The 54,821-nt window shown below is 37.8% G+C and overlaps 1 protein-coding gene across 1 annotated transcript; it reads left to right on the top strand.

The window, feature by feature from the left end:
* Positions 1 to 8,055: 8,055 nt before the first annotated feature.
* LOC130869971 (amine sulfotransferase-like) lies at positions 8,056 to 46,794 on the top strand. Its single transcript, XM_057762504.1, has 7 exons — positions 8,056 to 8,101; positions 31,880 to 32,031; positions 34,512 to 34,720; positions 41,039 to 41,165; positions 42,430 to 42,524; positions 44,918 to 45,101; positions 46,625 to 46,794. Exons 2-7 carry the CDS (start codon positions 31,890 to 31,892, stop codon positions 46,741 to 46,743), a joined length of 876 nt encoding a protein of 291 aa, XP_057618487.1. The 5' UTR covers positions 8,056 to 8,101; positions 31,880 to 31,889; the 3' UTR covers positions 46,744 to 46,794.
* The last annotated feature ends 8,027 nt before the right edge of the window (positions 46,795 to 54,821 follow it).

Genomic DNA, 54,821 nt, shown 5'->3' with positions numbered 1-54,821 from the left:
TGTTACCATGTAATTGAAAACTCTTTCTTTAAACTTTGCTATTGACATGATGCTTTTTATAAAATTCTGAGGCCTACAACATGCTTCTAATCAATAATTGATCAATTTCTGCTTTACCTTATGCTAGAGAGCCTGATGAACCATATGGCATGGGGTATGTGTTATGTACACAGGACAAAACTGATTCCTGATTATGTCCTGAGTAGTAAGAACAGCGGGCTGCGTTCCCACCCGGCTCCCGCACGCTAGCTTTATACCCAAAATAATAACACACAAATTGTATTCTTTTAAACTCTACTTGGCCCATTAGCTCTAGCCTCATACTGACTAATTCTCACATCTTGATTAACCCATTTCTATTAATCTGTGTAGCACCACGTGGTTTACTGGGAAAGATCTTAACCTGTGTGTGTGTGAGAGAGGAGAATCATGGTGACTGCCTGACTCGGCTTCTTTCTCCCAGCATTCTGTTCTGTCTATTCCACCCACCTAAGGGCTGGCCTATCTACAGTTTCCATGTAATTATTTCGGGGCATAAGCTAGCCATGTGGGCGGCTGGGTACCGGGGACGCAGCCCTGCCGCTCTTATTACAACAGAGTGGCACCCAACGTGCTAATGAACTCCACATAAAACCTGAGAGGGCTTAAAAAGGAGAGAGAGAGAATTTAAGACAGCTTTTTGCTGTTTGTGGGTTGCATGCCACAAAGAAATTGACCTGATTCAGCAACAGGAAAAAACTGGCTGTTTTAAAATGCTGGCTTTCTGGGCTGTGCCGCCATCGCAATCTCTGTCTGGCTCCTGCTGGAGACAGAGCTTTTGAATGGAGCATTCGGAGTAAAGTGCTATGGCTTGCTTGATGGCAATGTGGTCTGCTGTGTGCCTGGAACTGTGTGTGGCTCAGGGGCACCAAATGGCTCTGAGGCAGGAGCAGCTCAGCTCGGCCATGCTGAACTGTGCTGGTCGCAGGCAGGAACTACCATAATTACCATAATAACAGGGCAGTTAAGGTTTAGACTGAGAAGGACATAGGCGGTACCATATTACCTGTACATGGTGCAACTTAAGTTTTTAAGAAGTGCTTAACATTTTAAGAAATGCTCCTGGATAGTAAAAAAATTACAGATTCACAATAGAACTGATTCAGACACTGTTGGATGAATGTACGTAGGCTTGAGAGAGAAAAAAATATATAAAGAATAAAGTTAATGTCTTAAAAAAAGGGTAAAGTCTTTAAAGAGACAGAGTACAGATAGTTATAGATTAAAAGAAATAAAGAAAAATAAGCCACGTAAAAATGGAAAATTCACAGAGAGTCTGGATTCTTTGTATTATTGTGTTTTCTTTAAAATTTTTGACTGTAAAGGAGCTAAGTGCAGAGAGACATTTCATTATATGGGCTGCCAAGCTAAACCAGAATGGATATGAGGGTATTATGATTTCAGAATATGGGTCTAAGGATATGATGCCTTGGAGAAGGTCTTCTTTTATTTTCACAGAGGATGACACTCTGTGGATTGCGTCTATCCCAATATGGTATGATAGACCATGCCCTCCTGAAAGGTTGCTGTGAACACCTTCAGAAAATTACTTCATTCAACTGCCGACTGAGATGACCCTGACACACAGGTTATACCATGAAAGATCTGAATATAGCGCCCCCATTCAGCAGGAAGCAGTTTGGAGAGAAAAAACTGTGCCCATATTCCCAAATATTGTTTATAAATGTTCTTTTACATTTAAAGGGGGATATGATATAGATATGAATAATTTACATTGGTATGGATTTTAAGGTCAATTTTGTTATATGTATATGTATTTCTGATCTTGATTAAGGTATTGTGATTGTGTAGTTCATTTTTAAAATGTAATGTATAATTAGAAAATATAGGTTGTTGATGGATAATCATGAATAATAGTCAAGCTTGTAGTCATGTTGGTTAGATTTTCTGTTGGATAGGCATTCTTCATATCTTTCAAAGACAACAGAATATGGCATTTAATGTTTTAATAACTTAGGGCTTTTCATGACAATGAGACACGTCTGCTCCTGGCAGCACCATCTACTTCAAGAGGACGATGGGCATCGAAGAGGCTCCTTATGGAGTTTGATAGCCATTTGGGTAAGAAACTGCTCTTGCCTGGACTGATGCATAAGCTGGACACAGAGAACCCGCAGAAAGAGGACTGTTGAACTTGCCTAAAGGTGAGATGGTTTTTCAGGGTTCCTGACTCATAAAAGAGTCTGCGAGACATTCTGCAGGACACAGCAAAAAGTGACTGAACTGTCTTTGGAATTTCCTGCTTGATGAAAATGTCTGTTGGATACTATGGGCCTGAAGGCTGAAGATGGATGCCCCAACGGTAAAAAAGAACTTTGGGTGACTGTCCAGGCAGTGAGATGTCTCTTTCATTTCTAGAGTTTTGGATTTCTTGTTTACTTAGGTAATATTATATCCTCTGGAGTCTTTGATGGAGTTGAAGAATGGATAGATAGTTATAGTTTTCCTTAGTTATGATAAAAGATAGATATAAATATTGTAACTGTAATTCTTGCTTGACAACTGTTTTCTTATATGTAATCTTACTATGTTAAAGTGAAAGCCTTTCTTTTTTGTTTAAACAGAAAAAGGGGAAATGATGGAAGAGTTAATTTCATTGGTTAAATAAAGAAACTGCCTTAGCCCTTTAATAGGACAGAAAATTAGGTAGGCAGAGTAGACAGAACAGAATGCTCGGAGAAAGAAGCCGAGTCAGTGAATCGCCATGATTCTCCCACTCCAGACAGACGCAGGTTAAGATCTTTCCTGGTAAGCCAGCTCGTGGTACTACACAGAATATTAGAAATGGGTTAGATCAATATGTAAGAGCTAGCCAATAAGAGGCTGGAACTAATGGGCCAGGCAGTGATCAAAATAATACAGTTTCCATGTAATTATTTCGGGGCATAAGCTAGCCATGTGGGCGGCTGGGTTCCGGGGACGCAGCCCTGCCGCTCTTATTACAACACCTATCAAAGGTCAATCAGTTTCTTTATTAATTAACCAGTGAAAGCAACAGATAGATGACACTCCTGCATCAGTCCTGTACATGGATAAACAATGAAGTCAGTTTCAATATGCAAGATAACTCTTTCTGCATATTGTGAAACAGTAACTATACTAAAAGGTTCTTTAAAATCCCTTAGCACCATAAGAATGGCATATAATTCTGCCTTCTGGACAGAACTATAAGGGCTTTGTTCCTACTTACTTAATTCTTCTGATTTGTATCCTGCCTTTCCAAAGGCAATCTATAAATTTAATGCAATCCCCATCAAAATCCCAACAAAATTCTTCACAGACCTTGAAAGAACAATAATCAACATTATATGGAAAAACAAAAAATCCAGGATAGCCAACACAATCCTATACACTAAAGGTACTTCTGGAGACATTACCATCCCTGACTTTAAACTCTATTACAGAGCTACAGTAATGAAAACAGCTTGGTATTGGCATAAAAACACCAATGTAATTGAATCGAAGACCCAGATATTAACCCACAAACCTATGAACACCTGATTTTCGAGAAAGGAGCTAAAATTATACAATGGAAGAAAGAATGCATCTTCAATGAATGGTGCTGGCATGACTGGATTTCAATCTATAAAAGAATGAAAATAAATCCATATCTATCACCATGCACAAAACTCAAGTCCTAATGGATTAAAGACCTCAATATAAATTCAAACACACTGAACCTGACAGAAGAGAAAGTGGAAAGTATCCTGCAATACATGGGCACAGGAGACCACTTCCTATGTAGAGCCCCAGTAGCACAGACAATAAAGCAACAATGAATAAATGAGATCTCCTGAAACTGAGAACCTTCTGTAAAGCAAAGGACACTGTCATTAAGACAAAAAGGCAACCTACTGATTGGGAGATCTTCACCAACCCCGCATCAGACAAAGGTCTGATCTCCAAAATATATAAAGAATTCAAGAAACTAGACATTAAAATTCTAAATAACCCAATTAAAAAATGGAGTACTGAAATGAATAGAGAATTCTCAACAGAAGTTCAAATGGCCAAAAGATAATTAAGGTCATGTTCAACTTCCTTAGCTATCAGGGAAATGCAAATCTAAACAACTTTGAGATACCATCTTATAGCTTTCAGAATGGCTAAATCAAAACCACCAATGATAGCTTATGGTAGAGAGGATATGGAGTAAAGAGAAACACTCATCCCTTGCTGCTGGTAATGCAAACCTGTGCAATCACTTTGGAAATCAGTGTGGTGGTTTCTCAGACAATTGGGAGTCAACCTACCTCAGGATCCAGCAGTACCACTCTTGGGAATATACACGCAAGAGATGCCCAATCATACTACAAAAGCATTTGTTCAACTATGTTCATAGCAACATTATTTGTAATAGCCAGAACCTGGAAACAACATAGATGACCCTCAGTGGAAGAATGGATAAAGAAAGCGTGGCACATCTACACATTAGAGTACTACTCAGTGCTAAAAAAAAACAATGACATCTTGAAATTTGCATGCAAATGGATAGAATTAGAAAACACTATCCTGAGTAATGTAACCCAGACCCAAAAGTGTAAATATGGTATGTACTCATTCATACATGGATAATAACTATAAACAAAGAATATTGAGCCTATAGACCATGATTCTAGAGGAGCTAAGTAATAAGGTGAACCCAAAGAAAAACATATATAGACCCACCTGGAAACTGGAAACAGACAAGATCACCTAGCAAAATTGGGAGCATGGGAATGGGGGAGGAAGGGTACAAGGGAAAGAGGAGGGAGAAAGGGGAGGTTTGAGAAGAACTTTAGTGAATGGGATAGTCAAGATGGAGGAAGGACAGATATGAGAGCAAGAAAAGAGATATCTTGATTGAGGGAGTCATTATGAGGTCAACAAGAAACCTGGGTTTAGAAAAATTCTCAGGAATCTATAAGGATGACCCCAGCTAAGACCCAAGCAATAGAGAAGAAGGTGCCCAAACTGACCTTGCCCTGTAGTCAGACTGATGATTATCTTAAATATTGTCATAGAACTTTCATCCAACAACAGATGGAAACACAGGCAGAGACCCACATTGGAGCACTGGATTGAGATCCCAAGTTCCAATTGAAGAGAAGAAGGAATGGGAATATGAGCAAAGAGATCAAGACCATGAAGGTTTCATCCACTGAAAAAGTTTACCTGAGCAAATGGGAGCTCACTTGCTCCAGCTGGACTGGAAAGGAACAGACATAGAACCAGACTAGTCCCTCTGAATGGGATATACTGAGGGGCCACTGGCAGTGGCACTGGGATTTATCTCTACTGCATGTACTAACTTTTTGGGATCCTATTCTCTGAATGTATAGCTTGCTCAGCCTAGATGTAGTAGGGAGGGCCTTGGACCTACCACAAAGCAAAGTGCCTTTCCCTCTCTTAGAATTAGATGGGGGTGGGGTGAGAGGATATGTGGAGGGAATGGGAGAAGGGGAGGGAGTGGGAATTTGAATTGGTAATTTTTTAAAAATAAATCTAATAAATTTTTTAAAAAGGAAAAAAAAGAAAAGTCCCCCATAGGTTTGGTGTAGTGATAGTTCATTTGTATTTTAATAAATGAAGCTTGCCTAAAAGTCAGTGCAAAGCAGCCACAGTAGTCATTCATACAGGTCAAGCAGTGGTGGCACACACCTTTAGTACTAGCAGCCACACTAGTCAAACATAGAGGCCGGGCAGTGGTGGTGATGTACACCCTTAATCCAAGCACTAGAGAGAAATATAAAGTAGAATGAGACATAAACTCGATATTTTTCAGTCTGAAGGTTTCATTGAGGTAAGAGCTCTCTAGTAGCTTGGCTACTTTGCTTTTCTGATCTTCAGGTTGAACTTCCACAAAGAAAAGAAGAAAACAAAGAAAAAGAAAAAATGACACAAAGTTGGGTGAAAGGGGAGTGGGGAAACTTTGGGGAGGATGGGTGAAGATGACTGAAACATGTTATACAAAATTCTCCAAAAGAAGCTGAACAGTGGTGGCACATGCCTTTAATCCCAGCACTCAGGAAATAGGCAGAATTCTGTGAGTTTGAGGCCATTTTGGTCTATAAGAGCTAGTTCCAGAACAGGCTCCAAAGCTACAGAGAAACCCTGTCTTGAAAGAAACAAAATAAATAAATAAATAAATAAATAGATAGATAAATAAACAACAAGTTCTGCCAAAGAATAATAAAAGTTAAATAAAATTGGCAAAAGGAATAAATTTCATTTGAGCCATGGTAAATTGGAAACCATTGTGCATATAGCTAAATATGTTACTTCAAATCACAGGGCCATTATTCATAAACTTGTTTCAAAGTCAGTGTGGGTGCAAATAGATTAGTTCACATATCTATCATCAATGAAACTAATATTTCTGACAAATGAAAATATCCAAATGGAATAAAATTCCCATAAGCTGTATGAAATCATCTCATACTCTTATATAATATTCCTGTATTAGATCTTTCTAAGCAAGACAATCAAATTGGATACCTTAGAGTAAAGCATTGATATGATGACTTCATTTCTGTCAAATATTTTAAGTTATATCCATATATGGCCAAAATGGAAAGTTTACTGTATATCTTAATACTCTATTCAGATTACTTTTGTATTGATACCTATTCATGAATTCAATCCTATGTTCTATTGTTTTTTAATAATTTAAAGATATGTAAAATGACTCACAATTATTGATAGTTATGTTTTTATTCCATTGGATAAAACCTTTTTTTTTTATTTTGTGAGACAGGGTCTCACTCTCTGGGAACTTTTCATATACGTCAAGCTGGCCTGAAACTCATAGAGATTCACCTGCCTCTGCCTCTTACATGGTGGCATTAAAGATACACACTGCCATGCCCAGTGTGCTAACCTTTCTTATCTTTACAGACTTCCAAACTTCAATGAAAGTCATTTGAGTGGAAAAGTAATTTTGCTCATGCTTTCACCATCCTTACATCAACAATTTTATATATATATACATATATATATATATATATGTATATATATATATGATCTAAATATCTCATAGGGCCCTGAAACCTTTCATCTCAGTGACAATTACCTTCTACTGTCACACAGTCAGAAATGCTTAGCTCGGCTGCTCCTTTGAGTAAGCCAGCTACTATACCGATTTCCACACTAGGCACTGTAGGGCCCTCACGAACGGGATTGATTTGCAAACACTGCTTCAGTTTGCAACACTGAGAATTTAAGAATAGCTTTGAGGTTTAGAAGATTAAAATACCCTCAGATTATGTCCTGTTCCCTTATCAGGGAAAGTTTTATATTAAATAGATTAAGAATCTCTTCTGGGGTCAAATTCTGTGTTTTGCTGGAACCTGAGAATCATCATTAAATTGCAGCTTATATAGGAAAGAGAAGATGGAAGAATGGATTAAGAGATGAGAGAAGATGGTAGGACAGAACTTGGGCAAAAGCCTACTACTGTAGAAAATAAAATGCAGGTTATATGTACTAATAAGAAAACAGGCAGGATAGGAAAGCATTGCTTAAAATAAAAAAAAAAAAGGGCACTTTGAGAATTTGAAAAGGAATTTATTTACTCAGGAGGGTTATAAAACCACTGAGTCCTCTGTTACTACACACTGTTTCTAACAGAAGAGATGGTCTTGAGCAACAGGACAGGGGCATGGGAGACTGAAGATAAAACTTTGAGGAATGGAACCAGGCCCAGAACCCCAGATAGCCTCGATTAACTTTTATTCAAAGATGATATCAAAGCACATTGTAGCTGCTACTTTCAAATACATCTTATGTTGACTTGGTGATTTCAGTAACTTAGTAAATAAGAACTTTGTTTTCAGATGGTTGTCTGTGGTTCCTGGATGAACATGAGAGGTTTTTACAAAAGTCAGCTTTTACCCAGTTTACCAAGGCTGAAGTACTCGTGCCTTCCATAGTTCACCACTTACCTGCCTAAACAAACTCTGTCAAGGCTATTTGTACCTCAGCAACCCTTTGAGTCCCGCCATTCTTATCACTTGAGCTGACTTGATTTTTTTCCTCAGTTGATCTGCAGCCGAGAGTAAAGGTAAATGGCATCTCTCAACCTTCATTTTCTCTTCTGCTTGCCTTATATATTCCTTTCTCTTGAATTTTCTGCCTTTCCCCTTCCTTTGGACTTAAATGATAATAAGGAAATACAGACCACCTTACAACACTAATATCAGGGTTCTATATGAATCTTTCTCAACATACCTAACTCCCTAACTTTTGAGAGACATGGTTCTTAAAATTCTATCTTAATATTGTAAAAGACAGACTACTTGAGTTTCTTTCTTTCATTGTGCTTTTAGAGCTAGTCTAACACTTTGTTCATTGACCAGACTTTTGGAAATCACAATGATAATGTAGGAGTAGGTATATCACTTGGTGGGAAATTTATGGGACCAGTGTCAACATATTGCTTCACCTACCATCTTGACCATTATTTGTTAACCGACTTCATGTATTCTACTCCCATTACTCATTAGTCAGGCTTCCTGGATTTGTCTCACAGAAATCTAGTCACTAAGGCTTAGGACCCAGATTGCATCTTTCAATTGTACTCAATTAATAACTTCCAAAGGCTTCATACAGGGCATTCTGTTTCCTTTCTGCAGAAATCTAAACCATGGCTTGTATTGGTCAAGTGACTTAGATGGTTTCAAAGAGATCAAATGCTGTTTGCTGGCGTGCAATTTAGACAGAACTGTAGCTTTTAGACTTTAAAGTATTTATTTTCTTAATGTACACCAAAATTCTTTGAGAATAAGCAACTGAAATAAATCATTCTAATGTTATTAGAACCAGTGACATCCTCTTACCTATTTAAGTATTAAGTAGAGATTTATCTGACAGACCCTATGTAAAGACTTGCTGCATTCAATTTTACAAAGATGTAATCTGTCTTTAAGTTCTCTCTCTCTCTCTCTCTCTCTCTCTCTCTCTCAATGAAAGTAAATTTGTTGAATTAGCATAGCTTGTCTTATTTTATTTTAGCTATTGCATTCCTGAGGTTAATTGTAGATAAAGAGTAGTAATTAATCAAATGTCTAACTAATGTTGAAAACTTTTTGTTTTCTGATATATTCATTGAAATTTTGCTAGTAATTAGTAATAGGTGAAATATATCTATTTTAGTCTATCAAATAATATATTTACATGTTTTAAGTCAATCATTTATTTTTATTGTATTTCTTACTAGTTTATACCTATTCATATCCCTTATGACAATACATCACATAACTGAGATGTTAGTGCAAACACAACTGGCTATTATCTGTGGTTAGTGGCATATCTTCATTGCACCAAATTTCATAAAGACAATATCATTCAAGCATTAATTTTTCATGCATTTTGACCATGTCTACCTCCATGCTACTTTTATTTCCCTTTCTCCTACAGCTACTGCCAATCTCCTTTCTTCACCCAGAACCTCATTTCTATGTGGTTTTTATGTATCAGAAAATATAAGGTCAAGAAATGAATATAAAGCATGAATATACAGTAGTTTCATTTCATTAGTATATTTCTAGATTGGGTCTTTGCTTTTTTTTACAGTTATGGGTTTTTGTTTTAGTTTTTTTTTTTTTTTTATAAATTCTAGATATAACAGGTATACCAAGCAACAACTTTACTCTCTAGGCATTATGTTCACTAAATTAATTGCTTTTTGGTGTGTAGAAACTCTTTAACGTCCGTTTGCTAGTTGTTTTATTTTCTTAGCTTTTGGAGTCCTTTTCAGAAAAACTTACACTTTGGTTTAATTTTAAGAAAAACTGGCACAACAATGCAAAGAAGGCCAATCAAACCAGATTAGACCAAATTAAAATGCCCATGTTTAATAAATGTGACACTCTCGGGTGGACCAAGGCAGCATAGCGGGGAGTGGAGCCCATGCAAACACAAAACCATATGTTCGTTTTTCTGGAGCAAACCTAAATACCCTATGAAGGTGGTCGTGACCTTCCCCGAGGAGGGGTTAGCACTTGGCAGGCTGGGAGTTGGAGTCCAACTCAATATTACATTCCAGAGTCTTTGGATATAGGGGTGTTAGAGGGCTGGGGTCTCACTTTTGACAAAACATTCCAGAATCCTTGGATATAGGGGCATCAGCTTAAGTCTAGCTACTTCCTGTGCGTATTGGGCAATGTGGAAGAAGGGAGATCTGGGAGTTGGTGTGCTTATGCTCAGTAAGAGGTGTTGCCAGAACAGCATCTGGTTTGCTGTTTTCCTGGAGTATGAGAAGGCAGGTGGTCAGGAGAGAAAAATATTGTAATTATTGGCCCTGTGAAATGGGACTAGCCATGGATAAGACACAATCACAGATAACCTTGGGTTTTTTAAAACCAGATTTTAGTTGGCAGGTGTCTTTAATCCAGGAGCGTTGGAACAAATGGTGAAGTCCCAGGAGCTGGTACAGGTCTTTTGGCATTGTCTGGGGAGCACTTTGTAGGTTAGTCTTTGCCCAGACAGCAGGAGTGACCTGTAAAATATGCTTGAACTGGCTGGGGTTAGCAAAAGGCTCTGGAGACTGTTGGTTTTTTACTGGACATGATTTTGATACAGCAGTAGAAGCTTCCCAGGAACCTGTAAGAGAACTGGAACAGATTTAAATCCTGGTATCATAGCAAAATGCTATGGCTTTAGGTTAAAAGGTAAAGGAACATTTTAGTCTATCTGTCTTGGCAGGATGAGATGATCGATTTCCCCAGTGAAGAAGCATCCAGGAAGCTGAAGAGGTGAAAGGTTGCTTTTTGCTGTATGGGTTGTTTTGCCAAACTCAGAGGCAAGGCCTGGAGGCAGAAGATCTTCTGTCTTCTTGGGGGAGCTAAAGGGTGCTGCAGAAGCTGCATGTCTGTATTAGAAGCTCTTGTTAAAATGTCATGTCCTCAGATCTGTAAAGGCTCTTGAGAGTTAGGTACCATTACCTATTATTTAAACTGGGCATATAAGCTAAATTTAGGCATGTATTTTATTCAATTAATTACAGTTTATCAATGCTAGTAGATGTAAGAAAATTAAAAAGAATATTTTAATAAGTAAAAAAACCTTAAAATAGTCACACATGCACACAGAAACATTTATAAAGTTACACAAACTGTGGCCATATCATTCTGACAGACAGAATGTCTAATCAAAACATTTTTAGAAACCTGTGTTAGCTGACCAACTTAAAATTTTGGCATAGTTAGGTGGCAGAAAGACAGGAGGGTGGAGGAGAAGGGAAACAGATTTATTTCTTAAAAATTTTAGAGAGAGACAAGTAGAAAACAGCTTAGAGAAGTGGGGGGTAGGGGGGCAGGAGCGCGTGACAGAAATCGTGGACTTTTGGAGCCTTGTTTAAGTTAGGTGTTTGTCCCAATTGAAAAGAATTTTTTGTAAAAGGCAAACAGCAGGGAGAATATGGGAGAAGAGTGGGGCTAGAGTGATTCCAGTGTAGGCAGCAGAGGGCAGGGAAACAGCTGATGAGCGTTGTCCTCCGATGTCCTCAGCTGATTGAAAGTGTGTCCGGTTTACATCCCCAAATCAGAACTGGACAGGAGCTGGCCTTACCTCCAAGTTTGTCATTGGAGGCTAGCTGGCTACAAAGAAATGGAAGTGGGAGAGGAACAAACCATTGTCTGTGGATAGGCAGAGAGAGAAAGAGACTGAAGTAGGAGGTGGGGTCAGTCGAGAGAGCACTGGCTGAAAATAAACAGAGAGAGAGCTGGAAGAGGGGGCAGGGCTAGAGCACACATTTAGAAACTGCAGGCTTTTGGAGCATTGTTAACTTAGGTTAGATAGCCTCAATTTGACCCAGCCCTCTAACACCTCTGTAGCCAAAAAGTCTGGAATGTAATGTTGAGGTGGACTCCAATTCCCAGCCTGCCAAGCTCTGACCCCTCCTCAGGGAAGGTCAGAACCACTCCCACAGGGTATTTAGACTCCCTCTGGAAAAAGGAACACATGGTTTTGGATTTGCATGAACTCCTCTCCTGGCCATGCTGTTTCAGTCCACATGAAAGTGTTGGATTTATTAAACACAGGCATTTTAACTCAGTCTAATCTGGTTTGATTGGAGTTCTTTGCATTGGCGCGACAGATTTTATTAAGATTCAATCAAACACTTGCCTACCTCATAAAGAGTTTTCCTTTCTGTTTCCCTCAAGCAGCTTCAGAGTTTCTGGTCGTACTTTAAGGTATTTCACCCACTTTCAATTTTGTACGGGGTGAGAGATAGTGATCTGGCTTCATCCTTCCATGTATGGAATCTCTCACCAAACTCTCTCCTTAGATTCCATGACAGTGGGTTAGTAGTTTTCAACTTCACGGCAGTCCTGACTTGTCACAAGTACTGTGTGGGGATTTCTGATTGGGGGATTGCTCATAATATTTTAGTTGCTGATATTATTTCAGTGGTAGCGTTTGCAATTTGAAGTAGGTCAAGGTTTTATTAAGCTTGAGACATCCTTCTGCTCTACTGGACTCAGGAATAACTCAGTATTTAAAACCTCCCATGTAGCTTCGAGGTACCCAGTTTGAGCTTCAATTCTACTTCAAGAGCAGAACACTCCAGAAATAACCACACCTGGTGTGTGGGTCCATAAGGAAAACACAGTAATAGCTAGTTAAAAACAAGTAACTCCCTCAACTTAAATAATAAGGGTAAATAAAGGAACAGTGCTGGGTAAAGGAGACATGGACAGGGGAGATGCAAGTACGACTAGTAATTCAAGTTCGATGAACAGAAATATTAGAAGAGGGAAAAGTCAAAAAGAGTGAGGAACAGTAAAGATGAGAAGGAAAGTAAGTCAGCACCAGCCAGAGGGAGAAGAAAAAAGAAAACAATAAACACGTACAAACAGAAAACGTAAAATAATCCTAGCACTCAGGATGCTGAAGCAGGAGACCCCATGTCCAGGCCATCCCATGTTAAGAAATCCTAAGAAAGCAACGAGAGATATGAGAGAGAGAGAGAGAGAGAGAGAGAGAGAGAGAGAGAGAGAGAGAGAGAGAGAGAGAGAGAACAAAACTGATGTACTAAATTGAAATTGTGTATTAGGGGATGAGGTCTGTATATTGTTCTGTAAGGTTCAAATCTCCGTGCCAGGAAAGGAGACCAGTCATGGGAGGCCAGGAGGTGGAAGAGAGTGTAAGGAGACATGGGTACATGTGACATGCTTCATTCACCAGCACTCAGTCTGTTTGGAGGTATACACACAGACCTACAGACACACACAGGTGACTGTCAAGAATAGGGAGAAGATGAAATCTCAGGCCTCTTTCCTTAAGACACCTTTATACAGAATCTCAAAAAGTGCCACTTTTGAAGTAAATGGTTGTTATAACAGTTTCTATCACTGTTACAGGTTTCTGGTGTCATCGATTTTGTGTTAAGATTCATCACTATCTATCTTGCCCTGGCCCAGACTTTATCAGTATCTGGGATGTATTGTCTAAACATAAACTGGCCCCTATGACCCCTGGGCACAGTTTCCAGGCCTGTCTCTAGTCCATTACAAGCTATGGCTCAAACCAGATATCCATACATATACATTCTGTCTTGAAGTTTTTCCTCTATAGGTAAAAATATTCTGCAGGTCAAATGATAAGAGTACAGTCCCATGGCACTTCCTCTGAACTCCTTTGACAAGTCATGCAGGGAAGGATCTTTACCAGTGGAATGCTTAACTTCCAATGCAACAATATTCTTGTTAAAATGACTTTTTTCTGTCCTCTGTTAGCAGTTCCTAGTACTGCCCCATTTCTCTCTCTCTCTCTCTCTCTCTCTCTCTCTCTCTCTCTCTCTCTGTGTGTGTGTGTGTGTGTGTGTGTGTGTATGTGTGTGTGTGTCTGTGTGAGTATGTGTGTGTATGTGTGTGTTTGTATGTCCCTCTCCACCTCTCCTTAAAATGCACTGGTATTAAAAGCACAGAACAAATATTATGAAACTTTCTCTACTTTGAACTGAGGTTCCAGCCCCCAATATTGACTCTCAAATTGGAAGAAGGGAATCCTTTATTGAAGCTGAGCCTCTGGAACAGACTCTAGAGTCTCCTTCTCCTCTGCTTTCTGAAATTTGTTTTTCCCTTTGCTACTGGAACTACTATTTTTCTACCATGACCCACATCACAGATGGATGCTCTCCAGCTGCCCCTGGGTTAGTCTGTGGAAAGCTCATCAGTCCATTTATGTGCTGCACACCATGTCCCACTTGCTTCCTTCCTTTTTACTGTACATTTTTACTACACACACTGGTTAGGATGTGAGGCAAGAGGAACCTTTAGTCACGGTTAGTGGGAGTGTAAGCTGGTAAAGTTACTATGGAAATTAGGATGGAGTGTTTCAAAAATTCTAATAATAGAACTAAAATCTGACAGTTCTACTTCTCTTGCACACATACCCAAGAGAGTCAACATGCTATCACAGAGATATAGATTTGTTCTATGTATAACACATTGATGTGTTACCAGAAATTTTGGGGAGTCTACCAAAATCTCTCATGTTGTTGCTGGGAAAATCACAGTCCCCTCTCTGGAGTCTTTGTCTCAAAAAATAAAAGAATTTAAGCACAGACCAAAGGATAATTTCCTTAAATTAGTTTAAAAGAAAAACTCCACAGCAGGCAAGCTATAAATCTCAGCAGCTGCTTGGAGGAAGGAGGCAGAGAAGAGGAAGGGGGCATGCCTTATGAGTTGGGACAAGACAGAGATCAGCCACTTGGTGAACAAGCAGTAGCATGGCAGGGTGGGAAATTGAGACATGAGTGAAAAGGCCCACAGTACTGGAGAAAGCATATTTACTTCTGATTAGCTTCTGAAAGTAAAAGACAAACAAAGAAGAAAAAGAAAAAGAATAGTTGGGCAGACCCAACAGAAACTCATGGTACCTTATAGAAACTGGCCTAGAAAGCTGGAATTCTGTGAAGGAAAAGTACATTTTCTCAGTAAAAGGCTAACTGTTTATCTTATCTCTTTAGCATGCATTAAAGTAAGCCTTCATTCTTAGGGGGTCCCATAGATAGGTCATTGAACTGCCTAACTGTAAAATTAGAGATTTCATTCTCCCGAACAAAAGGAAAATGCTTCTCTTAATGGGGTTTTATAGATATTATTATTAATGATGCACTATATACAATAACAAAGAAATGGACACAGCCTCAATATTTACTTACTGATGAATGGATAATGAAGGTGGAATTTTGCCGGGCGATGGTGGCGCACACCTTTAATCCCAGCACTTGGGAGGCAGAGGCAGGCGGATCTCTGTGAGTTCGAGACCAGCCTGGTCTACAGAGCTAGTTCCAGGACAGGCTCCAAAGCCACAGAGAAACCCTGTCTCGAAAAACCAAAAAAAAAAAAAAAAAGTGGAATTTTATTCAGTTTTAAAGAAAATGAAATTATAGAATTTGAAGGAAAATGAATGAAGCTGTAAAGTATTGTATTAAGTGAAGTAACTCAGGCTCACTAAGACAAATTATCGCATGTTCCCTATCATACACAGATCCTAGTTTCCAGCTTTTATACATATGTAGGTATATGAATATAATATAATTATAAGTCATGCAAATAGTAAAGAGATAGTAAGAGGGAAAAGGTGTTATAAAAAGGAATACATTGGGGTAGTAAAACATTTATGACAGTTAAGAAAAATAATGAAAGGGGACATATTCAGTGACAGGGGGTGGAGAGATCTCGAGGAGTGTGGGAGAATCACCCCAAAGTGTATGTACAAAAATGGCATATGGAAATATGACACATTTATTATAATTTTAAAAAGTGTTTATACTATATTCTTATTGTAGTTTCTTCTGTTGAAAGGTATATCATAATCATATTTTCACATGATATTTGTGACTATATAAGAACAATATTTTTAAGTCTCATGGTCTTATTCGGGTAGAAAAAGTTTATTAGAAATGTTCTTTCAGATGTCAAGTCTCAGAAATACTACACAGAGACAGCAGGTTATCCATTCCTTAGGAAGAGGATATTTGAAGTATAATCCTTAAGAAATTTACTATTTTCATAACAAAAGTGTATTGGTGTCAGGGTCTGGCCCAGACATAAATTATTTCAAGAACCAGAGTGGGAATATGGGAATAATTGAGACAGAGTTCACATGGTAATAAAGGGAGGGAGTCTCATAGTTCATTCAAATCCTAAAGAATGCCTATGTTTATTATCCAAACATTTTTATATCAAAAGGTAAACTGAGGGGGAAGTTCATTAGCATTCTATGCCCTGGGTAGCAGGGGAGAATGAGTTAGGTCATGTCTGCAACTATGGCTGCTCTGTCAAGTAGACTGAATTAACATCTCATCACCATCCAATCTCCTAAATTATAATAGGAGGAGCCAAGGGACATTAGCATATCCTGTCCCTTCATTTAGGATGGCATCAGGTTGTCTCAAAAGCCTAGGTGACCACTTTCTGTGTAGCAAATACAAGTTGTGTCCTGAAGGTCATTCAGAATTCTGGCCAACATACAATGTAGAAATATGGGCCTGTACAATACTGCCCCTATAATCCTCTCTGTCTTATTAATTTTAATAAAACCTGCACTTCAGAAACAGGACAATTATCATGTCTGCCATAGGCAAAGACTTTTTCATTTAGTTAAATTTACCTGTCTTTGGAAACAGCCATCCTAATTATGTGAGCTCCTGTCTTAGGATTCTAGGTAAAAGAAGCTTCAAACGTCTCTGACTGCTGACCTCTGTGAAGAAAAAAGATTAAGGGACAAAAACACCTTTGGGCTCTGTATCTTGAAGCCATACTTTCTAGTCAGGACAGATCATAATGTTTTATGAATAATCATGTTCCTAAAGCCTACATAGTCTCCTATTAAAGGGGAGGAGGGTCACCTGAGTTGAAAATGTTTCCTCAGCTGGTCTAAAGCACCTCTTAATTTTTTTACATTATATCAAAATATAAAATTCTTAACATAAGCACCACCCAAACATTTACAGGCTGTGTCAAATTTTCTCAACATCGTATAAGCAGTTACAAACATAATTAGGTCAATGCCATAATTCTAGAATGGGAATTAGCAATAAATCCACAATTTAACATATCATAATCTTCTTAAATCCATATTAATCAAAAGACAAGAAAAGTTTTTCTGATAGGTGATAGTACAATGACTACAATGACATTGCTGTTATCAGTACCAGTTCCTGTCTCTGGGCAGTAGTTAAACCCTTTAGGATGTACCTGTCTTAAGTGAAGAGGGATTTCAGTCATTACATATTTTGAGTCTTTCTTTCCCTAAGGGGAAAGTTTAGGTACATTTTTCAGGTCCAATACTTTAAATGAGTTGTGTGTCCCCAAGATTAAAACAGTGAAATATTCAATCTACATTTCAACTCCAAAGCAAGCAAGATTCAGACTGTAAGCAAGTTGTAGTCATTGCGGTCAGGTCATTGTAGCAAAGCTTCTTGGCCAGTGTTCTGAGTGTCTGGAAGCAGCTCAGCGTCCTGTAGAACAGAATGGCACCCTACAGTGTGGAGTGGTGGCAGCAAGCCAAGCACAGTGGATCAGTCACTCTTCTCTCTGGTGGTGGGGAAGGCTGGACCATGTTTTTTTTTCTCGATCTCCTTTCACTCCAACTCTCCTGAAGGGCATTATCAGTTACTATGTCATCAGGTCTGGTGTTCTATTGGACTCATCGAACCAGTTGTTGTGGAAGACATCTTGCATGATCTTCATCCTGGGAAAAAAAAAACACATAAATGCCTTCGACCCCATATTAATATAGGGTCTCGTTCTCTCCATTTTCCAGTACAAGGATCTTTCCATCTTTCTTTTGCAAAGGTGGTCTTTGTATTATTTTGTCACAATCTGTTCACTGTGGATCACGCATGGACATCCATATTCAAGAAATTTAGAGTAAACAGTGCATGATTTAAAGCATTGTGTGGCATTGAGGATATAATTCTCCCATTTTTATCTTTTGAAGTTCTGTTTTCAAGGAGCTGTGTGGAAGGACACTTAAAAGAAATAACACACTAGCTCAGAATTGAGAAATTGATATTTACTTAGGGGTAAACTCACAAATCAGACTCCTTTGCTTGAATGGAGAACATTAGACAAAATCCAGCAGCCAGAAAGAGAGTGGATGCATGCTCTACATCAGCTTATATATGAGGCCCTGCCCAGTGGGCAGGTAACCACTGGCAGTAAGACTTCCTATAGCACCTCCCCCTTTTGTTTAAATAAGAGAGTTCTAAGCCTAATACAAAATTATATACAATAAGAAAAAATATATTCAATAATTATCCTATCTTAACTAGTTTAAGTCTTGTATAAATAAATAACTTGGCCGCGTCATGAAAGCAAAGTAACTACGACTATCTAGTCTTCAACCCCATGTAAGATCTGAGAAGAGAAATAATATTACTTGAGTAAGCAGGAAGTACAGTCAAGCAACTTCCAATTTGTGCAACAAATGACAGAGACAACTGGCTACCTGGGCAATAACCCAAAATCTTATTTGCAACATTGAAACAACCAACTTTAGCTAAAGCCTAGAATAACTGACAGACCATTTTCAGAGGCAGAAAACTTTCCCAAACCATCTTAGTCTGTCTTGGCATGATTTGGCAGTCCTGTTAATCCATTTCCAGATACTATGTATCTTCTCAGTGGTTGAGGCATGGGCATTTCTCTGCCCAAAGGTCAGTTTTGCCAAGAAGAAAACAAGCTCCAAATGGAGTGACTTCAGTGCTCAACATTCTCTTAGGAACAGATTGGAGATGCCAGAAGCAATCATGTCTCACTAAAATAACAACCTTAAGTTATATAAATTCCATACTCTACAGCTCTTTGAAGTGGTTGAAGAATACCTATCTATGCAGAGTATAATCTCTACGTATCTAAAGAACCTGACTATTCTAACCATAAGTAAGACAAATCTATATGACTATTGATCTATAATTCATAATTCCTATATAACTTAAAAACTAAGACTTCATATTAGAATATTATATAATAAGCAAATGTGCAACAAGTGAGGAAAATGACTTCCAAATGTAAACAATGTATAAGTATCTTGATCAGAGGTAGAACTTTACATTGCAATATGATAAATATATATCAATATAAATAAGTTTTAAACAGAGGTAGAACATGTGTGCATACAATATTCAATATAATTTAACTTTGCATCAATATATAAGAATCTATACCAAGGTAATTGCCTATAAATAATAACTCACAAGTATTCACTCTATTACTCACTATTATTATTAGTGTGATTAAGCACATACTAATCTATTATCTCATCCAATTTTCCCTCTTTTCAAAGATATCCCTGAGCCTACAACCCCCAACCCTATATCAATTATAATCAATCCCTAAATGATGTTCCTAACCCTAAAGACAAACTTTGTTGGAAGAGGGAATGTCATCTTCTATAATTACTTCCAACTGTCATGGAGACAAATGTTCTTTCGATGGGATCCTCTGAAAGTAAAATGATAGTTAAGTTCCAAGATCAATGTCTGGTATAATTGCAAATAGTCTCTGAGAATTTGATAGGGTTTTTCTTATCTTCCTATTTGGAGGTCTGGCAAAAACATCATTTAAAAAGTGCACCATTTCCACTAATCAATAGGAACCATCTTGAGCAAATGGTACCCAAAACAGGTCTTATAGTAGCACTATTAGCATCATGACTTCATATCAACCAGGTGGAGTTGTTACTGTGGGGCCCCTTCTTTTTCCTGGAAACTTCAAATATTGCTGCATGAAAATTCATTGTTTATTGTGGAAAACTTAGACATTATTTATATAGACATATGCAGTCATATATATTCAGTGAAAGGTACAATAGAAAAAAATAGATATGAATAAAACTAGTTTTTTCTAAATTCTCTTTACTTTCTGTCCCATATCTTGGCTCCTGACATGAGACAGAAATTCTGAACTTTTATTTTAAAAACATTCTTGGATTTATAGAAGGACAGAGCCGGTGTACAACTCCAAAGCCAGCTCTATGCATTTATAAATATATATACATATACATTATGCATATTTTTAAATATTTTTTGTTAAAAAAAATTCCACCCACTCCCAGCCTCCCATTTCCCTCCCCCTCTTCCCACTCCTCTCTCCCCCCCCCATTTCTCTCTCCCTCCCTCTCCAGTCCGAAGAGCAGTCAGGGTTCCCTGCCCTGTGGAAAGTCCAAGGTTCTCCCCACTCCAACGCCTCTAATTATGAGTCATATTTGTTTTTCTTGATGACCCTTATTGGATAGTCATTTTTCCTTATGTAAGAATCCAAACATCCAGGGTCTCTTGAATTTTTGAAAATGAGTATTTTCCTGCAAAGACAAGAACAGAACCCTGCCTTAACCCTATATGCTTTCCTTACCACCTGTATGGCTGTTATTGTTATGGATGAGCTGTCATTTCTCTTTTTCAAGAGTTTCTCCTTTTCAAACTGAATCTTTATTAAATTTGATGGTATCCATAGTTTTTTTTTTTTTCTCCTGTGGAAACAAGAGCAAAACCCCTTCTCCAATGCAGCACATCTCCTGGCTTCCACTGTGAGGTCAGCACATCCTTTAAAAAAAACGGTTGATTTAATTCAGAAGACTTTTCTATTATCCAATATATCTCTGCTGATGTTGTCCCTTTCTCATTAGCATTAAGAAAATTCAAGGTTAATAAAGCATTATACAATCTATTTCTGGGGGCATTATCTACCCCTTTCTGTTTGTTTAAGATATCTTTTATAGTTCAATTTGATCTTTCTATAACTGTCTGACCTGTAAAATTGTGTGGTATACCTGTAATATGCTTAATATTATAATAAGCAAAAAACTGTTCCATTTTCCTAAAGACATATGCTGGACAATTATCTGTCTTTATATATGCAGGTATATCCATGATGGCCATAACTCTAATAAATGTGTGATTACTGAATCAGTCATTTCTGAGCTTAAAGCTGTTGCCCACTAAAAACCTGAATAAGTGCCAATGATGTGTTGTACATACTTTAATTTTCCAAATTCTGCAAAGTGGGTCACATCCATCTGCCAGAATTCATTCCTTTGAGTACCCTCTAGGTTAGTCCCTGCAGGTAGCATTGTTTGGTTATAGAAAGAGAAAGTAGGGCATCTCTTTATAATCTCCTTAGCTTATTCCCATTTAATAAAGAACTTTTTCTTTAAACCTTTAATAGTGACATGATGATTTTTATGATATTCTGAGGCCTACAAATGCTTCCACTCAATAATTAATCAATTACTGCATTACCTTGTGCTAGAGGATCTGGCAGCCCCATATGGGATCAGATCTGTGATATGTATGCAGGACAAAGCCTATTCCTGATCATGTCTTACACCTGGATAAATAATAAAGTCAATTATGCAATCATCTTGCGTAAATTCAGCAGTTTCAGTATGCAAGATAACTCTTTATGCACATTGTGAATCAGTAACTATATTAAGAGGTTCTTTAAAATTTTTTAGCACCATGAGAATACCATATAATTATTCCTTCTGGACAGAATTTTAAGGGCTTTATTACACCTTATTTAATTCTTCTGATTTGTATCCTGCCTTCCTTGATTTGTTTATGTCAGTATAAAATATACAGGCTCCAGTTACTGGAGCATCATGTGCAATTCGGGGAAGGATCCAAGAAGTTCTCTTTATGAGTTTAAGTCTATCACTTTGGGGATAATTGCTATTAATTTCTCTCAAAAAAAATTAGCACAAGCTCGTTCCCAAGGTGCATTGTCTTCCCATATTTATTTTTATTTCATTAGTAATGAAAGGCACTATAATCTCTGCTGGGTCTTACTTGAAATTGACAAAGTTTCAATTTACCTTTTATTGTTAATTCAGAGACTTTTTCCACATAACTTTTAAATTTTTTTACTGGATGTATGTGGTAAAAAGATCCATTCTCTGATAATATCATCCCTCTGAATTAAATTTCTCATAGGAGAAATTATGGAAGGCAATATGACTAGTATACAATTAAGATTTGGATTCACCATGTCGACATGTGCCTCCTGTAATTTCTCTTCAACAATTTTCAATTCATTTTCTGCTTCAGCTGTGAATTCTCTGTGACTATTCAAGTCTTTATCACCATCTAAGGTTTTATTTAAATGAATTATTAGATCAGGTTTTGTCCCAACAGCCAGCTGTATGCTGGAAATGTCTCCTAGCAATCTTTGGAGGTCATTAAGAATCTGCATCCAGTCTCTCCAAATTTGTGCCTTTTGTGCCCTCATTTTCTACAAACCTATTTTATAACCTAGAGGCCATCATTTTGATAATAGAGAAGACAGAGAAATTACAGATTGTAGAGGGCCCATAGGTTGAATTATCTTATTGACAGCTCTTATATCTGTCACCATTCTCCATTTACCAGATTTGATTTTTCACAACAAATAATGGAGAAATCTAAGGGCTGGTGGATTCTTCAATATGGTGAGCATCTACTTGCTCTTGTTTCAAAGCCTGCAGTTTATCTTCAGCGAAAGGCCACTGTTTAACCCATATTGGTATATCAGTTCACCATTTTAAAGGTAGGGCTGCTGGTACCTCTAAAGGTTTGCTAGTTGCTTTATATTCTTGTACAGCCTGAATGGCTGGTAACCTTTGTGTATAGCACCTTATAATATCCTTCACAGAAGCATGAGTTCCTGGAGGTGCAGGGATGTTATTCTGGGTATTCTATTATGCAGAAGGTCATTACCCACAAATTTATTGCACTATTAGCCGCATATGGCTTCAACTTCCCACTTTGACCTTCTAGCCCAATACTATCAATCCATCTCTTGATTCGTTTGAGATATGGTTCCAATTCCTCGTAATTGAACATCTGCCTCTTGAAGAAGCCAATTTGGAATGTTAATCTGGGTATTTTATTGCTGCAGCAGATCACAACCCTATAAACTTACTGCAATATTAGCCCCATATGGCTTCAGCTTCCTTCTTTGATGTTCTGGCCCAATGAGGTCAACACATCTTGTGCTTTGTTTAACTTGTGATATGGTTCTAATTCCTAGTAATTGAACATCTGCCTCTTGAAGAGGCCAATTTGTATGCCAAGATTCTGGAATAATGATACTCACATACACACCTGTGTCTATCAAACCAAAAATTACAATGCCATTTATACACACTCTTAGCTTTGGTCTTTGATCATTTATAGAAGTCTACCAGAATATACGTTTCCTATTTCCTATTGGAATTTTTGACTTATCTTCCATGTTCATGTCATCATCTAGAACAGTATGGTCTTTTACAGAATTCTCTGATTTTTTTTTAATTTTCCTTGTGAGATATGTCCTCCACAGTGACTGAGAATGATTGGGCCACTTTTGACTTGGGGGCTTGCAAGAGGCCCCTCAAAGAGTTTCCCAATGGTCTTGGGTTGCCTTGTCTGTCTTTTGTTGATCTATATTCCCTGGTCCAATGTTGGCCTTTGCCATACATTCTACATATACCTGAAGGCTGAGTCCTCCTATTCTTGCCATTCCCAGAGGAGATATTACTCCTAGGAATTCCTTGTCTACAATCCCTTCACAGATGCACTATTCTATCACAATTAAAACATTTGACCTTTTGATGTTTCATCATTCTTTAGGAAATTGCTTCTCCTACCCAAGATTCATTATTATAGCTCAATGTCTCAATGTTCATTGTATGCAGGATCCATTCATTCATAGGTGCTGATCTAAACTTTTAAGGCCCAGGTACCTTTTTGCATTCTAAGATGGCATTTTTAAAAGCCAGAGATTCAATAAGTACTCATCTAGCATCTGTGTCTGTTACTCCTATTTGTACAGCCTTAGTTAATCTTTGTAAAAAGTCAGTAAAGAGTTTTCTCTAACCCTGCTTAACCCTGGTATGTGATTCAGTTCTTGAATCCTGTCCCAAGCATTTAAGGCTGCTGTGTGACATAGGGACAAAATTTATTCATCATAAAGAGCTTGAACCTGTGAGTCAGCAGGTCAGCATAAGGACCTTCACCAAGAATTTGATCTTGGGAAGTCTCAAGGCCTTTTTCTTTTCCCTGTTGTCCCAAAAATTTGGCCTCTACTCTGAAATAAATTTTAAACATTAATTAAGTTCCATCATCCAGGACTACTAAAACTAACTGAAAGAAATCATGTTGTGTTGCTTTAATGCTAGAAGCCTAAGTCTTTATCATCTCCTTAATAAAAGCAGAATGCAAGCCATAAGTTACAACAGCTTGCTTGATTTCTTTTAGATCATTCATTTCTATAGGTATCCATCTACTTTCTTTGGATCCTTTGGGGCCTTTAGAACTTGATGCTTGGTCAGAGTAGATTAGAGAGTAGGAAGCTAAAACCCTGGGTAAATCATCTCTGACAGCTACTGATGATCTTGAATCTTGTCCTTGTGCTTTTTTTCCCTGCTCATCAGATCAATAATTTTCTCAATTATTTCAAATCTTTTTACTATTATCTTCTGTAAATCGTGAATCTCCTGGCTTGTATATATTTTTAGTGATTTGATAGAGGCACTTAGCCTCTGGTCCTCATTCTTCACATATGATTCCAAGCTCAGATGTTTCTCCTTTAAAGATAACATCTCATCCTTGGATATTACTTGAATAGCATACAGATTGCTATCCTGCAGAGACAGTCTATCTGCTAACTTATCACAAATTTTCAACGAATTTTGATGGTCAAATCCAACAGTATGAATTCTCTCAGATAACTTCTTAGTGCACTTAAATATGGATTCATTTTTGTCTATCAAATTAATGCTATCCTTTTTAATAGTCTTATTTTTTTAGGCAACTTTTGATTTTTGATAGTATTAATCCTGTCAACTAACTGTTCATTATTAGTCTGTAAAGACTGTATCATTCCTAAAGATGTCATTTTCTTTCTTAATGATAGAAAATGAAGAAGAAAACTGAATCCCAATACCCAATAAATTGAAGTGTCAACATAACCAAATAAGCCTCGCATAATACAATCAATAGTATTAGCAAAAAAGTTACTAGAAGTTGCAATATTAATGTAGTGTGTCATATTCATTTAGTAATTACCTGCTATGTGAGCCAGTAAACTGCAATCTTTATTGTCCAGCAGATGCTGTGATAGCAGAGTTGCAGCTAGAAGCAATGCAACTGTGGCAACAGGAATGGTTCTGTCAAACTAATGCTTTAGTTTCTGAGCCGCTTTAGTTTCCTGCCTTGGTACTGGTTAAATACTGAGAAATATGCTTTGCTTGACAAATTAAAAGCAATTAAATCAATTCCATACATGGAGCAAGACACGCAGAACTCACAGGCAGGGAGCAGAAACCAAAAGGAGAAGGAAACCCTGGTTGTAATGTTCCCGTAGGCTGCATGGCTGCATTAACCTTCCATAATTTCTAATTCAATCTCCACTGTCCTGATTTCTTTTTAATAACAAAAATTGGAGAATTCCATGGTGAATTATATGGTGTAACATGTCCATTATCCATCTGTTTCTGCACTAATTGTTGGGCAGCTTGTAATTTTTCTTTTGTTAGAGGCCACTGATTTACCCATATAGGCTCATCATTTTCACAGGATACTGGGTCTGCATGGAGTGTAGGTTTTTTAGTGACCTCTCCAAAAAATACCCTAATCCTGCCCTAGGAGGTCTACTGGAGTTGTGTGATAGTCTCTGTCTTTGGCCACTTAGAAGGCCATTGGCTAACAGTTATAACCGAAATATCCATACCAGTATATAGAAGACTCGAAAATCTTTTCCATTTAAAAACAATGTGAGTTCTGATCTGTGGGGACCTGTGGCTTGTAGCCAATAGGTATCAGATAAAACAAATCTATCCTTTCATCTCCTGACTTTCTTAATCTTATTTTTGGTTTGCACAGCAGGAAGTAAAATTAATTGTGCAAGCCTCTGACCTGTTTCTCCTACAGAAACTCTACTTGGTGAGTGAGTTACCATCTTCATCTCTTCCTCAAAATCAGCATCAATGACTCCAGGAGCAACAATAATTCCTTACATAATGGTGCAACTTCTTCCTAGTAACAGCCCTACAGTGCTCTTTGGTAAGGGCCCATAAATCCCTGTGGAAAAGCTTGCATCCCACTTTGGGTGTCAAAACTGTGCATATGGAAGAACTGATGTCAAGCCCTGCACTTCCTGGGGTTGCTCTCAAAAGGTCCTGAATGGATTTCCTTGTTGGAGAACAGGTTGCTGGATTGCCCCATTATTTTGTCTCAGGGCCTAACGCTGAACGCTGCACCTGTTCCACAAAAAGGGATTTCCTAGGTTATCTCTTTTTGAACTGCACTCACTAGTCCAATGTTTTCCTCTCCTACATCTTCTCCATTATCCTGGTTCTCTTCTTGTCCTTAGGCTTACTCTCCTTTCAGGACATAGTCTGACCTGATGCCCCATAAGATCACATTCAAAACATCTTCCAGGAAGTTCTGTAGTTTGGATTCTTTCTGAGCCTAAATCTCTCTGCTGGAACAGGATGTTATTGTCTTTCCCTGGAAGACAGCAGCTATGGCCATTCCCAATTGGCCAATATCTGTGCTAATTCAGATATAGTCTCTAATGATATCCTGCTTTATAAAAGGTCTTAGAGCCAGCTTACATACAGCATTAGCATTCTCAAAGGCTAGATGTTTAATATTAACTTTCCTGCTTCTGAGTCTCCAATAAACTCATTAGATGCCTGTGTTAGTCTGGAAACAAAGTCTGGAAATAATTCATCTAGTTCCTGTCTTATACTAGATAACTCTTCAGTCTGTTCTTTTCACAATGGAAATCTTTTCCAGGCCTTCTTTGCACCGCTAATTTTGACATACGCTGCCATATCAAAGTCTAACTACTGATCTGCCCCTGTATAAAGTCCCTCACCTGCAAGCATTTCATATGAAATAGGAACCTGCTGAGCTCTATTTCTCTCAGCTGTGACCTGACACTGTTCTCAAATTTGATTTTCAACAATAGATAGTCTCCTCTTGACAAGCAAGCTTTGGTTATCTGCTTTAAATTCCCTGGAGGGAAAGCATCTTTTGCTATATTTTCTAATACCTTCTGGATAAATGGGGCCATTAGATACTGAGCTCAGTTAGTTTTTAATTCTTTGAGTAACTTAAATGATTATGCAAGTATGTATCCTAGGCAAATTTCCTTGAGCGTCCTTTTGTTCTATTGAGGAAAACAAAGGAAATCCTTTCATCTATTTTCCTCTGTTAGTGGTTTCTCTGGTACATGCTTGTAAAGAGGATTCATTACTATTGTTAGACGTTTGGCTCTACTTTGAAGCTCTTTGTACTGTAGGTAAATCTAAACCAGTTATTACAGTAGGAAGATGTTGTAAGGAGAGTGGGTCCTTTGTTTGTCCTGGCTGTCCAACTAGCTTACACCTGAAATAATCATACAGAAACTGTATTCATTTAAACACTGCCTGGCCCATTAACTCTATCTTCTTATTGGCTAACTCTTACATGTTAGTTTAACCCATTTCCACGAATGTGTATTACCACATGACTGTGGCTTACTGGCAAGATTCTAACCAGCATCCATCTCTGGCAAGAGAACCATGATGTCTGCCACTCTGCCCTTCTTTCCAGCATTCAATTATGTCTATTTTGCCTACCTAAGTTCTGCCCTATCAAAGACCAAAGCAGTTTTTTTATTCAACGAATGTAAGCAGCACATAAACAGAAGGACCTCCTAAACCAAGAAGAGAATTACTCTTCTGACAAGAGTCCTGGATCTGCGATTTCTAGTCTCCATCATTTTCCCCTTTTCTGTTTAAACAGAAAGGAAGGCTTTAACTTTAACATAGTAAAATTATACATAACAAAACATATATCAGGCAAGAATTACAGTTACAATACTTATATCTACTTTATCTTTTATCACAACTAAAGAAAACCATATCTGTTTTTCAACTCAATCAAAGACTCCAGGAGGATATAATATTACCTAAGTAAACAGAAACAGTACTGCAAGCAACTTTCAAAATTCTAGAACTGACAGAGACTTCTCACTACATGGATAGTCATCCAAAGTTCTTCCGTACTATTGGGGCTTCTGTCTTCAGTCTATTGGCCCATAGTATCCATCAGACTTTTCTTTGAAGCAGGAAAATTCAAAGACTGTTCCACATATATTGGCAGTTTGTCAGTCACTTTCTTCTGTATCCTGCAGAATGTCTGGCAGACTCTTTTATGAAGCAGTAACCCCAGAGGATTGTCTCTTTTTTATGCAAGTTCAGTGCTCATTTCTCTGTGGATCCTGCATGTCTACTTCATCTAACAAATGTCATAAGGAGCTTCTTCGATGCCTATCTTCCTCCTGAAGTAGATTGGTACTGCCATAAGCAGATGTGTCTCATTGTCATGAAAAGTCCTAAGTTATTAAAATGCTTTAAAAGCCATATTCTGAAGGTCTCTGAAAGATTTGAAGAATACCTATCTAACTAAAATATATCTCTATACATCTAGAAAATCTAACACCAACATGACTACAAACTTGACTATTTTATATGAGTATCTATTAACTTGTATTTCTTAATTATACATTACACTTTTTAAATGAACTATACAATCACAACACCTTAATCAAGAGCAGAAATATGCATATAACTAGATTGACCTTAAATTTGTATCCATAAACCAAGATCTATACCAATGCAAATTGTTCATATATAAATCATATTACCATTTAAATGTAAACAAACATTTATAGACAATATTTGTGAATGTGGGCACAGTTTTCCCCATACTGCTTCCTGCTGATTGTTGGGCATAGCAATTTTGGGGGCATGTACAGTAAACTTTGGGAGACTTTGTTCCATCAAACCACAACAGTCTGAAAATAATCTACAGGTTCTCATCTTCTGTGAAACAAGAGAAGATCCTCAATCCAAAGCAACATATCCTTAAACCCAATTTTGGAATCATGATACCTTTATGATACGCATCTTGTTTAGCTTAGCAGGCCATATAATAAAATGTCTCAATCTATATCATACCCGCATTTAAATGTAAACAAACATTATAGACAATATTTGGGAATATGGGCATAGTTTTTTTCCATACTGTTCCATACTTAGCTCATTCACAGTCAAAAAATTTAAAGATAACACAATAATATACATAATACAGACTTTCTGTGAATTTTCCATTTTTATGTGGCTTATTTTTCTTTACTCCTTTTAATCTATGACTATCTGTACTGTCTCTTTAAAGACTTTACCCTTTTTTAAAACATTAACTTTATTTTATGACTCTCCATACACCTTCCTTTCTTTCTTCCAAGTCTACACACATTTGTCTAACACTATGACTCATCTGGATTTGTCTTTATTGCATATCTCTAATTTCTTACTGTCCAGGAGAACTTTTTAAAATGCTAAGAGACTATTAAAACTTAAGCTGCATCATTACTATGGTATATATGATACTTCCTGCTTGCCCACCTAGTCCATCATGGTAGAGCTGCTCAAACCTCTCAGAGCCACGCACACAACCCCATTCTAAGGCACACAGCCAGTCCATGTTGCCATTAAGCAAACTGCAGAAGTCTGATCACAAACCCCAACCAAATGCTTCATCTCCCGAAAGAGCCAGAGGACACACTGGCAACAAGATCCAGAAAGCTGGCGCTTCAATATGGTGCAGCTTTTCTGCTATCCCTGAGTCAGGAAAACTTCTCTTAAAAGGGCTATGCCTCTGCTTTCTTCTTGCAACCAAAGCCCATCCAAGAAAATGCCATTGTCAAACCACGCTCAACTCTGTTCTTTTGTGTCTAGGATTACTTTTTAATCTTTCTCAGGTTTTTATGAGGATGTAGTTACCCATATTGTCATGCCAATCTGTTGGAGGAGAGAGCCACTTGCTGCTTCCCAGCTGTTTAGCCCTGAAATAAACATAGAAAACACTATTTCATTTAAAACACTCCCTGGCCCATTAGCTCTAACTTCTTATTGGCTAACTCTTACATATTAATTTAATCCGTCTCCATTAATCTGTGTATATCCATGTGGCAGTGGATAGCTGGCAAAGTTTTGGGATGTCTGACTCTGGCAGCAGCTCATGGCATCTCTCCAACCTGGCCTCCTTTTTCCTAGCATGCCATTATTTTTCTCTGTCTACCTAAGTTCTGCCCTTTCCATAGGCTAAGGCAGTTTTTTTTATTCATTAACCAATAAAAGCAACACATAGACAGAAGGACCTCCCAAAACATTTACCAACTTTTTCAAGCCTTTTAGCTCCTTCTGAACCTCTTTATCATTTCCCTGTCTTCAGCATTACTGATTATTAACAAGTGAGATGAAGATTCCTCTTCATCATTCACTAATTCTTTAGGCTCTGACTGATTGTAACCATTCAGTTCTGTAAAAGCATCTAGCACCTCTTCTGGTGGTGTAGAGGGTATTGTCTCCCTTCTAACTGACTCAGAGGGAAGTATCTCCTGCATACAGGATTTAAGTCCAACATTTCCTATATTAGGATCCAGAAATGAATCATATCAACAGAGATACTTCCTGGTTCATAATTACAATAATGTTATTGAATCTTTATCCGAACTTTTTTCCATGTCACAGCATCTAAAGTCCTGCACTCAGAAAACAAAAAGCATAGCTGCTCTATAAATTCTAAAAATTTCTCTATCTGATGTTGCTGTACTCTTGTTCCTCTATCTTTTAATATAGCTCCAATCAACTGTATAGCTATTTGATTGCTTCTTCCTTCCCCTTTAGTTCAATATATTTACAAATTTTTTTACTCCCAATTTTAGTGTTCTGCTTTATTCTATGCTTCTTCAAATTCGATTCTTTATTTCTGTTCACTCATTACTCAGGTATCCAACTGTGGTACCATTTTCTCATGGATTCCTCACATTCTCCTTTGTATGTCTGGCCATTTCTTCAGTGTTTATTAGGGTTAACTGATCAGCTCCACATGGAAAGCCCCCATTTCAGGGTTCAACCACAACATATATTATTTCTTGAACCAGAGTTGAGGCATGGGAATAATTGAGGCACAGTTCAAAGGGCAATATTAGGAGGGAGTCTTAGGGTTCATTTAAATCCTAAGATCACCCACTTTTATTATCAAAACTGCTTTCATATCAAAAGATAAACTGAGGGAGAAGTTCATTAACATTCTGTTTCTTCCTGGGTAGAAGGAGAGAATGAGTTAGCTCATATATGGAATTATGGCTGCTCTCTCAATTAGACTGAATTAATACCACTTCCCTGGGCAATCACCTAAATTACAATAGAAGGAGCACAGCAACATTAGCATATCCTAACTAACTATTTGTTTAGGATGGCATCAAGTTGTCTCAAAAGGCTAGGTGACCAGGTACAAATTGTACCCTGAAGGTTGCTCAGAATTATGGCTGCCATACAATGTAGAAATACGGGCCTTTATAATATGGCCTCTTTATAAGGAATAAAAACATATTATACAAAAAAACTTTTCAGTTACAAACATGTTCTGACCCAATTGTTTGTTTTCTTCATTCTAATTTGACCTGATGGACAACCTTGAATAACTTGGTTGTATTCTCTGTACCCTAATTTCCTCATCTGAATGTTTAGAATTAAGATCACCTTTCTCATCTGGAATTACAGAAAACTCTTTCTAACTTCCTACTATGTTTGTTTCTTCATATTTTATAGAGTGATAATAAAATGTAGCTACATAAGATTTTTTTAAAATTTTAATAATCTAGCATACATAATTGATTATTGTAGTAAATATTAATACATGAGGGACATTTCAGTGGTGCTTGGTACATGTAGAGCACTCAAGAAGCATTGTTCACTATTGGAAAATACTATGATAGTGAAGAAAACTTTATAATTTTTCTTCTAGGAAAATCACTATGGACAATCAAGATGAATATTTATTTAACTTCAGAGGCTATAACTTTCTAAGATCTATAGTTAGCATGAACATAGTGGAAAACATGGACGATCAGGAAATTAGAGATGATGATGTCTTCATAGTCACATACCCAAAATCTGGTGAGTGGCACAAATAGGCCATATGGCATTCGTTTTTGTTTCGTTTCTTGTTTCTTTATTTTGCTTAGTTTATTTGAGATAGGGTTTCTCTGTCTCTTTGCAGCCTTTCCTGAAACTAGTGATTGTAGACCAGGCTATCCTCGAACTTATAGAGATCCATCTGCTTCTGCCTCCCAATTACCTGAATTAAAAATGTGTGTCACCAACACTCAGTATTTTGGTTTGATAATAAGTGCATAAATATTCTCCTTTCCACACACTGTCATTTCAACAATATCAGTGACTTTTCTCACTGTTGCAACAGAATACATCGTCACGTTGGAGAAGTCCCAATGGCAGCTGAAGGTACCTTGTCAACTTACATCTGCAGTCCAACTTGATGAACCTAATATAGATAACCCCTCATACATGTCCAATGATTTGTCTCCATCAATATCCTAAATCCCATCAGACAACAGTATCTGTAATCACAGCAACCTACAATTTAGAACAATGTATGATCAAAACACAAATAAAACTCAAGTGTCTAAGGTTAAGAACACCTGCCTTGTATAAATTGTAATTTATTGTGGAAAAATGCTGGGGGGTAGGAATCAAATATGGAGCCAACAAAAGCCTATTGGTAAAGGATGGCAACATTCCTTACCCTATTGAACAAGTCTGAGATAATCAAAAGTCTTTTCTCTAAAAGATACATGCTTTATTATGTAGAGACTTTAATCTCAGACAATGATTAAATTTCCAACACATGCAATTTTGTTGACAAGATTTCCAAGACAGCTGTAATGTACTTAAAATTTTCAAAAAAAAATTGAAACAGTGAGACTTCCTGGAAGCCTGGAAGCCTTGAAGTTTGTGAAGCTAATCAGGACAAGAAAGCACAAGCACTTCCGTTTGACTCCTGTTTTCTGTTGGACATGAAGATGAACTGAAGTTCCTTTTGTACCTCAGGAGAAGGTGAAACTTACAAGTCTTGGTGTAAGTTTTTGCAGTGGTTAACACAGACTAAATAGTAAAGCTATAGGTGTTAAGATTCACATCCCCACCCTACCCCCATTGTCCTTGTACAATAACACCAAGATTATATGTTTGTATTTGACCATTTCAGTAAATAAAGATGCTTTGCAAAAATATTTTTGTTCATATTAAATCCTACTTTACTTTCTGTCTTTGTGATGTTTAATGTGCTACAAAACTTGGAGGACCCCATGAGGCAGTCCCTGGTTCACTGTAGATAATAACTAAATAACTCAGCTGCTGAAGAGATGCTGGGTGCTTCTGGAGGTCCTCAGAAAGGATGTAATGGGCTATGAGTGTTGATATTGTGCCACACAGGATACTGACATATTCACTGTTGGAAGCCCTGGAGTCTGGGATGTCTTGGCATGATCAGCTCTTTCAAAATTTCAGGATCTGCTTCATATGGTGCACCATAACTCCTCACTGGAAATAGTGACCGGTTGATCCAATATATACCACTACCAGTGAATTATCTGGAATAGCCATTAATAATTAAGAGTTAATCTAATCTACACTGTCACCAATAAATTATCAGAAATAGTCACTAATAATTAAGAGTTAATCAAATCTACACTGCCACTAATAAATTATCTGGAGTAGCCATTAATAATTAAGGCTAAATCTCAGCATGACGGTATATGATCACATGGGGTCCATTCTTAAAGGGAATAGAATTGGAATTTTACATGTATTTCCAAAATACTTCCACTGTATGACCTGATCTAATAGTCCAGAGACCAAATATCAATAACACCGAAATCTTTGGTTTCCTCTTTCTACATGTGTATTATGATCAGTCACTGGGAATATGGCAGACACGTATTTGAGGTACAAAGCAAGATACAAAATTGAAACTGGAAATATTTAATTCTATTAGTTTTCTCACCATTCTAAAAGATAAGTAAATAATAAAGTAGTTTCAGAAGTGAGTCAGAATTTCCCATGAACAGCAATAAAGTAGCATTCAGTATCCTGTTATATATCTTATGAAAATTAAGAAATAAAGTAGTAGGTTCCTAATAGGAAAAACCTGTCAGCAAGACAGAAGTGCTGCTATCCCTGCTGTGATCTGACCATACTGTATGTATCCACATGTAGTAATACTGCACTTTACAGGTTAATGTCTGCAAATGTTATATGTCAATAGCAGTTAAATATTAACGAAAGGACTTGACATGAAGCATAGAACACACAGACACTACGAGAATCATTTGGATTATCACTACCAATCAGCACATATTTGTAAGTGAGAAAGGAACAGAGTTGTAGAATTCAGCCTTACTGACTTGAGTGTTCAACACAGACAAAGGGGAATGAAAAAGGAACACATCCAAGCATGCCTAGGGTGCTAAAGGGAAAGAGAGCTCCAAATTATTTGTAAAATGGATGACATTACTGTTGGTATTCATTATTAAAACCTTCTTCAAGATTGAAAACAGGATTGTTATTTGTTCTTACAGGTACTGTCTGGACACAGCAGATCCTCAGCCTGATTTATTTTGATGGCCACCGGAACAACACTGAAAACATTCAAATAGCAGAAAGAGCACCCTTCTTTGAGTACAAAAGTCCTAATGTGGACTTTGCCAAAATGCCATCACCTCGTATTTTTTGTACCCACCTCCCATATTATTTAGTGCCAAAAGTTTTCAAGAACAAAAAAGTCAAAGTATGTCATAGAGCTTAGTGATGACTTACTGTACCCATGAAATGCCTTCTCTAAGTACTGAATAATTAGGCTATTCCAATGTTTTGTCACTGTGATGCAACTGCTATGAACATTCTTGAGTGTGTCTCCTGGTACTCTTCCACCAGCTTCCCTAGAATCCACACCCATGAATAGTGCTGCAGAGCCACAGTGACCAGAGTTCTCCACATTCGGAAGTGATGCAGTAATTCTGAAAAAAGTGTATTTGTCATTTCTTGCAGAAATGCTCAATAGATGAATTCTTAGTGTTTCTTCAGTAACATGACATATCAGACTTGTAGATGTTTCTCAAAATGGCAGCTAGAAAAAGTTGTCTCAAATGTATGTTAATTTGTATCCTCATCCTTATAATGGAAGTAACCATGTTTAATGTTTATTGGCCATCATTATTTTTGATTATGTGAAAAGGTTCTATCATTAGCCTAATATGTTATTACATTCTTCTTGTTGGTTTGTTTTCTGTCACCTCTAGATATGAATCTATTTTAGCTCATCCTCATTGTTTTCTCATGTGTGTTTTCATCAGCAACATTATTAATTTTAGTTTTATAAAACTGATTTTTCTTTTTGTTGTTATTTTTCATTTTTTATTAAAAATTACTTTTCATCTTATTATACCAACACCAGTTCCCCCTCTTCTCTTTCCCTGTCTCCCACAGCCCCCCTTCCCATTTTCCATCCATTCCTCAGAGGGAGTAAGGCCTTCTTTCGGAAATCAACAAAGTCTGAAATACTAACTTGAGGCAGGAGCAGGCCCCTACCCCTAATATCAAGCCTGAGTAAGGTATTCCACTATAGGGAATGGACTCCAAAAAGCAGGTTTATGTACCTGGGATGGGTCCTGGTGTGAATGCCAGGGTCCCCTACCTCAGATCAAACCACATAATTGTCACCCACATTTAGAGGGTCTAGTTCAGTCCCATGTAGGTTCCTCACCTGTCAGTCCATAGTCTCTGAGCTCCCACTGGCTCAGACCAGCTCTCTCTCTGGGCTTCCCAATCATGCTCTTTACTTCCCTTGTTATTTTGATGCATCCTCCCTCTCTTCAAATGAACTCCAGAAGCTCATCTGAGTGCTTGACTGTGGGTCACTGCATCTGCTTCCGTCAGTTACTGGATATAGGTTCTATGATGACAATTAGGGTAGTCATTAATCTGAATAAAGGGGAAGGCTCTTTCAGACACCCTCTCCACTATTACTGGGAGTCTTAGCTGGGGTCATCCTGTTGGATTCCTGAAAATCTCCCTGGTACCAGGTTTCTCCATAACGTCCTCTGCCAAGGCATCTTCCTCATTGTTCTCTCCTAACTCACTCTTGTTGATCCCTCATGTTCCTATACCTCAACTCCTCTCTTATAACCTCCTACAAGTTTACCCAAGAAATCTTAATATTTTCCTTCCTGGATCCCTCCATGTGTGTCTTTCTTAGGGTTCCCCCTTTTACCTAGTTTCTCTGGAATCATGGATTGTAGCTTGGTTATCCTTTGATCACATCTAATATCCACTGAAGAGTGACTACACACCATATCTGTGTTTCTGAACCTGGGATACCTCACTAAGGATGATTTTATTCTAGTTTCATCCATTTGCCTGCAAATTTCAAGATGTCATTTTTTTTACCACTGAGTAATATTCCATTGTGAGAATGTACCACATTTTCTTTATCCATTCTTCAATTGATGGGCATCTAAGTTGTTTCCAGGTTCCAGCTCTTATGAATAATGCTTCTATGAACATAGTTGAGCAAATGTCCTTGTGGTATGATTGTGCATCCTTTGGATATATGGCCAAGAGTAGTATTACCAGGTGTTGAGGTAGATTGATTCCAAACTTTCTGAGAAACTACCATACTGATTTCCAAAGATAGACAAACTTTTCTCTTAGTACTGTTGTCATATTGTCACATAAGTTTGGGTATGTTGTGCTTTCATTTTTGTTGAATTTTGGGAAGTCTTTAATTTCCTACATTATTTCTTCCTGGACCCTTTGATGATTCATTTGAGGATTGTTCAATTTCCATGTATTTGTAGACTTTCTACAATTACTATTTTGGTTGAATTCCAACTGTAAGTCATGGTGAGCTGATAAAGTACAGTGAGTTATTCCATTTTCTTTGTATCTGCTGAGTTTTCTATGTAACAGAGTATGTGGTGAATTTTAGAGAAAGCTCCATGAGGTGCTGAAAAGAAGATATATTCTTTTATGTTTGGGTGGAATGTTTTATAGCTGTCAGTTAAGTCCAGTTGAGTCATGGCATCTGTTAGTTCCCTCATTTCTCTGTTAAGTGTCTGTCTGGTAGACCTGTGCAGTGGTGAAACTGGAGTATTGAAGTTTCCCACTATTATTGTGTGTGGTTTGATGTGTGATTTAAGCTGGAGTAATGTTACCTTTACAAATGAGGGTGTCCTTGTATTGGGGCAAAGATGTTCATAATTGAGACTTAATCTTGATGAATTTTTCCTGTGATGAATATGAAATGTCCTTCTCCATTTCTTTTGATTAATTTTATTTTGAAATTTATTTGTTAGATATTAGTATAGTTACACCTGTGTGTTTCTTCAGTCCATGTGCTTGGAAAATCCTTTCCCAACATTTACTCTGAAGTAATCTGTGTATTCAAGGTTGAGATTGATGCTATATTTGGTTTCGGTGGTGGTGGTAGTGTTTGTGTGCTTCCCTTTGGGGTTTGCTGGTGTAAGGTTACCTGTTACCTGTGTTTTTGTGGAGTTTTTCTTCTAGTACTTTGGTTGGAGTTTTTCTTCTAGTACTTTCTGTAGGGCTGGATTTGTGGATAGGTATTGTTTAACTCTGGTTTTGTCATGGAATATCTTATTTTCTCTGTCTGTTGTAATTGAGTACTTTGCTGGATATAGTAGTTGGGCTCGCATTTGTGGTCTCTTAGTGTCTTGAGAACATCTGCCTAGGACCTCCTTGCTTTCAAAATTTCCATTGAAAAGTCTGGTGTAATTTTTGCCCAATGATCTTGTTTGGACTCTCTGGTTGTGGCTGCCAATGGGGGCAGACTGAGAAGCCATCGATAACGGCACTAGGACCTGTTTCTACTGCATCCACTGGCTTTTTGGGACCCTGGTCTATTTGGATGCACACCTTCCTAGGCCTGAATGGAGTTGGGGAGGGCCTTGAACTTCCCACAGTGCAGGGTACCCTGCCCTCTCTTAAGAAGGGAGGGGGAAGGAAGAGAAAGAGTGGGGGAGGGGAAGGGGAATTGGAGAAGGGGAGGAAGTAAATTTTTGAATAAAAAAATTTAAAAAAGAAAAAGACAAAAGTCTGGTGTAATTCTGATAGGTTTGCTGTTTTATGTTACTTGGCCTTTTTTTGCAGTTCTTAGTATTCTTTCTTTATTCTGTATATTTAGTGTTTTGATTAAAATATGACAAGGGGACTTTTTGAGGGGTCTAATGTAATTGATGTTCTGTATACTTCTTGTACCTTCATAGGCATTTCCTTCTTTGGGGTGGGAAAGTTTTCTATGATTTTGTTGAATACTTTCTATGCTTTGAGCTGGTATTCTTCTTCTTCTATCCCTATTATTTTTAGGTTTGGTCATTTCACAGTGTCCTAGATTTCATGGATGTTTTCTGCTAAGAATTTGTTGTATTTACCCTTTTTTGAGTAATGAAGCAATTTCATCTATTGTATCTTCAACCCCTGTGATTCTCTCTTCCATCTCTTTCATTCTGTTGGTTATTTTTGCATCTGTAGTTCCTGCTCATTTAACCCCAATTTTCCACATCCAGAATTTCCTCAGTTTGTATTTTATTGCCTCTATTGGAATTTTCAAGTCTTCAACTATTTCCTTCCCTTGTTTGATTGCTTTTTCATGGTATTGTTGATTTTCTTTAAAGGATTTATTGATTTCTTCCAGTTTTTGTTTGTTTTTTCCTCCATTTTTTAAGGGAACTTTTCATTTCCTCTTTAAGGGCCTCCTTTATTTTCATAAAGTTATATTTAAGGTCATTTTCTTCTTCATCTGTATGTGGGGATATTCAGACCTGGTTGTTGTAGAACCACTCATTTCTGGTGATGCCATGTTGCTCTTTATGTTGTTGTATGTATTCTTACACTGCTGTCTACTTATCTTTTCCTCTAATTGGTACAAGTGGGTTCTGTAGCTCCCAGGGTTGCTCTTCATCCAGGTGCAGTTAGGGCTTCTTCCTCTGAGTGGAGTTTGAGCCTGTGGCTCCAGGAGTTGCTGTCCCTTCATGTGTAGATGGGGCCAGTGGGTCCTGGGGCAGGAGATGGTTGATGGGAGAGAGAGTTTCTGCCTGATTGCTGGGGGTTCTGTGGGTGGGGGAGGTGTTGGGTTTAGGGCCTAGAGAACAAGGGCTTTCCAGGCAAGATATAAGATACCTGTTCCTGCTGATGCACATGGGGTCGGTGGAGCCTGCCCTATTTTTCTTTTAAATAAATTCACATTTTTGAAATTTTTCCTTGCTTTAAGCCTAGAGATATGTTCTTTGGATTTTGGTTTTTCTTTCTTATTCTTTTCCTTCCTCCTTATTTAATTCCTTTTTTTTTTTTTTTTTTGGTTATAAACTGATTGGCCCATTAGCTCATACTTCTTATTAACTCTTATAACTTATATTACCCACTATTCTTATCTATGCTAGCCACATAGATAAACTTGGTACCTTATTCAGCAAGGTAATCACACCTTATTTCTTCTGTGGCTGGATCACAACTGTGGACCCAGCTTTCCTCTTCCCAGAATTCTCCTGTTCTTGTTGCCCTGTCTCTCTACTTCCTGCCTGTTTGTTCTGCCTATACTTCTTGCCTGGCTACTGGCCAATCAATGTTTTATTAAAATACAATTGACAGGGTATAAATTATTGTCCCACAGCAAGAAGAAAGAAATAGTCATAAAGGGTTGACATTTGGGGTCAGGGCAAAGTAGAAAAATGATTCATGAGCCTCAAAATGTTTTTGCCTGATTTAGATTGTATTTGGTATGCTTACTAAGGCACTTCAGGCTTCACTTGGCAACAGTAGCAGCCACTTTTGCTCTTTGACGAGTACCATAGTAGTGATGTATTATTGTGATATTTCTGGGCCATGCTTGCAAAATGTTAGGAATATCAGTCAGATTAAGTATTTGAAAGAAATTATCTTTCTAAATATTATAACTCTGAGCTATCTCTCCAGCCCCATCGTTTTTTTTTTTCTTAAAAGAGTACTTTGTGTAACTAAAGCTGACATGAGCTCCTCCTCCTGCCATAGACACCCAGGTGCTAATGTTGTAAACAGATGCCCACAAATTACGATTTCTATGTGAGTTTTTATACTACTTATGCCCATAGCTTATGTTTACCTTATTTTTCTGAAAGATATGAAGGAAAAACTTATTGTTCTTTGAAGATTATAAGTAGATTACTAGGTATATCAATATGATTATTAGATTTTGTTTTCAGATTTATTTCCTCTGTTACCTTAGTTTTCCAATATCACATAATACCCATCTATTGACACTCATGGGTAATTAATTTATATTTAAAATATTATACAATATATTTTGATCATATGAGGCAAATTAATGTTCAGTATTTATGAACATTACAAATAATACTGCTTTTTAAGATTTGAGCTACATTCTTTTTAATTTAACTTAATATTTATTTTTTTAAGATAGAAAACAAACTATCTTTTTTCATTATACATACAAATCCAAGTTCCCATTCCCTCCTTTCCTCTCATTCACTCCACTTACCAACTCCCCACTCTCCATCCACTCCTCAGAAAGGACAAGGCACAATTCTTTGGAGAAGTTCGAAGGCCCTCCCTACTATATAGGTTGAGCAAGGTATCCATCCAAAGTGAATAGTTTCCCGAAAAGCTAGTACAAGCAAGTATGGAAAAATCCTGATGCCACTGCCACTGGCCCCTCAGACTGCCCCAGCCATACAACTGTCAACCTCATTAAGAGGGACTAGTTTGGACCTATGCTTGTTCCTTCCATGTCCAGCTAAAGTTGGTAAGTTCCCATTAGTTCAGGTAGATTGTTTCAGTGGGTGCACCCATCATGATCTTGACCTCTTTTTGAATGACATTCTAAAACATGAAATGCCATAGAGAAAGGTTGTTTATTACATTACTCTCTGTAACACCAAAATATAAATAATAACCATTTGACTTTGAACAGCTCAGAGATTAGAAGAAATAATTATGCTTATTGTCATAATTAAATATTATAAAATTTTATTTAAAAACTTATAAGTATAACCAAGATTAGCTTAAAGAAATAATTTTATAATTTTGTCTACAGATTCTTTATATCTACAGAAATCCTAAAGATGTTTTGACCTCCTACTTTCATTATTCAAATTTGGTCATTCTATTTGAAGCCTCAAATTCTGTGGAAACATTTATGCAAGCATTTCTAGATGGAAGAGGTAAGTATTAATTAATCGATCCAGACTCAAATGAATTACACAAAAAGTACCAGAAAACCAAATTCTCAGACTTATAGAACACAACTTAAAGAAATGGAGTCAGGCATTTTTTTTAAAAGAACAACCAAGGCTAGCTGAACTGGGACTGATGGAGCACATGATCAAACCAGACTCTCTGAATGTGGCTGACAGTGAGGGCTGACTGAGAAGCCAAGGACAATGGCACTGGGTTTTGATTCTACTGCATGCACTGGCTTTGTGGGAGCATAGTCTGTTTTGATGCTCACCTTCCTAGATCTGGAAGGAGGGGGAAGGACCTTGGACTTCCCACAAGGCAGGGAACCCTGACTGCTCTTTGGACTGGAGAGGGAGGGAGAGGGGGGAGGGGGGAATGACAGGAGGTAGAAATTTTTAATAATAATAATAAAAAAAGAAAAAAAGAACAACAACAAAAAACACCAGAACAACAACAACAACAAAAACAATAGCAGACAAACAAAAAACAAAACACAAAGAACTTATCTCTAGTGAAAATTGTATGTCAACTCTACGAACTATCAACTGGCTTATCTTTTTGCACCATTTGAAGATTGTCAGGATTACAAAAACATGTCATGTAGGAAATATTGTAGTTTACAGATATTCTATCAATTCCTTCCAACTAGTGGCAAAAGTAGAATAATCCATTCTGGCAGAACAAACGCTGAAGGTTGTTGTATGTTCTGCATGAGCCTGTGTATGGCTTTTTACTGCAGCTGTGGAATTGTTCATTCTACTATATAGGTGGATTAATTAAAGCAAAAGGCTCATCAGTGTAGATAGAAGCTTCTGTCCCACCTGGTCCCACAGTCACTCAGTCCCAAAGAAACACAGAGACTTATATTAATTATGCATAATCTGTTTGGCCTATTAGCTCAGGCTTATTATTAACTAGCTCTTACAACTTAAATTAACCCATAATTCTTATATATGTTTAACTATGTGACCTTTTCTCAGTGCAGCATTCTCATCTTGCTTCCTCTAAATGACGACTTTCTCTGCGTTTCCTCTTCCCAGAATTCTCCTAGTCTGTTCACCCCACCTATACTTCCTGCCTGGATACTGGTCAATCAGCATTTTATTAAACCAATACAAGTGACAAATCTTAACAGGGTACAAGAGCATTATCCCACATCATATCACATGTAGAGTCAGAATTTCACTTACTATTAAGATGATATGCAACACACAGCTTGGCATTCTCACATGTTACTTTTCTTCACAGTGCTAGGAAGCAATTGGTTTGACCACATAAGAGGCTGGTATGAACACAGAAATGACTTCAATATTATGTTTCTGAGCTATGAAGATATGAAGAAGGTAAGATGAGGTAGTTATATTTTTAAATGATTTCTTTTAAACTATTCTTCTCTAGATTGAAAGCACATTCTCCAAGATATCTTCATACTTTAATTCTTTTTTGGGCTTATTGTTAGAGATGATTCCTAATGTCTAGCCTCTGCCTCATTCACTGGACATTCTCTGTACTCTCTTCTCCATTTAAACTCATCTTTTGTGATCCCTTCTTATACAAACACCTGTGTTAAAGCCGGGCGGTGGTGGCTCACGCCTTTAATCCCAGCACTCGGGAGGCAGAGGCAGGTGGATCGCTGTGAGTTCGAGGCCAGCCTGGTCTACAAGAGCTAGTTCCAGGACAGGAACCAAAAACTACGGAGAAACCCTGTCTCGAAAAATCAAAAAAAAAAAAAAAAAAAAAAAAAAAAACCACCTGTGTTAAAGGCAACCTCAAAACTTCACAGAACCAATGGCTTCCATAATTAAAAAATTTATTATCATATGTTAATTACATCTGTTAGTGGAATTTGATGTTAAATTCTTGACCATTAATAAAATATGCATTGATCTTATTTTGCAACACTTCTGTCATTTCCATTCTTTTTTTTTCCAACTCAGACCCTCCCCAGTCACTATTACAAACAATTCTATTTTAACGTTGGCTTTTAAATTTCAACATATAAGAGAACACAAGAAATTTGTCTCATTGTCTGGCTTATTAACTTAACCTGATATCCTTAACTTGACCCACCCAGCAGGTCCTAAGTTATTCCAGGCTCTGAAGTGGCACTATCTGAAAGACATGGGCGAGAGAGAGACAGACGCCAAGCAGTATTCTTTTGTCAAGGCATCCCGTTTATTGAAGCAAGTTCTATGTCTTAAATACTCCTCAGTGAGGAGCTTGGGCAGAGGAAACTGGGGAAGGGGGAAGGGGGGAAGGAAAGGAGGGGCTCAGTAGCTAGGCAGCTAAGTGGGGCAGTTGCAAGGTCAGTGGCTAGAACACCTGCTGTTAGCGATAAGCAGCAAACAAAGAAGACACTCTGAGGTGCCTTCTGAAGCTTGAATCTCCAAGGTCAGCATACAATGTCTTAGTTAACTTTAAGTTTTCTGTCTCAAGATTTCCACCCCAAGGCCCTGTGAGACATGAAAAAGGAGAAGCCTGAAATGACTCCTGACAATTAACTTCATACATTTTACTGCAGATGACAGTATTTCATTTCATTTTTAATGTCTGAATAATAATATATTTTATTATATAATATAAATACATAATATATTTATTATTATATTAATAATATATTGTATATGACAGATATCATAAATTCTCTACTGTTGGTGGACATTAGGCCAAGTCCATATCTCGAAGTTGAAGATGTACAGCAATAACACTAGATAACAGTAAGGTTTTGAATGGTGACTTCATTTCTTTTGGCTATATTCTCAGGGAGGCTAGAGTTGACTTGATAACCCACTTCACTAAAGTTTCCCATGCTCACTACTGAAGGCCAGCAAACAGCAGTGAGGCATGTAACTACTGTAAATTGTGGACAATTACAGCCATAGACAATTATTTGACAGATGGGACAAGTTCCCCATTTTTATGAATCTCTAGAATATTTTTTGATTGGTCACAATGAAACAGTATCTTAAAATGCTGTGTAAATCAAAGAAAAGTTGTTAAAGTTCACCAAATTCTGGCACTTATTGAAATACTGATTAATGAAAACTAAGTGAATGGCTTCTCTGGGACAGACTCCAAAACAAGAGTAAGCAAGGACCTTTCTGTAGAGCCCATGAATTAAAACAGAAGTAAAAAGTAGATGCACAAAGTAAAAACTCCCTAAGTGTGCCTCGGCTGGCGACATGGCTAAGCAGATAAAGGGCTTCCAATGTGTACCTGACAACCAAAATTCAATCCTCACAGCCTCCATAAAGGTGGAAGGCCAAAAATAACTACTTAAATTTGTCTTCTGAGCTCTACCCATGTAGCACAATCTCCCATCATGCACCAAGCACGTTGCATGCTCACATGCATACATGCACACAAACACACACACACACACACACACACACACACACACACTATGATTTAGTAGCTCCAACCCCTAATCCAAGCCCATAGGACACTACTAATGGAAGACCATGCCTAACTTTGAGAGCAGCATAGACTTCATACTGAATTCCAGGCCAGTTTAGGCTACAGTCTCAAAAGAGCTGTGTTTTATTAACAGTTTATTCTGTATCAATTACAATAAATAATAATTTCAGTTTTACTTTACCCCATTTCTATGATGTTTTTATGTGTTGAACAATCTTTGCATTCCAAAAGTAAATCGTACATGTTCATGTTACACACTGGGCTGTAACTCACACCTCCATTAAAAGGTCAGTAACTTCTCAACCCATGACATTTTCAGGACCTCAGGGGCTCAGTGCTTAAAATCTGCAGTTTTCTGGAGAAAGAACTGAGTAAAGAAGATATGGAAGCTGTTGTGAGACAAGCTACATTTCAGAACATGAAATCTGACCCACGAGCAAATTATGATGATATAAAAAAGGAAATTGGGACAAGAAATAATGAGGGAACATTCCTCCGCAAAGGTGAAATTTACTAGTCAGTAATAGCAAAATAAATAAATAAATAATAATGTTGAGTGTTCCTAGAATACTTTGAAGAAATAATACATGTTTCTAAAGTATTTCTTCAGGTGATAATGACATAATGACATTTGGAAATTTCCAGCATTTTAGTTGACAAAGAATTTGAAGGCTTTGTAGTAGTTTTAGTTAAGAATCTGACAATTTCATTTATTAAATAAATATGACTTTCCTTCTTTTTAGGCCACATAAATGAATTTTTAAAGTATGTCAGCGGTCTTGTCCTAGGAAATAGATGTGTTAGAAGTTAAGGCTCTAATTGATATTGTGCTATTGTTTTGTTGGAGTTGTTTTTTTTTTTTTTTATTTTGCTTTATTTTGGTTTTTTATCTTGTTTTGTTGGGATTGTGTGTGTGTGTGTGTGTGTTTCAAAGAGAGAGAGAGAACGTGTGTTTCTTAGTGTAGTCTAAGCAACCACAGCTCCCTTAAATTTATAATCCTCCTGTCTCTACTGCACATGCTCCCTGAAAACTAGGATTACAGACATGGGGATACACTGCTTAAACAAGAACAATTTATTTACTATTTTTATAGGATATTGGACAAGTAAACTTACTGTCTATCTATATTGAAAACAAAGTTTAAAATGCTGCTTCCTGATGTGTGAGGTTTTTTACATCATAAAAATTAGAGTTATGTCATAATAACTTTATCTGACATGAATTCAGTAAAGTAAACAGGCAATAAACTTATTATGATCTCATCATATGCCCAGAGATATGAGTAAGAATGAACATTTCCCCCTTGATACCCTTTTTCTGCTGTATTAGCTTATATTTAAATATTGCTGGGTTTTTATATTTTTCAGGAACTCTTTTATATTGTCTCTTCTGCCACTTAACATCAATTCTCACAGCTCATTTCTGAGCAAGCCTAAATGTCTTACCCATGATAGCTCGCCATCAGTTCCAAATGCAAACAATGTATCATCCTCTCAGACAACTAAGGACCCTAAATGACTGTTTTCATTTTAACTAGCAGAGTGATCATTTCAAATTTCTACTCAGTAAAACCACAACAGTAACCACTCTGAAGCTCTTTGTAGCATTGACTTAATTTGCTAAAACCCTCTGGGTCTCATTTTTTTTTCTGTTTAAAAATAAAGAACCAAACAGCATATACCTCAAAAGACTGTGTTTGAAATATACTGTGTTTGAAGTCTCAGTGTTTTCTTAGTATAATGATTGGCACATAGTAAAATGTACTTTTAAAATTCTAATATATATTTTTAACTTTTAAGGTTTTTTTCTTTCTAAAAATTGGCTACAACTCAGTGGTAGTAGCTAGTGATATCTATTTATTTTGTTGCTACTCATGAAGTTTCTTCTCTGATGAGAGGAGAGATAGTCAAGCTAACTCTCCTGAGAGGGATGTGCAGTGTCAGCTGTAGAGAACAGAGTGATTTGGGTGGACTGTGTCCCGATACCACTACTTATGTAGGTGCTATCCTGTGCTTCTCCCATTAGGAACCATTGGCGACTGGAAGCATCACTTGACTGTGGATCAGAATGAAAGATTTGACAGAATATTCAACAGGAACATGAAAAACATTCCCTTAAAGTTCATCTGGGATATGAATGAGTAGTAGAATTTTAATTACCACATGAATCAATCATATAAAAATGTACTAACCAAAGACCATACTTAAATATTAAAATTAATTTCTTCCACTCACTTAACTATGAATTATAAGGCACAATTCTCAAACAATATAATTAACTTATCTTTTGCTTACTGGCCATAACATTGATTTTAAAGTTAGCTATTAGCAATGGTATATTTCACAAAAATAGTATAACAAAAAACATAAACTTGGCTTGCAATCTTCAGAGATTCTTCTATAGTTCGCATTTTCTTTACCTTTTATTAATTCAGGATCAAATAAACACTAAAAATCCATTTAATCTTATACTTAATTTTAATTAATTGCTTTCAAAATCAATACGACTGTTCAAATGTGCTGTGTGAAATAAACAGAGGTGTCATATAAAACATTTATGCCTTTTAAAATTAATATAACTTAGCTTGTAGTAAAGACATAAAAGTCAAAAATTAGTGTTGATGCCGAGGATCTGGGCTCACACCTAGAGACATAAGGAGGTTCAAGGGCCATACTGCTATTGGGTCCATGCCATTTTAACTGACCTGCACTGCCAACCAGGTTCATGGTGACACCTGAGCCCAGGCTGCTGCAAAGGACTATGTCTGAATCCATGGTCCAGTCACAGCTGGGATCTGTATTGATCAGTGAGGAGTGAGGAGCAAGGGGGTATCTTTCCCTTGCCCACACCACCATGCACCAGATTGTGGGGCTAGCTCTCTCACTCTCAGTCTTCAGGGTCTGCTCACATACACTTGCACAAGGAGGGAGCTCTACTGTGCTGCCCTGAGGAGGTCCAGGGCCTGCTCTCCAGACTGGTACAATCAGCGAGGGATAGGGCCAACTCTGTGAAGCCCTGTCCTCAGTGCTTTTGCTGATAAAGGAATCATGAACATCAACACAATGGCAATCATGGCAGGGTCATGGACCCTGACATGGCTACTGACAGCAATCTAGGCCCAGATGACACCATGGCCCTGGGTGGCAGCACAGGATACTCAGATCTACATGGCCTCAACAGAGACTCAACCGTTGGACAGTAACTTGACCTTAGGTAACAACCCAGACTCCTGATGCTTGTGTGGCCCTTAGTGGTTCTACACTCCATGCACATAGCACAGTGTGCAAACATGTCACCTGTGCAGTACACTAGAGCTTACACAGTTGTCAGGGGGCAGGTAACCAGGCCTGTGAGCATGAGAGCAGGAAAGCTGCACCCTCCCTCATATGCCAAGGGATGGCAAGGGTAAGGGAAGTGAGTCCTCACTGCCCACCCCTTGCCACCTAAATCACACAGGAGGGCCAACCTGGGGGGCATGAGAATGGGAGAGCTGGTTCTGCCTTCACCAGGTGACTGGGCAAAACAGTAGAGCTGGCGCTGGCATTGTAAGTATAGGTAGGCTGGACCTGAGGGTGTAATAACAGGAGAATTGGCCCTGTTCTTTGCTGTCTACTGCATCAAGTGAGTGAGCCAGGGCTGGGTGGAGAGCTCTCACAGTTAGTGATCGTGAAGGAAAGCTAGCAGGCTGACTAATTCAGCCTCCACCATATCCAGAACCTGGTCTATGAGATGACCCACCCCAACATCCACCGAATCTATGAATTGTTGGAGCATGTGATGAGGCCAGACCTGCAGATCCAGAGCTACTGGATCTCTATGACACAAGGCACCAATGGGATGTCCAAGAGCAAACCCAGTGAAGGCCCAGTATCCAGGGCATAGCTTCTGCCAGAGGCCTCAAACCAGACCAATAAGCATTGCAATGAACAATTAGAAGTTAAGGTGCATGGACTAAAGGGTATACAGTGTGACTCGCTATTTCACACAACACCATCCATGCCGAGAGACTTTTTGTTTGTTTTTGTTTTGTGCTTTTCTTTTAAATTTTATTTTATTTTGTGGGGGGAAGTTGCAAGAGCTGAAGGTAGAAATGAGGAGATAGGAAGATGAGTGGCATTGGGATACACAGTGTGAAATCCACAATGAATCAATAAAAGTTAAATAAAAAATCCTGCTGGTTTAATTACAAGGTATTAGGATGAAAACAGTTCTGTCTGCAACATATTCTCATTAAACTGTGTCATAAAGTCATTTTAATAATGAGAAAAAAATTTCAATGGAGAAAAATTTAATTAATAAAGCAATTGTAGATGTTTAAAAATCTACTGTATTTGGATCATGAATATATATGGTAGCAGCATTCGTGACAGTCACCAGATGGAACCAGAAAAACTTGGTCATCACTGCAACAAAATATACAAGATGACTAATTTATGGGCCCCAAAGGCTTATTTTGGTTTGTGGTTTCGACTATTTCAGTGTGCTGTTGCTTTCTAGTCTGTGGCAAGGAAATGCACAGTGTAGAATGTGGTACAGCAAAGCAGATCTCCTCAGAACCATTGGATACAAAGAGAAGAAAATGGAGGCTAAGGGCTAAATATCCCACTGGATGACATGCCACCGTGTGACTGATTTCCTCTCTTTAGACCCTCGCAGTAAATCCTAATAGCCATGGAGGCTCAAGTCTTTACCATATGTCCATTTGTGGGAAACTTGCTAAGATAACATACATTTCATTATCCATGTAAGCTGAAGCAAATAGGTAAATTAATGGCACATCAAATGATAGCGGGGTATGTCATATTTTTTTGTTATTTGGGGCCTTCTTCTTGTTATTTTGAGAAAGGGTCTCTTTACATAGTCCTGGCTGACTTAGACTCTCTATGTAGACCAGGATGGCCTCAAACTAGCCTGCCTGTACGTCCTGAGTGCTGGGATTAAAGGTTGTGCCACTACATCTATGTGGCAAATACATGAAAGAATCCATTTTAGAAGAAAAAGATTCATCTTGGTTCCTGGGTTCAGTGTAGGCCTATATTTCTATATGGTGTGGCTGCCAGGCTCTAAAGTCATGGTCAATATCTGAGGATGGTCACGTATCCTTCCAGACAGGCCTTTGCTACCTAAGAAAAGGTCAGGATGCTGCTTGCTCCTTTCTTTGTAATTTAGAGGATGCCTGATAGAAATACTGATTCAAGCCTGTGTCAGCTAGCATCCCAGCAGACAGGTAGATGTGGATGTGACAAAACGCCATTCACCTGGTTCCTAGGAGACAGAAGGCTGGTGTATTTCCCACTCAGTTTACATTTTGATATAAAAGCTGTTTGGACAATAAATGAGAAGAATTCTTCAGGATGTGAACACAGTCAGGACTTCATGAGGGACCGTTGATAATCTCCCTGCCGATAAAACCATGTGAGTTGTGTCTCTATTCCCGTACATCCACACCAGTCCAGAGAGACAGCTTATGTTGGGGTCTGGTTCAGAGAAAATGATTTATGGTCCGGGCTAGCCACTGGACCTCGACATAATGGCTCCCTTGAAAGAAATAATTGAGGGTCCTGGCTAGCACCAGATACCAACATAATGGTACCTGCAACGTGGGGCTGATCCACGACCCTGGCATAATAGCACACAGACATGAGGCTGATCTACAAACCCCCAAACAAGGCAGATGTGACCAAGCATGAGGAACCCGTGAGAGAAAATTTTACCACAGCTGGATATGTGAGTATTGAGGGCTCAGAAATAAAGATCAGAATTTAAAGAACTGTAGAGAAGTGGGACAAAATTTAAATCGAAAGTAAAACATGTGTAAATGATAAAAATTATTCAGTTATATATGTTGATAGCTAAAGGGAGTTTTTAAGAGTAGAACAGAAACAATGGCAGAGATATTTAGAATCTGAAAGAGTGATAGATGCAGAATTGCAATCTTTATTGATTGCTAAATGGGTAGAAAAAGTGAAGGAAAAACAGCTTTTGGCCCAAGAACCACCAGGTTACTGCTAAGATTGAGGCACCACAAGTGCACAGTAGCCAGCTAATCTAACACATCTAAAATTTGTGGGAGGGTGGGGGAAAGGCAAGCAGGAGCAAGAGTAAGTTTAGAAAGCAAATTTAACCTCACACAGTCAGTACCCCAGAGTCAGTCAATAGAACAAAGGAGAGGATTCAGAAATTCTTCTAATTTTATGATTTACAAGTTAAAATATAAAAGATAGTTAAAAATCCGCCCACCAGAGCTTGGAAAGGCAGGATAGCAGACAGAGAGAGCCTGTGTCCTACCCCCTGCCCTGGGGCACATGTTGTCAACAACAGGTGCAGCTTCAACTGGAAGGTGAAAGGCAGTTTTGAAATAAAGTAGCTTCTGAGAACTGCAGCTTCAGGTCAATTGAAAGTAAATAAGTAGGTTAAATATGTTTCTTTTCCATTTCACAATTTTGCTTCTTTGTCAAAAGTCTGCTGTTTGTAAGCATATGAATTTGTATCCAAAGTGGATTGATTCAGTACTGTGGCTCTGTAGTGATGTTTTAAAGTCAGAGATTGTGATGCTTTCAGAAGTTCCTTGATTGTTTAGACTATCCTGAGTTTTTATTTTTTCTTATAAAGTTGAGGATTGTTCTTTTGAGGACTGTGAAAAATCTTGTTATAATTTTAATGGACATTTGCATTAAATCTGTTAGTTGACTTCAGTAAGATTGTCAATTTTGCTATGTTGGTTCTACATTCCACAGGAGAATAGGAGATCTTTGCATATTTTGATGTCTTAAATTTCTTAAAAGATTTAAAGTTCTTATACAGATTTTTATATTTGTGTGGTCAGAGTTACTCAAAGATATTTTATGGTATTGTGCTATTGTATAATATTATCTCTCTCATTTACCTTATGTGTAGAAGAGGTGTATTTTGGGTTGTTTTCAGATTCTGTCTATAACAAAGTAATTCTGCTGTAAACATAGCTGAGCGCATGTCTTTATGTTACGGTTGAGTATCTTTTGTATATAGGCCCAAAAGGGGTATTGCTGAGTTTTAAGGTAGATGGTTGCCTAAGTTTCTAAGAATTGCCACACTAGTGTCAAAGCAGCTGTGTCAGTTTGCACTTCCACCAGCAGTGGAGGATTTTCACTTTATCACACATTCTCTTCAGCATAAGTTATTAGCAGTATTTTAATCTTGGTCATTCTTATGGGGATAAGTTGGAATCACAGAGTTGTTTTGATTTGCATTTCTCTAATGGCTAAAGGATGCTACGTTTGAGCATTTTTTGAGTGTCTTTCAGTCATGTTGAGTTCATCTATTGAGAGTTTTCAGTTTAGGACTGTGATGTGGGAGTCTTCTGTTTTGTGTTGATTTCATTGGTTAAATAAAGAAACTGCTTTGACCCTTTAATAGGACAGAAAATTAGGTAGGTGGAGTAATCAGAACAGAATACTGGGAGAAAGAAGCCGAGTCAGGCAGTCACCAAGAATCTCCCACTCTAGACAGACACAGGTTAAGATCTTTCCTGGTAAGCCAGCTCGTGGTGCTACACAGAATATTAGAAATGGCTTAGATCAATATGTAAGAGCTAGCCAATAAGAGGTTATAACTAATGGGCCAAGCAGTGTTTAAAAGAATACAGTTTCCGTGTAATTATTTTGGCAGGAAGCGACTCACTCCCCCTCACTACAGAACTGTAATATTTTTATTGGATTGGTTGTTCTTTGCTGCCTAATTTCCTGAGTTCTTATATTTTTGGAGCGGATTAGGGATTAGCAAAGATATTTCCCATCATATAGTCTGATATTATGTCTTGGTGATTATATCCTTTGCTATACAGGATCTTCTCAGTTCAGGAGATCTCATTTATTAATTTTTTCCTACAATGTTTGTGCCACCAAGGCTATGTTTGGGAAGTACCAATGCATTCAAGTGTTACTTCAAATTTTTCTTCTATGAGATTCAGTATTGTTGATTCATTTAGTCTTTGCTTCATTTGGATTTCAGTTTTGTGCATAGAGATGAATATGGATCTGTTTTCATTCTTCTACATGTTGATGTCTAATTAGGCCAGCTTTCTTTTTCCATTTTCCTATCAGCTAGTGTAGTAGGAGCTGTGGACTGCGTTCCTGCCGCCCAACTCCCGGCCGCCTGGCTAGCTTATACCCCAAAATAACAACACACAAACTGTATTCTTTTAAACACTGTTTGGTCCATTAGCTCTAGCTTCTTACTGGCTAATTCTTACAACTTGATTACCCATTTCTATTAATGTATGTAGTACCCCAAGGTATGCTTACCGGGACGATTCTAGCCTACGTCCATCCTGGGTCAGACCTTCATCACATCTGCCCTGAGGAGCAGAGCTATGGCATCTCAGCTCACTTCCCTACTTCCCAGCATTCTGTTTTGTTTACTCCACCCACCTATGTTCTAACCTACCAGGACCAGGCAGTTTATTAATTAACCAATGACCTTCCTCCATCAAGCTAGGCAGACTTGGAACTAAAGAGAGAATAATTTAAAAACTTTTAATTAGATATTCAATGGTTAAGGCCTTAGTTATAATATTATTATGAGAGCTATTAAGCCACTTAGTAAAATTCTTAAAAGGAGAAATGAGCCAATCTTTAATAGAGAGCTTATAGAAGCTGACAAATGGATACTCAAACAGGTAAAGTATAAATCAACAGGTAGAGTATACAATAATCAGCAAATACAGTATATTTGTTATAATTTAGCTATAGCAAGTGTGTGTATTAAGTACAAAACTTATTCTACAGTAGTTTTATGAAAAAACAGAATGTTATAGTTATACCTTTGCATTTTTTCCAGTTAAGATATTAAACTTTTAATTTAAAGCAATAGCCTGACTAATATAAAAGAACAGAATGGTATAGTGAGGAGCTGCAAGCAGGCCTGCTTTCCTGCCACCAGACTACTGGCCACCTGGCTAGCTTATGCCCCGAAATAACAACACACAATTTGTATTCTTTTAAACACTGTTTGGCCCATTAGTTCTAGCCTCTTATTGGCTAATTCCCACATCTTGATTAACCCATTTCTAATAATCTGTGTAGCACCACAAGGTGGTGGCTTACCAGGAAAGATTCAGCATGTCTGACCTAGTGGCTGGCTCCATGGCATCTGACCAACTATGCTTTCTTTTCTCCCAGCATTCTGTTCTGTCTACTCCACCTATCTAAATCCTGCCCTATCAAAAAACCAAGGCAGTTTTCTTTATTAACCAATGAGAGTAACACATAGACAGATGACCCTCCTCCATCAGGATGGAATCTAGGAGATAGTTTAACAGAGTATATTTACTGTGATCAATGTTTCTTATGTTAAACAATAGATTAATTAATTAAAAATTAATCTTAAGGTAATGATTCTTAGACAACTGTATTTGCTCAATTTAAAGGCCAGAGTAATGGTTTTTTCCAGATGATCATTGCTGCAATTTGCACATCTGTATTTTGTTAATGTTATAGCTAAAGATCCCTTAAAGGATGTTATGCTGAATTATACAAATGGTTCTTCCAGTAAAAGAACTGCATATATGATTACTAATGAAAAGGAATTGTGGATCGTGATATGGCTCCTTAAGAACAACTTATAAATGTTGTAGACAGATCTGACATAGTGGCACCAAGGTGACCTTTGTTAAGGAAAGGTAAAAAATCCCTTGCAATGAATTATAAAAAGACCCGACCTATATATACTTGGGGTCGAGGATGTGTTTATGTTCTTTTTTCACAGAAAGAAAATAAAAGCTGGATGAGATGACTGCATATACTGTAAAGAAGTGGCAGACCTGATGACATCATAGCTGCAAACACCCCATAGAGGAGTTGGAGAAAGGAGTTAGAGAAGAGTCCATGGTCCAGTCTTCCCTGCCTGCACCGAGAGGAGTGCCGCCTGATCACAGGACCTACTACCACCACTCTACACTGCAGGGTGCCATGCTGCTCTGGGGAACAGATGCTGAGCTGCTTCAGACACTTGGAACACATACAGACCCAGAGGCCCTGGTGAGATGACTGGACCATGATTGCTACAGTATTCTGCAGTTTGAATCCTGTTTGCTTTGGAACTAAGACACAGACTGAACATTTGTCTGTTTTTAATTTCTAAGACACAGAACTCATTTAGGTTAAAATATTGGACCTGACAACTAAGAACTAAGCTTTCCCCTTAGGGAAAGAAAAACTCAAAATAATAAATGACTGAAACCCCT

This window comes from Chionomys nivalis, chromosome 2, assembly GCF_950005125.1.
Source record: "Chionomys nivalis chromosome 2, mChiNiv1.1, whole genome shotgun sequence".
NCBI lineage: Eukaryota > Metazoa > Chordata > Mammalia > Rodentia > Cricetidae > Chionomys > Chionomys nivalis.
This window is presented reverse-complemented; position numbering and strand designations above follow the sequence as displayed.

Coding starts and splice junctions, on each gene's coding strand:
- LOC130869971 (XM_057762504.1), top strand. CDS start 31,890: ATGGACAATCAAGATGAATATTTATTTAACTTCAGAGGCTATAACTTT. Junction 32,032..34,511: donor AGTCACATACCCAAAATCTG/GTGAGTGGCACA, acceptor TTGTTCTTACAG/GTACTGTCTGGACACAGCAG. Junction 34,721..41,038: donor TCAAGAACAAAAAAGTCAAA/GTATGTCATAGA, acceptor TTTTGTCTACAG/ATTCTTTATATCTACAGAAA.